General features: G+C 43.8%; 3 protein-coding genes across 11 annotated transcripts; 2 read left to right on the top strand and 1 right to left on the bottom strand.

The window, feature by feature from the left end:
* Window positions 1-18,354: 18,354 nt before the first annotated feature.
* Window positions 18,355-35,979, top strand: SPINK8 (serine peptidase inhibitor Kazal type 8 (putative)). Its single transcript, XM_012771147.3, has 5 exons — window positions 18,355-18,502; window positions 25,749-25,798; window positions 26,581-26,702; window positions 32,762-32,804; window positions 35,778-35,979. Exons 1-5 carry the CDS (start codon window positions 18,436-18,438, stop codon window positions 35,787-35,789), a joined length of 294 nt encoding a protein of 97 aa, XP_012626601.1. The 5' UTR covers window positions 18,355-18,435; the 3' UTR covers window positions 35,790-35,979.
* A 3,668-nt stretch (window positions 35,980-39,647) lies between these two features.
* Window positions 39,648-47,236, top strand: NME6 (NME/NM23 nucleoside diphosphate kinase 6). 9 transcript variants are annotated; one of them, XM_012771140.3, is made up of 8 exons: window positions 39,658-39,795; window positions 40,098-40,209; window positions 42,485-42,578; window positions 43,165-43,261; window positions 44,814-44,916; window positions 45,483-45,522; window positions 46,259-46,419; window positions 46,716-47,236. In XM_012771140.3, the coding sequence occupies exons 4-8, from the start codon at window positions 43,172-43,174 to the stop codon at window positions 46,880-46,882; spliced, it is 561 nt and encodes a 186-aa protein (XP_012626594.1). In that variant the 5' UTR covers window positions 39,658-39,795; window positions 40,098-40,209; window positions 42,485-42,578; window positions 43,165-43,171; the 3' UTR covers window positions 46,883-47,236. The 9 variants fall into 9 exon arrangements, with proteins under 9 accessions (XP_075863453.1, XP_075863463.1, XP_012626597.1 ...); XM_076007338.1 differs by lacking the exon at window positions 40,098-40,209 and having other exon boundaries at window positions 39,648-39,795; window positions 43,162-43,261; XM_012771143.3 differs by lacking the exon at window positions 40,098-40,209 and having other exon boundaries at window positions 39,649-39,795.
* Window positions 47,237-64,295: 17,059 nt separating this feature from the next.
* CAMP (cathelicidin antimicrobial peptide) lies at window positions 64,296-66,691 on the bottom strand. Its single transcript, XM_012771138.3, has 4 exons — window positions 66,397-66,691; window positions 65,659-65,766; window positions 65,443-65,514; window positions 64,296-64,488 (listed from the first exon to the last, which is right to left on the bottom strand). Exons 1-4 carry the CDS (start codon window positions 66,592-66,594, stop codon window positions 64,360-64,362), a joined length of 507 nt encoding a protein of 168 aa, XP_012626592.2. The 5' UTR covers window positions 66,595-66,691; the 3' UTR covers window positions 64,296-64,359.
* Between the last annotated feature and the right edge of the window lie 3,954 nt (window positions 66,692-70,645).

Raw genomic sequence — 70,645 nt, 5'->3', positions numbered from 1 at the left:
ATCCCTTGACTTTTCATTACCTTTAATACCAGCTAAAAGTCATATTAGAATTTATTAGACCTGGAAAATGAATGAAAAACTCTCTTTCATTTCTGCACACTACACGTCTCAAACCTGGCAGGGCCATGTTACCTCCAGGGCTTTTAGGAGTGCACCTGTTCCTTGCCTCTTCCGGTTGCTGGTGGCTGCCATGGCATTCCCGGCTTGTGGCAGCATCACTCCAGTCTCTGCTTTTCTTCCCATTGCCTTCTCATCTGTGTGTGTCTTCTCCCCTGTGTCTCTCTCTTACAAGGATACATGTGATTGTATTTAGGGCCCATCTAGACAAACCAAGATAAGTGCCTCCCCTCAAGATTCTTAATCTAGTCACATCTTTTGCCATATAAGGTAGTATTCACTCTTCTGTCATATAAGGTAATATTCACAGATTCCAGGGATGAGGGGAACATACCTTTTAGTGGGGACACCATTCAACCCACTACATGTATCAAATAAAGATACATATGCACATCCACTTTGGTTTTAAAGTCTATACTAATTTATTTTAGCAATATGAATACCCAGGCACTCTGAACAAAAGCGTACTAACATTCTTACCCAATTCCTAGTGGAAAGCAGTTCTATACTAGTGGAATGCAGCAGGAACAAAACCACCTATATTAAAGTAAGGTATATCCATAAGTCCATAAGGCAAGAACTGTGGTAGGAGTCTGATTTCTACAGAAGTATAGGCATAGCTAAAAGTTAACCAGCCATTGTCTATAGCTTGACTTCCTTTAATTGCTTACTGCTTAGAAGTCTTGTATCCCTGGCTATCACAAGATTGTAACTTCTCTAATCACTTCCACAGATAATATCACTATTGTAGAACCCAAGATTGATCTTTGAGATATTTCTCAGACTCTGCATTCCAGTGGACCAACTGATGTCAACCAGACCAGCAGCCACACTTAGGAACTGGCTCAACAGTTCCTGTGATCCTCTGCCTGGGAACTGACTCAGTGTAAGAAGATAATTTCTGCTTCCCAACCCCATGAGTTCATCCCCAGCCAATCAGCAGACCCAATTCCTTAGCCCTTTGTCTGCCAAACTATCTTTGAAAACCCTGACCCCAAAATTCTTAGAGAGGCAGGTTTGAGAAGTTTCTCCTTTCTCCTCACTCAGTAGTCTTGTGATATTAAACTCTCTTCCCTGAAACACCTGCTGTCTCAGTGTATTGGCTTCCTTCTGTGCAGCAAGCAATAGAACCCAGTTGGGTAGTATTAACAAGAAGGAGACTGCACGATGTCTGAGGCTAATTTTAAAATGGCCGTGTGTGCTTTACCAAGTTGTTTTGGAACACTTGCTCTTACAGTCTTCAGCTGCCATTGAAGAAATTTGGATACCCTGAGGCTTTCAGTGTGAGAGACTCCATCAAGAGAAAGAGGAAGAGGGATGCCTGAGAAGCCCCAGATACTCCAGCCCAGGCATGAGACGTGAGTAAGGAAGAGATGACTGGCCAGGCTCAGTGGCTCCCGCCTGTAATCCTAGCACTGTGGGAGGCCGAGGTGGAGGCATTGCTTGAGGCCAGGAGTTCAAGAAGAGATGACCACAGCCCCTGCCATCATCTGACTGCAATCACATTAGACCACAAGCAAGAATTGCCCTGCTAAGCCCAGACTCACAAGCAAAATACATGATGGTTATTGTTTTCAGCTAATGTTTTGGAGTAGTGTGTTGGACAGCAATGGGAGAAAGATCTTTTGAGGGTAGAGTCAACAGGATATGCTGATGGACTAGATATGTGCAAGTGAGAAAAAGACAGGATACAATTGTGACTCCAAGAATTTTGGCCTGAGCAGCTGATGGAATTATTCATATTGGCAACCAATTTTCAACATAGGTGACAAGGTAATGCAATGGGAAAGTGGTGTTCTTTTCAGCAAATGATTCTAGGAAATTCAAAACTCTGGATGGTTGAAAATAAACCTTGTGGCTGCGTGTGGTAGCTCACTGCCTGTAATCCTAGCACTCTGGGAGGCCGCTATGGGCAGATTGCTGGAAGCCAGGAGTTCGAAACCAGCCTGAGCAAGAGCGAGACACCATCTCTACTATAAATAGAAAGAAATCAATTGGCCAACTAATATATATATATATATATATATATAGAAAAAATTAGCCGGGCATGGTGGCGCATGCCTGTAGTCCCAGCTACTCGGGAGGCTGAGGCAGGAGGATCTCTTGAGCCCAGGAGTTTGAGGTTGCTGTGAGCTAGGCTGACGCCACGGCACTCACTCTAGCCTGGGCAACAAAGCGAGACTCTGTCTCAAAAAAAAAAAATAAACCTTGTAAGACATGAAAAAGCATTTTATTTTATTTTATTTTATTTTTTGAGACAGAGTCTCGCTTTGTTGCCCAGGCTAGAGTGAGTGCCGTGGCGTCAGCCTAGCTCACAGCAACCTCAAACTCCTGGGCTCAAGAGATCCTCCTGCCTCAGCCTCCCGAGTAGCTGGGACTACAGGCATGCGCCACCATGCCCGGCTAATTTTTTCTATATATATATATTAGTTGGCCAGTTAATTTTTTCTATTTATAGTAGAGATGGGGTCTTGCTCTTGCTCAGGCTGGTTTTGAACTCCTGACCTTGAGCAATCCGCCCACCTCGGCCTCCCAGAGTGCTAGGATTACAGGCGTGAGCCACCGCGCCCCGGCCGAAAAAGCATTTTATCAAGGAAGATATACAGATAGCAAATAAGCACACAAAAAGACCATCATTAGCCATTAACAGGATGCAAATTAAAACCACAACAGACACCACTAAATTCTTATAGAAATGGTGAAAATAAAAACATATTAATAAGATGAAACATTGATGAGGCTGTGCAGGGACTGGATCATTCAAATATTGCTGGTGGAAATGTAAAATGTTATAGCCACTCTGAAAAGGTTTGGCAATTCCTTGTAAAACAAAATGTGCAACTACATGTGACTGAAGGAGCTCAGGAAGCTTCATGCCAAAATCTGATTCTTTGGTATAAAAAGTATTTTGAATTACAGGCCCTTTGAGATCAAAAAAGTACTGGAGGGGGCTTTCCCCCGTCTGCATAAATTGGACTGACCTGATCAAAAGCCATGGCTCCTGGGTAGAGAGTTTCTTTTTGAAGTAATAGAAGGTTCTGGATTTAGAGAGTGGTGATGGTTATATAACCTCGTGAATGTAGTATAAACCACTAGATCATACACTTTATTTTTATTTTTATTTTATTTTTTAGAGACAGGGTCTTGCTCTATCACCCAGGCTGGAGCACAGCAGTGTGATCATAGCTCGCTGCAACATCCAACTCCTGGGCTCAAGCGATCCTCCTGCCTCGGCCTCCCGAGCAGCTGGGACTACAGGTGTGCACTGCTGTAGATGGGCGTCTCCCTATGTTACTCAGGCTGCTCTCAACTGTATACTTTCTTTTATTTTTTTTTAAATCCAATTCAACTGTATACTTTAAAAGAGTGGATTTTATGCCAGGTGAATTATATCTCAATAAAAAACTATTAAGTGAAATAATGGAGGGAAATGGGGGAAGTGATATATATAGCTGCACTATACGTGTGTGTGTGTGTGTGTGTGTGTGTGTGTGTGTGTGTGTGTGTGTGTGTGTGTGGTAGTGAGAGAGGGGAAAAGTGCAAATTGACATGGTAAGGAAGTACAAAAGAAAAGTGAAGACAAAGAGGCATCTAGAGGGGACAGGTGGGTAAAGAAGGTGAATTGAGGCATATGTGACGAGGAAAGAGAAATACAGGAGGAAAATGTTTGCATTCAATTAAAAGGAAATAAGGCAGAGAGGTAGTGATGTGGAAGGACACAGGAATAGAGAAAGCCTGGAACAGACTCGATTATAGAGGAATAGAGTTAGTCCCAAAATATAGAAGGGTTAGAAATAAAATTTTAAAAATATGACAAGGGAAGAAAAGAAGAAAAAAATAAAATAAAGGCTATTAGCAAACAAAACACTAATATTATAAAATGAGAATCAACCATAAAACTTGGAAAATTGTGAATTAACCTACTTAACCCTACAGTTATGTAACCACGCAATAATCAAAATACAAAACAGTTCCATGCCTCTTTCTTCCCCCAGATTTCCCTGTTCCCCTCCATGGTGACTTTTGATAAACTGAAGTTCTTTAATGAAGTCCAACTCACGAATTTTTTCTTTAATAGATTGTGCTTTTCCTTCTTCACATAAAGTTGTCTACCACAAACTCACTTTTTCTCCCTTTCTTTTTTAGCAACTGTGGCCTTACAACAAAGTCACTTTTTGCTTGAATCTTTTTTTTTGACATTTCACATATAACATGATTACATAAATTCATGTTCCATAATAAATTAATTTTTCTGTAGGGATATCCACTGACAAAGCACCACATGGTGAAAGTCTGTCCTGTATTACATTTCATTGACTTTGTCAACAATCAGGTAATTGTATCTATGATGGTCTGTTTCTGGATTCTCCATTATGTTCTCTTGATCTATTTAAGTAATAAATTTATTCACTCCTTTATCAAGACTGGGGGAAGATGATCTTAATCAGATAGGGCACAGAGATGACAGGAAGAAGATTTACAGGGTTTGAAGATTATACTACTTTTAAGATCTACTTCTGGGTCACCTTGATGTTGCTTCAGGTATGCACCTTGAGGTGTCCTGACCTAAAGTGTTGTGTGTTTACCAAGGGGACTGTCTACTTTGTTGGGCCTTGAAATTCAATGCTTTCCTCTTCATCCCCGAAAGACTGTGGCATATTTTCGGGGGTTTCTGCCCAGCTTCTTGCTCCCCTTCTCAATATAGTTGAAGAATTTGGCATATGCTTCAAGGGGAAGGAACACCAAATCCGATGTTAGGGTCTCATCCTTCTATCTCCTTTCCCTGGAATAATGGGCACCCAAATCCTGACTTCCTTGCCACCACACATCCCAATGTTGTCACTTCATTTTGTTCACTTCTTGGTCTCTTAGTAGCAATTCTTCCCAGATCTCATGGTGCTTGGATTTTCGGGCTCCTTTATGCTATTAACGGCCAAATGCCCATAAGCAAAAACCAGATGGAGAATTCTGGCTCACGAGTCCAGCTCACTTCCTTTTGTCATTCTTCCCACTCAAGTCCTAATTGCATAGGCATCTCTCTGAGGATGTCATACAGATTAATTTTTAAAAATCGTATTTCCTTTTTAATCTGTTTTGCCTGGGAGCATGAGTTTTCCACAGATCACTCCATTATAGCCAGAAAAGGAAGTCTGGATCCTGGTTTAAATGATATCTATATACTGACACCTCCCATATTTCTCTAACATATTTGCCTTCCCTGCCCTTTAATGGGAGTTAAAACCTATGTAACCTGTTGTCTCCTTAACATTCATACTTTTACTTCTAAAAGGTGGATCCAACTTTACGTGTTTAAGACAAAAATGTACGTTTTCCCTGTGTTCCCACTCATGGCAAATGCCATTCATTACCACATTCATTCCCTTGCTCGGGCCAGAACTCTCGAGGTATTTCTCAATTTCTCTTTGCTTGTGGTGCTAACCTCCCTCATCTCAGGAGTCCGTCAGCTGGTTCACGTCTCAGCTCAAACACCACTCCACATAGTTTTACCTGAAACAACACTCCCTTTCCAGCTTGGCCCTTTATGCTATTTTATTTGCCCTCATTACCCTCAACAGAGTCTGTCATTAGATTGTAAATAAATTAGTAAGTAAATTTATTTATCTGTTTATTGTCTTTTTCCTTCTATGGAATGTAATTTCTTTGATGAAAGGAATCTGTCTCTCTGATTCACTTCTGAATCAACATAGTCCAGGCTTGTTTCTGGTGCATACGATTTAATTATATCTGACAAATGCTGGGATGGATGAATACATTCCAAGCTGATGAGAATTACAAGTACCCTAAATGCCACGGTTACTGACAGCCACAGCTCACACAGTAGAGTTCCTGCTTGATGTAAGGGCAAATACAAACTTAAAATGAGGCTCACTTTTCCCTGTGGGAATAAGGGAAGAGATTTTCCTCCCTTCTCTTTTCTTAGAGCATTTACTTTAGGGAATTTGCAATTATAAATTCTTTCTCTGTCTCAAAATGTATATAATTTTTTTTAGAAGCTAAATAAGCTTCTTGTCAGCTTTATGACACAGGAATGTCTTTCTCAGGGACCTGGGGCCATATGGGCACTATCTGCTCTTGGTGTTTACATTTCAATGAAATATAGCACCCCTTTCTCCCAGTGTCTGTGGGTAGGCAGAAGCCTAACTTCGGTGGGCACCTTTTGCTCCCAGTTGCAAAACTACCTCCTATCATAAAGATCCCAGTTTATTTTTCATTTCTATAAACCAATTAACTAACACACATGATCACACCAATTAACAGGGGAATTTAGGATGAACCATGTGTAATAAATGGTGCTCGTCTTACTTGAGGACTAATTATTGTTTATCTTGAGAATACATATGTAACAGGTTGTATCTGCTTGGCTATATAACAGGATGAGTTTTTTCCTGTATCCTCAATCTCTTAGCAGATTGCCTAAAATGCATATCACATTAAAACTGTTTTCTTTCTCTTTTACCTTTGTGGAGAGGTTTTCTGTTTTGGGAGATTTTTGCTTTTAATTGTATATTTCCATGATAGCAGCAAAAGTAGGAAAAAAATATTTCTCTTGAGGTTACATGAATTTCAGAATTATTCTAAACATGCTCATTGGTCCCGGAAGCAATATTCCAAAGGGAAGATAAACATGAATCACATCCAACATAAATGAAGATGAAGTAACAATCAGAGACCCAGCTGTATGAGTTGGAAGAGCTTTAGTTGTGTTTATGTTTTCCTACCCTTTCATGAGGAAAAATATAGGATTATAGAATTAGATCATTTTGCTCAATAGAAAGTGATACAATATCAAAAATATATAAATATGTATAGCTGCACAATCTCAACATACCTCCTGTTTTTTTCTACATTTTTCAGATAGATGATAAACCCATAGAGTTAAAGATGAGGTTTTCTCAAAAAACTAATGACAGTTACTAAAAAGTTTTATAAAAGAATAGGTTTTTGTTGTTCTGGGGGAATATATGCAAATTAGGAAAGAGCTTAATAATAGACAATCAGTATAAATTTGAATGCTTATAGGTAGTTTCTCTCTAGGGAGAGAAAGAAAAATCTAGGCTTGGAGTAGATTGCAAAATGGGTAGAGTTATCCACACCTACTTGTAAGTGTGCTTCTTATGATAACACTCGGTAGCTCATGTCAAGATGAGTCCTATTTCTCTACCCCTTGAATCAAGTCTGGCTTGAATCAGGTATGGCTTTGTGACTTTCTTTGGCCAATATAAAGCAGCAAAAATGTCACTGTACCATCTTAGAGGTTAAGTCTCTAAGGACAAGCATGTTTCCTCTCTTTCTCTCTCGGCGATACAATGCCAAGTGGACAATCCTGGACTAGCCTGTTGGATGACCAAGATGCATAGTGTCATTCCTCCTATCACATGAGTGGACTGTCACCTTCCTCCAGACACATGAGTGATGCCACTCAAGACAAGCAGCACCTGAGTGACCTGCCACCTGGCTGCAGATGTAAGAGCAAGCCCAGCTGAGAAGTAGCTAAGTCTGAAACAGATTAGATAAATGGCCCAGCTGAGCCAGGCCCAAATTGCCAACCCATAAAAACATGAGCTAAATACATGGCTTATTTAAAGATGTAAAGTTTGGGGGATGGTTTGTATGTAACAATATAACTGATAAAACAATGTGTAGTCAAATGGCTTTGAAATCAGCCTCTTAAATAAATTTCATATTTAAATTTATTTTCTAGGCTGGGCATGGTGGCTCACACCTGTAATCCTACCACTTTGGGAGGCCGAGGCAGGAGGATTGCTTGAGCTCAGGAGTTCATGACCAGCCTGAGCAAGAGTGAGACCCCCATCTCTACTATAAATAGAAAGAAATTAGCCAAACAACTAAAAATAGAAAAAATTAGCCGGGCATGGTGGTGCGTGCCTATAGTCCCAGCTACTTGGGAGGCTGAGGCAGGAGGATCACTGGAGCCCAGGAGTTTGAGGTTGCTGTGAGCTAGGCTGATGCCACAGCACTCTAGCCCAGGCAACAGAGTGAGACTCTGTCTCAAAAAAAATAAACAAATAAAAAATTTACTTTCTAGCTAAGTCACCATGATTTTGAAAGAATTGTGCTTCAAAAATACATTTTGTTTACATGAAAAGTAAAAAACTTGCTGAGAATTTACAGGTTCATAATTTAAGAAAAGAGAGAGAAAATTTTCTCTGCTGACTAGATCATGAAAATAAACTTGTAAAATAACAGAAATGTCACATTATACCTAAGGCATAATCATTCCAGTCTGATATGAAGAAATCTGCTATTTCTCTTGCTTTCTTCTACACGTGGGGACCACATGGACCTCATTGGATCTCTGCCAAGTCATCTCCCAAGAGCCATTATTTAGGTTTAGGATTGATATTTTTTATATCAGTGAAGGTTATTCCAGTTTCCAAAAAAGTAAGCACCACATTTTTCAGTGAGTTAGCACAGGAAGCTTATGTCCCACTGGCCCAGCAGTTGAGGTGGCTCCAGAGTGCACTGTGTGCAGGCGGGGTGGAAAGAAACCTGGAGGCAGAACCACTCCTTAGCCACCCTGCCCAGCAGTCACGGGCAGGACCTGGTGTGTGGGGCAACCCAGGGGTGCTGGGCACTCATATGACCCCACCTAGAAGCAAAGGGAATTGATGCCTCTATAATGTGGAAGGAGAAACACACTCTGCTACATTCCTCCGTATAGCATCTACCTATCTGTTTAATTGCATTGTTTTTCTGGTGAAAAATTCTGCCTGTCCATTGTAAGTTGGTACTTACTAATAAATTGTCCTTTGGAACTATGTATGATTTTCCAAGGTCTTTAAAAAAGTATCAGCCTTTGAAAAACTGTAATGTGACTGATACTCTGTCATATAGAAAAATAATTTAGAAAAATCCACAACTTCTCCCCATAATGAGGTGTTTCAGTGGTTCTCAATTTGGTTGGCTTTATCCACCTAGTGAAAATAAACCAACAACTCTCAAACTGTGCGTGTAGGATGCCCACGGCTAACATATATGATCTCATGATCTTAAAGAATTCTGGTAAGTGTCTTCTAATGAGAAAATGTCTTTTCCTGAAATGAGCAAAGATTTGGAGGAAATACAATTCTCTGAACTTGCTCTGTGCTTTGGACAAATTTATAAGCAACATGTCACATTTCTCAGGCCCCCAGGTAAGAGGAATAGTTCTGTTGATTGTCCTTTTGGGGGCTGGAATCTCTGATTAGTGCAGTAGGTCACACTGAGATGTGTTTCAGACACCATTGGTGCCCTCTCTACACTCCCTGGGCCCACCCAAGTTCACCTGCAGCTGTAAGGCAAGAAGGCTTCCGTGTGCTTCAGCTTTGTATATCCGACACCTAGGCATCTCTTCTCTGCCTTAGGCTTTCTTTGGTATCACCTGAGCCTACTTGTCTTAACAGACAGGTACCAGGGCAGTGGGAGTAAAAGTCAAGCCACGGGACCTGGGGGTTGGCGGATAAACAAACGCTGTAGCTTCCCATACTCAACAGCTCCACACTGTTCCTCAGAGCTTCTCCCAGCGGCAGTGAGCAGAAAACTGCTCATTAATGCCACCGTAGATGTCTTTTCTACCTTCCTTGACTCATTTCCCCACTTCCTCACTACTATTTTTTGGGACCTTCTTCCAAATAATGCATGCCACTTAAGTCTTTGTCTCACAGTCTTCTTGGGGGAACCAAACCTAAGACCATTGGTATAGTAAGTGGTCAGTGGCCAAGATTACGAGGACAGTATAGCTGGTGAGAAGTGCCCTGCTGGTGACACTGGAAAGATGTGGTGGATTGGGATGAGGTGGGAACAGAAAGGGAAGCACTGGTTTATGCATGAGCCCTAGTACTTAAAATGTATGGGGCGAGAGTGATTGGAAAGACTTTGGAATTGGGTGTTTGGCCAACCATAACCTAAGGTAATGCTGTGAAAGCCAGAATCCCTCCATGGCAACATTAAACTAATTTCATCTCCTGTAGTGAGAAGGCAAGTTGCACCAGGATTTAATTAGGACAGTGGCATTAGAAAGATACTGAATGCACAGAATTTGCATATATTCTCTGCTAAATTAGGACCCTAACAGCTAAAGGAGTAAGACCCTGATACCGAGGATGGGAATGTATATTGGGATTTTCCTGAGATCCTTACACTCTCGGATCCTCCTTAAAGACCTCCAGGCCTACAGAAGTAGCTCCTTTACCTTTGCTAGAGGACAGCACTCTCCCATTACCCTGTGGCCATACAAAGGTCCTGAAGTGGCTGCCTCGCCTCAATTCCACTGTGCCCTTCCTCGTGGCCTCAACTAGATCCAGACCTTAGCAGAGTCATGGTAAGGAAATATTGTCACTGCCATGGGGAGAAATAACTGATTTACCAAATGAGCTGCCTGTATTGGGCGGAATTGGGAAGACAGGTGCAGAGGTGGTTGTAAGAGTTTCCACCCGCGGTGGAATAGAAGGCTAAGCACAGAGCACAGAAGTGTTTCTTGCCATGAGGGCACTTGCAGTGACTCAGGATGCAACATCTGGTGAAGACACATGACGATGGCCCTAACTCGCTGTGGGGAGGGCTCTGTGAAGGTTTGACAAGACGTTGCCACGGTAGATCATTTGGAGATGCTGGGACTTCCCTGGCAAATTGTGAGGGTCAGGAGTTTCAGCAAAGGAGAAGTAAGAATTGAGTTATTATGCAATTCCAGAGAACCGCTAGCTGATCATGTTCCCAGAGAGAGCCCAGAGGCCACTTCCCTCACAACAGCAATGCGGAATGCACTAGCAAGGCAGCCACCAGCATCGCTGAGACGCTCTGTCCTCTGAAGGTCCTGGGTGAGGGCAGGAGAGCCACTAAGAAACTGGGCTCCCCATGGCCAGTGCGGATGATACAGTGCCATATAACGGGCCAGATGGCAACATTTCAGTGTCAGAAGCAAGATGAGTATAATTGCTGTAAGGGGACACAAGGCTGGCTCTGCAACCCAGGGGTTGCCAGGATTTTTTGACAAATGGAAAGTAGGCCTTGTTCTTCCTGGGGATGAAATTAGATGGGCAGCCAGTAATGATATTCCTCTTCTACAACAAGAGATGATAAAGACCAGGAATGCAGAAGACTCAAGTCAGCCACCAAACAGAAAATCATGACCCCTCTGGCAATTTTGATACATGAACTAGTTCTTACACACAGAGCCCATTGTTTGAATGGGGGCCTCAGTGTCCTTGAGAATGGAAGCAACAGAGCCTCTGTAAATATGGAAAACATATATCCACCTACTGTTTGCCTAAAGGGACTTATGGCTGTGGACCCAAGTGGAAGGGATATATTCAGATTTATTGAGGACTGTTGGAAATAGATAATGAGCTCCCCCGATGCCAGGGTGACAAAAATCAATCACTGCCCCATGTGAAGCTGGGTCATATGGAGACCAGAGGATGCACGGCCCAGGTCTATCTTACATTGGATCCAATGGTTCTGCAAACTCACCCCATTGTCATTTTCCTGGTCTGTGACTACAGAATTATGATGAATATACCTAGCAGCTGGCACAGCACACATATTGGTTGTATGACCTATAAAGAAAAATTCATTATAGTAAGTAGCGCCAGGCGATTATTCCTGAAACTTCCTCGACTAATCAAAACATTGTAAAGCAGAGTCACACTTTCATTCACATAGAATTGCAACCTTGAAGATGAAGGGATACAGGGCCCATCACAGCCCAAGCATGGCTGTTGTAAAAACAAGATGGGATGGTGGCAGATGTCAGCCACTCCAAACCTAACCACGTGGTTGTTTCGAGGGCAGCTGCTGTGCCGACATGTTGCCGTTACAAGAACAGATCGGTGAGGCTGATCGCGGTGGCTCATGCCTGTAATCCTAGCACTCTGGGAGGCCGAGGCAGGCAGATTGCTCGAGGTTAGGAGTTCGAAACCAGCCTGAGCAAGACCGAGACCCCCCTCCCCCGTCTCTACTATAAATACAAAGAAATTAATTGGCCAACTAAAAATATATAGAAAAAATTAGCCGGGCATGGTGGCGCATGCCTGTAGTCCCAGCTACTCGGGAGGCTGAGGCAGAAGGATTGCTTGAGCCCAGGAGTCTGAGGTTGCTGTGAGCTAGGCTGACACCACGGCACTCACTCTAGCCTGGGCAACAAAGAGAGACTCTGTCTCAAAAAAAAAACAAAAACAAGAGATTGGTGGACTCCAGCAGGTGCTCTGTGGTTATTTATCTGAAGCACGTGCTCTTTCTAATGTCTATCAGAAAAGACAATCCAAAGTAATTTTCATTTACCTGGATAAGAAAGCAGTTCATATTCACTATCTTTCCACAGACAATGACAGCTTTTGTTCTAAGTCACAAATAATCTGAAGAAATCTTGATCATTTTGACATTTTAGTATACTGATGGCATCATGCTAATTGCATCTCATGAACAGGATGTAGAAAGTTCCCTGGATGATGTGGTAAGACAAATGCATACCACAGGGTTTGATAAACACTAAAACTCTCCTTCTTTTCACTTTTAAAATATTTAATAGAATTGTCCTCTCAATGATGTTTCCCTTTCCTTCCTACACTTCTCCAAAATCACAGTTCCACTGAGGCTGATGTAACCAAATTAATCCCCCTAAAGCTTCCTGTGTGCTTAATTCAGGAGCTACTTCTATGTGGTTATTTTAATTTTCCTCTCAATGGTTTTGGACGCAATTGACATTTCCTCTTCGTTAAAATGGCATTGATGGGAGAAAAAATGGTCCTTATTTACTTCCATCTCCTTGGCAGCTTCATTACATACTATTTCTTTGTGTTTTTATTTCAATTTATATCACAAATGCCCATGTATCTAAGATTTGTGAGGAAGTTTATGGAATTACACATTTAAGAACATTTATCCCTCAAAGGAACCACAATTCTATCTGGAAAATGGAATTAGATTCTCTGCATTCATTTACTGCATCTAAGGATATCTGCTTCCCATCACTCTGGAAATTGCTGGAAAGTTTCTCTGCTAGTTACTTTTGACAGTCTCTTTGGGCATTTTCATTAACCTCTAGTACTTGTTTAGAATAATTAATACTTTGGATAAAACATTTTTAGTGAATTAGATGTCCCCTTACGGTCACTGTCATTCCTGCCGCAGGTGACGTGATAAGCTCTGGAGGGAAACAAGGTCAGAGATTCCCAAAGGTATAGCCCAGAGGTTAGCTGCTCCTCCCCACACAGGGACCGTCACCTTGAGTCACAGTCCTAGCAGGAGAGGTCAGGTAGGTGAGTATTCGTATATTTTAGGTTGGAGGAAATGTTGGAGATGAGCAGCTTTTCAAAAGAAGATAGAATAATGGCCAATAAGCATATGAAAAAATGCTCAGCAACTCTAATCATCAGGAAAATGCAAATCATGGCCGGGCGTGGTGGCTCACGCCTGTAATCCTAGCACTCTGGGAGGCCGAGGCGGGCGGATTGCTCGAGGTCAGGAGTTTGAAACCAGCCTGAGCAAGAGCGAGACCCCGTCTCTAGCATAAATAGAAAGAAATTAATTGGCCAACTGATATATATAGAAAAAATTAGCCAGGCATGGTGGTGCATGCCTGTAGTCCCAGCTACTCGGGAGGCTGAGGCAGGAGGATCACTTGACCCCAGGAGTTTGAGGTTGCTGTGAGCTAGGCTGATGCCACGGCACTCACTCTAGCCTGGGCAACAAAGTGAGACTCTGTCTCAAAAAAAAAAAAAAAAAAAAAAAAAAAGCAAATCATAGCCACAATGAGGTATCACCTAACTCCAGTGAGAATGGCTTTTATCAAAAAGTCCCAGGCCGGGCGCTGTGGCTCACGCCTGTAATCCTAGCTCTTGGGAGGCCGAGGCGGGCGGATTGCTCAAGGTCAGGAGTTCAAAACCAGCCTGAGCAAGAGCGAGACCCCGTCTCTATTACAAATAGAAAGAAATTAATTGGCCAACTGATATATATATAAAAAATTAGCCGGGCATGGTGGCGCATGCCTGTAGTCCCAGCTACCCGGGAGGCTGAGGCAGAAGGATCACTCAAGCCCAGGAGTTTGAGGTTGCTGTGAGCTAGGCTGACGCCACGGCACTCACTCTAGCCTGGGCAACAAAGCGAGACTCTGTCTCAAAAAAAAAAAAAAAAAAATGGCCGGGCGCGGTGGCTCACGCCTGTAATCCTAGCTCTCTGGGAGGCCGAGGCGGGCGGATTGCTCAAGGTCAGGAGTTCAAAACCAGCCTGAGCAAGAGCGAGACCCCGTCTCTACTATAAATAGAAAGAAATTAATTGGCCAACTGATATGTATATAAAAAAAAAAAAATTAGCCGGGCATGGTGGCGCATGCCTGTAGTCCCAGCTACTTGGGAGGCTGAGGCAGAAGGATCGCTGGAGCCCAGGAGTTTGAGGTTGCTGTGAGCCAGGCTGACGCCACGGCACTCACTCTAGCCTGGACAACAAAGAGAGACTCTGTCTCAAAAAAAAAAAAAAAAAAAAAGTCCCCAAACAGCCAGGCGTGGTGGCTCACGCCTGTAATCCTAGCACTTTGGGAGGCCGAGGCGGGTGGATTGCTCAAGGTCAGAAGTTCGAAACCAGCCTGAGCGAGACCCCGTCTCTACCAAAAATAGAAATAAATTAATTGACCAACTAAAAACATATATACAAAAAATTAGCCGGGCATGGTGGCGCATGCCTGTAGTCCCAGCTACTTGGGAGGCTGAGGCAGGAGGATTGCTTGAGCCCAGGAGTTTGAGGTTGCTGTGAGCTAGGCTGACGCCCCGGCACTCACTCTAGCCTGGGCAACAAAGTGAGACTGTGTCTCAAAAAAAAAAAAAAAAAAAAAAAAAAAAGTCCCCAAACAAAAGATGCTGGAATGGACGCAGAGAGAAAGGAACACTTATTTACTTATATTTTTAAATAACGTTATTTTTTCTTTTTCTTTTTTCCTGAAGATGATGACAGGACTTTATTTATTTATTATTTTTAATTTGTTTTTTATTTATTTATATTTTAAAATAATGTTATTTTTTTCTTTTTTTCCTGAAGATGATGAAAGGAAAAACAAGTAATATTCAAGGGTAGGTATTTGCACTATCTGCAAAACATTAGCAAGCACCATCCATCACATTAAGAAATGTATACTGGGGGGGGAGGGCATTTATTGAAACCTTAAAATCTGTTCCCCCATAATATGCCAAAATAAAAATAAATAAATAAAAAGAAATGTATACTTACTTCTATGTTAAATAACTATCAAATTGTATAATATACCTATGTTTTAATTAACATGTACAATAATAATTGTAATGGTAATTCAATCCAAGAGAAATTCATTTAATTTTAATTTTTATTTTTTAGAGACAGGGTCTCACTCTGTTGCCCAGCTCAGGCTGGAGTGCAGAGGCAGAATCATAGCTCACTGCAGCCTGAACCCCGGGACTCAAGCGATCCTCTTGCCTCAGCCTTCCTAGTGGCTGGGACCACAGGCATGCGCCATCACACCTGGCTCACTTTTTAATTTTCTGTAGAGACAGAGTCTCACTATGTAGCCCAATCAGGTCTCGAACCCCTGGCCTCCAGTGATCCTCCTGCCTCAGCCTCCCAAGATGCTGGGATAACAGGCGTGAGCCACAGCACCCAGCCACCAAGAGTAATTTATTAAAACTTTCTGATCACAGGAAATTTAAAAATCAATTCATTTGCATATTTCCACTGAAGAATATTAGGAAAGCATGATCAGTAAAGGACCATCAAGACCAACAAAGAAATAAAGTTACATGGAGAAAGTAGAATGAAACATTAATTCAAGAAGAAAAAGAAACTATGTAAAATTTCTAACTGTAAGCTCCTTCATGTGTTTTTCAGATATATCATGGTGACATCAAATTGCCATAGGGTGTAGATTCCACTGGATATATCTAAAATAATGATTTTTATTTTATAAACGTTTTTATTTTAAAACATCAATATATAAATGAAGCCAATAATTTAATCATTTGAAACTATTTAAACTTGTGATGAAAAATTTTACATCTCACTTTAAAAATATATTAATATAAGTGGGCGCCAAATTTAGAGGGACTAAAAGCACGAATTCTGGAAAGCACCATGGTAGACACGGTGGTCAATCACAGCAATGCTGTGAAAGTGCACGTGACCTCCCAGAACTATATGACATGTCCCCGGTTAAGGTCATTCACTTAGAGACCTGGACTTAAGGAATCTATGATACCCCATAACGTCTGAAGTTTCCCTTTAAAGAATGTCAGTGTAGGCGATAAAAAAAAAAAAAAAAAAAGAATGTCAGTGTTTTGAGAAATTTCTATTCCAATTGTTAGAAAGATCAATTATTTAAGGGAATAAACACTGTATCCCAAGACTTCTCAACTCTTGTACATAAGACTGAACGAGGCAGATTCCATATAAGGCAACTTTCTACTTTAAATCTGAGTCAATATAAAAATATTCTAAAGTGGCCGGGCGTGGTGGCTCACGCTTGTAATCCTAGCACTCTGGGAGGCCGAGGCGGGCGGATTGCTCAAGGTCAGGAGTTCAAAACCAGCCTGAGCGAGACCCTGTCTCTACTATAAAAATAGAAAGAAATTAATTGGCCAACTAATATATATATATAAAATTAGCCGGGCATGGTGGCACGTGCCTGTAGTCCCAGCTACTCGGGAGGCTGAGGCAGGAGGATTGCTTGAGCCCAGGAGTTTGAGGTTGCTGTGAGCTAGGCTGACGCCATGGCACTCACTCTAGCCTGGGCAACAAAGCGAGACTCTGTCTCAAAAAAAAAAAAAAAAAAAATTCTAAAGTAAATACTTCAATAAACTGAATATATATTTTTGACTATTGATAAAATAATTAACTGCATGTGCAGATGTGGTAATTGATAGTATTGTATAAATATCTGAAGCTACCCTGCATATAATAATTGCAATACAGACAAAAAATATAGGAATTCAGAAATCGAGTATGATATATCTCTAAAATGGTAGGTTCGGGTTTGGCAAGAACAGCTAGATTTTGGAGTGGTAATGGACAGTACATACATAGTCAGAAAATTGAAATATGAACACATGAGATTTAGGCATTAAAGGACTTGGGTTTGAAACAAATAGGCCGGGGGCAGTAGCTCACACCTGTAGCACTTTGGGAGACTGAGGTAGGAGGGATGCTTGAAGTCAGGAGTTCAAGACCAGCCTTGGCAACATAGCAAGACCCTGTTGCTACAAGAAATAGAAAAATATTAGCTGGGCATCATGATGCACGCCTATAGTCCCAGCTACTCAGGAGACTGAGGCAGGAGGATTGTTTGAGCCCAGGAGTTTGAGGTTGCTGTGAGCTATGATGATGCCACTGCACTCTAGCCCAGAAGTCAGAGTGAAACTCTATCTCAAAAAATAAATAGGTTTGAAAACATTTCTGTGTTCTACCTTCAAAGCTCACACTATTCCACTGCCAAGCATTGTAACCTTGAAAAGACAAAGACACTCCGCCTACATTGCTATTTAATTATCAACAAACTATCCACAAAAACCTTCCTGTCCAGCCAGTTTCTCAGAGCAACTGTGGGAGTCACAGCAGGTAAAGTTGACTTATTGATCTGCATATTTTTGAGTAGGAAAAGGATTGTAATTATTTATTATTTACTTTTACTGAGGGATGGTCTTGGACAGAAATTAGCTGGATATATAATTTGCCTGGAAAATATATAGGATGAAGAGAATAGAAACCTGAAAGTAAAATATCAGTCAGTATGCACTATGATACTTTCAATACTGCAGTAGGCTATTAGTAAATACTCCATAGTTTTTACTTCAGTAATTTTATTGATTACTAAACTTTAACACTATGGTAACAGCATTAGGGAAAAGTAAGAGCATGGGAGTGAGTGTTCAGTATTAAATCCCTTCCTGTTTCTTACTGTCTGTTGATTTACATGTGCCACTGAGCTTTCTAGTGACTGCTCTTCACCTCAGAGATAAATGCAAACTTTAAAATATTTCATTGAAAAACTGTTGGTATTTACTCTTTCCTTTGCAAGTATTCTTTAGTAGTTCTTTTTCTGGTATCTTCTAAAATTCTCTTTTAAGGTCATTTTTTCTAATGTCCAATTATTTAAGGGAAATGAATTAGGCACTTTAATTGCATCAGACACAATCCGTTCCAAATAACCTGAGGAAAGAACAAAGTGTTAATATTTAGACTTCATTTCCTGGTCAGTGAGGGATTTCTGTGAGAACATGTACTTCACGTAGAATTTTCTTTGTCCTACCATCAAGAGTTGCCTATTTTCACAGTTCTTCTGTCACCATGAAGGGGACCTTCTCAAATGCCATCCTTGTTCTTGCCATCTCCATGTGGACTGTCTTTGCAATTGGTAAGTTACATGTCCTTGCTCTGCCCACATTTTCTGCAGTAGATTCAGAATCATGGGGAAATTAGAGATGGAAGGAGAAGTGACGTTCAGTTTTATTTAATCCTAATTCCTTTATGGTACAGCTGTAGAAACTAAAATCCATAGAATTCACACAATGTTGTTAGTATCAAAGCAGGAAGTTGAATCCAAACCTTCCAAATCCAGGACTATTTAACTTTCCAAAACACCAACTTACTATCCTAGACATTCAAAACCTTAGAAAAGTTCATTTCTAGAGTTTGTATATTTACATATGTCAAATCCAAAATGAACTTCATTAGACTCTGTGGAAGTAGACTCAGATATTATTCTGGTCAATGGCTGGTTTTACTGAAAATTGTGTTCATGATTGACTATAGGGAATCTCTGAGGGCTTGAATACATTCCTTCTCCATTTGGACTCTGAAATTCCTTCTCTTTTATTAATATCTTCAACCTTTTCCTTTTCATTGGCATTCTCTCTCACTTAAAGCATTTTTTCAAGCCTCTCATATCTTAAGATGCTTCTGTAACAAACTGAAAACTATTCTTCATGACTCTCACATCTTAGGTAAAAAACAAAAAGCACTTTCTCTTTCCTCACCTTCCCTATCCAATTTAATCTTATCTTGACAAATCTAGATATATTTCTACGATTCCTCACCTTTCACTCGATTCTCATCCCACTGCTCCCGAGCACATGGCCATTGGCATAGCCCCCTGCAAGCCCAGTGTGCTCTCTGGCTGAGTCTTGAGCAATTCTTGAAAATAGTTCTTTCCTTGTTCTCATAATTGTATGGCTTTATATTTTCCCTCAAGCCCATATCTCCTGTGTGCCTATATCAAGTGAACAAGTTCAGTTGATCGGAATTTTTTTTTTGAGACAGAGTCTCACTCTGTTGCCCAGGCTAGAGTTCTGTGGATCAGCCTAGCTCACAGCAACCTCAAACTCCTGGGCTCAGGTGATCCTCTGCCTCAGCCTCCTGAGTAGCTGGACTACAGGCTACTATAGGCACGTATCACCATGCCCAGCTAATTTTTTTCTATATATTTTTAGTTGTCCAGCTAATTTCTTTCTAATTTTTTGTTTTTAGTAGAGACAGAGTCTTGCTCTTGCTCAGGCTGGTCTCCAACTGCTGGGCTCAAATGATCTGCCTGTGTCAGCCTCCCAGAGTGGATAGGAAATTCATATATCACATAAATTCATGCCTTTTTTTACATTTCCACAAAAATGACTCTTCCTCAATGAAGGTTTTCATCATTTTTTCTTGAAAATATTTATCTATTCTTAACTGTTACCTTTGCCTCCAGCTTGACTAAGTCTAACGCATCATCCACATTGCTACAATGGTTGTCTTTTTTCATGCAAATCTTATCTTAGTTCTGCTGTACTAAACACAAAAGGCTTTGTGAAATAGCCCCTCCTACCATGCTGGGTTTCCCAGAACCCACTTATTTTCATAGCCAAGAAATATATACTGCTTGCTGACCTTTGCCAGAAGCTGAGATAGCCACTTGTTATGTGGCAGGAATGGTCCCCGGACTCACAGTGTTACACACAAGTGGGGGAAGGTATACAGATATCATGGTCTATACCGAGTATTAACACACATTTTGATAAGTGTTTCAAATGGTAAGGACAGCAAGAGTGCATAGAACTCAAGCCTCGGTTCCTCTTTTCCCTCCCCTGCCCAGATTAGCATAATGAAAGCTCCCCTCCGGATGGGTATGGCCAAGAAGATGATTTTCCTTCTCTCCATAACTTACAGTTGAGGGGCAGCGATATCTCCCTGGGACAGGCAGGTTGTCAACATTTTTCAGTGCCCCACCCCTCACTTTGTGTTGTTGAGGCTAAGTTACAAGACAGTGAGGCCAAAAGGTAGGGTGCTGCCTTTCTCCACCCCTCTCCCACTTGTGCTGAGTCTCTACCCCAGGTAAGGTGGGCTGAGAATAGTAGGGCCCCAATTGCCCTTGCCTTAGCTTTCTTGTAGGTTAGAGGTTCCATGCTGGGAAAAACAAACTGAGAAGATCAGAGGCAGTGTTCTGCTTGTGAAGCAGATTGTCAGTCCGAGATAAGCAGGCCACTGTCCAGAGCAGTGGCATAGATATTTTGTCCTGGGAGAGAAGCAGGCCATGAGAACAGAGAGCTCCAGACATTTCATCAAAAAAACCTGACGTTATTTAGAATAGATTGTAGTGAAATTCAAGCCTAGGGGCACTGTCTTAGTTTGCTTTGTGCTGCTACAACAGAATACCTGAGACTGAGTAATTTATATAGAACAGAGATTTGTTTCTTACAGTTCTGGAGGCTGGGAAGTCCAAGGTTGAGGGGCCTGCGTTTGGTGAGGGCCTTCTTACAGTGTCACCCAGTGGCAGAAGGTGGAAGGGTAAGAGAGCACACATGTGTGTACATTCATGAGCGAGGGCTGAATTCATCCTTTTATCAGGAACCCACTCCTGCAATAACTAACCCACTCCCATGATAACATAAATATTTTAATATGATAAAATATTAATGTATTCATCAGTCACATCTTAAGGGCCCCACCTCTCAACATTGTTTCATTGGGGATTAAGTTTCTAACACATGAACTTTAGGGGACACATAGCAGGGACTCTCAAAAACAACAGAGATTTTGATGGTCAGCATTTAAGAGAAAGCAGGTGGCTCCATGAGAAAAATAAACTAAACTATAGGCCAACTAGTTTACTAGAAAGAACCAGGAAAAAAAACTGCCAAAAAGAGCATCCCTGGCAGTTCAGAATAAACCTCAAAGGCTAGTCTCAAAAACTACCCTGCAAAGAACCCAGATTTAATTGGATCAGACTGTGTAGCAATTTATGCCTCAGAGAATTGTTGAAAGCCATAGAGCAATCATTTAGCAAATAGCAAAGCTTAACAGCTGGTATGATGCCAACAGAGGCAAACAGCATTACAGAGAGATTACAGAAAGAGACAGTCAAAGTGAGTCCTGTTAAAACCACCATCATCCCAGGATGACTAAGCACGTAGCTAAAACTGTCCTCTGAGGAGAGACATCAGGCGCTTCACATTGCAGGAGAAATAAACTTCACTAAAACATTCCAGCCAAGGCATTAAACAAATGAACAAGCAAACAACAAGTCTTTCATGAGAGAGAAGCCAGTATCCAAAGTTGTTACAATATACTATCTAAATGTCCAATTTTCAACAAAAATGATGGGACATGAAAAAGGGGGAAAATGTGAGATCCATACAGAGGAAAAAAAAAAAAAAAAAAAAAAAAAACCCAGGCAACAGAAACTGCTTGTGAGAAAGTCCAGATTTAGCATATAAAAACTTCATCAGCCTGAAAGTTGCCCTCTAAAAAAAAAAAAAAAAATTAAAAAAAAAAAAAAAAAACTTCAAGGGAGGGGGGAGGGGGAGAAATGGGCATTTATTGAAACCTTAAAATCTGTACCCCCTGGCCGGGCGCTGTGGCTCACGCCTGTAATCCTAGCTCTTGGGAGGCCGAGGCGGGCGGATTGCTCAAGGTCAGGAGTTCAAAACCAGCCTGAGCAAGAGCGAGACCCCGTCTCTACTATAAATAGAAAGAAATTAATTGGCCAACTGATATATATATATAAAAAAAAAAATTAGCCGGGCATGGTGGCGCATGCCTGTAGTCCCAGCTACTCGGGAGGCTGAGGCAGAAGGATCACTCAAGCCCAGGAGATTGAGGTTGCTGTGAGCTAGGCTGACGACACGGCACTCACTCTAGCCTGGACAACAAAGTGAGACTCTGTCTCAAAAAAAAAAAAAAAAAAAAAAAAATCTGTACCCCCATAATATGCCAAAAAAAAAAAAAAACACTTCAAGGGAACTAATATAAATATGTTCAAAGAACTAAAGGAAATATTGTTTAAAGAAGCAAAAGAAACACTGTATTGATCTCTAAATGCATATTTAAAAAAAAGAAGCAAAGGAAGGACTGGGTGTGATGGCTCACACCGGTTATCCCAGCACTCTGGGAGGCCAAGGCAGGAGGATCACTCAAGGTCAGGAGTTTGAAACCAGCCTGAGCAAGAGCGAGACCCCATCTCTACTAAAAATAGAAAGAAATTAATTGGCTAACTAATATATATAGAAAAAATTAGCCAGGTATTGTGGCGCATGCCTGTAGTCCCAGCTACTCGGGAGGCTGAGGCAGCAGGATTGCTTGAGCCCAGGAGTTTGAGTTTGCTGTGAGCTAGGCTGATGCCACGGCACTCTAACCTGGGCAGCAGAGTGAGACTCTGTTTCAAAGAAAAAAAAAAATAGAGCCCTAAATATGTAAAGCAAAACTAATAGAATTGAAGGGAGAAATTGATAACTCAACAATAATAGTTAGAGACATCACCTCCCACTTTTAACAGTGGCTATAACAGTTAGACAGAAGATCAAAAAGGAAATAGAAGACTAGAACAACACTCTTAACTAACTAGACTTACTAGATATCTATAGAATATTCCATCCAACAACAGCAGAATGTGTATTGCACATGGAACATTCTCTAGGAGAGACCATATCTTAGGCCATAAAAGAAGCCTCAATAAATTTAAAAGGATTCAAATCATATAAAGTATGTTCTCTTACTACAAAAAAGTTCCTATGAATGTATTTCTATATGTTAGAGAACATAGAACACAGAAATGTAATATATTTGCCAATAATAGCACAAAGGAGGTGAGTGGGAGCAACATTGCTCTCACCACTACTATTCAACATTGTATTGGAGATTCTAGCCAGGGAAATTAGGCAAGAAAATTAATGAAAGGCATCTGGATAGGATAGGAAGAAGTAAAATTATCTGTGTTTGTAGCTGACATGATTTTGTGAATAGAAAACTCTAAGGAATACACTTAAAACTGGTAGGGCTAATAAATCAGGCAGCAAATTTGCAAGATACCAAATCAATATACAAAACCAGCTGTGTATCTATACAGGACTAATGAACATTTTGAAAATGAAATTAAGAAAACAATTTCATTTAAAGTAGCGTAAAAATACCTTTGATAAATTTACCAAAGGAGATGAAAGACTTATACACTGAAAACTATAAAACATTGAAGAAAGAAATTAAAGAAGACCTAAATAAGTGGAAAGACATCCCACCTTCATGGATAGGAGGACTGAACATCATTAAGATGGCCATACTCCCCAAATCTGTATTTGCACACAGGTACCATACAAATACTAAAGATTCCAGCTGGCTTTTTATTTATTAAATGGAAAGGCTGATTCTAAAATTCATATGGAAATGCCAAAGACCAACAATGGTCAAAACAATCTTGAAAAAGAACAAAATTGTATTCGTACGTTTCAATTTTAAAGCTTACTACAAAGTTACAGACATCAAGACAATGTGGTACTAGCATAAGTCTAAAAATATGGATCAATGAAATAGAACTAAGAATCAAAAAAAAAAACAAAAAAAAAACACCTTGCATTTAGAGTGAATTAATTTTAACAAGGTGCCCAACCATTCAATGAAAAATCATCTTCTCAACAAATGCTGCTGGGACAACTGGATATCCCTATGCAAAATAATTAATTTGGACTCCTTCCTCACACCATAGACAAAAATTACCTCAACAAGGATCGCAGAACTACATATAAGAGCTAAAATTGTAAAACTATTAAAAGAAAATATGGGCCCGGTGTGGTGGCTCACGCCTGTAATCTTAGCACTCTGGGAGACCAAGGCAGGCGGATTGCTCGGGGTCAGGAGTTCAAAACCAGCCTGAGCAAGAGCGAGACCCCGTCTCTACTATAAATAGAAAGAAATTAATTGGCCAACTAATATATATAGAAAAAATTAGCCGGGCATGGTGGCACATGCCTGTAGTCCCAGCTACTCAGGAGGCTGAGGCAGTAGGGTTGCTTGAGCCCAGGAGTCTGCGGTTGCTGTGAGCTAGGCTGACACCATGGCACTTTAGCCGGGGTGACAGAGTCAGACTCTGTCTCAAAAAAAAAAAAAAAAAGCTGCTCAACATCATTGGTTAAAAGGGAAATGTTAATTAAAACCACTATGAAATATCACTCCACTCCTACTAGGATGGCTATAATTAAAAAAGAGGGATAATAACAAATGTTAGCAAAGATATGAAGACATTGAAAGTCTCATACATTGCTGGCAGGAATGTAAAATGGTGCAGCTACTTTGGAAAATAGTCTGGAGGCTCTTCAAAGGGTTACCAGTTCCACTCTTAGGTATATACCCAAGGAAAATGAAAACACTGCCCACAAAAAAAATATACATGTATATTCATAGCAGCTTTATTCATAATAGCAAAAAAGTAAAAGCAAATCAAATGTGCATTAACTGATTAACGGATAAGTGAAATGTGCAATATACATATAATTAAATATTATTTAGCTATAAAAAGAAATGAATTAATGATACAAGCCACAGCATGGTTAAAACATTAAAACACAGATACAAAAGACCACATACTATCTTGTATGACTCCATTTTATATGAAATGTCCAGAAAGGCAAATCTATGGAGATAGAAAGTAGATTAGTTGTTATCAGGGATGAGGGTTGAGTGGGAGGAGGAATTGATGGGAGAGAGGCATGACAAATGACTTCTAATGGGTACAGAGTTTCTCTCTGTGGTGATGAAAATGTTCTAAAACTGCTTGTGATGATGACTGTACAACTCTGTGAATATACTAAAAACACTGAACTGTACATTTTAAATAGGTGAATTCTATATGTGAATTATATCTCAATAAAACTGATATATATGAGAGTTGATAATAGGTTATACATATTATATATTATAAAATTATATCATGTGATTATAATATCTATTATATCACATAATTATACAATATAATATTTTACATGCATATATAATTTTAAATACTGCTTTGGATTGAATAAGGTTTAATGAAACAGCATCTTTTAATGTATCTAAATATAACTGTTTCATAGTACTTTGTATAATAACTTAGAGCATATTTGCTAAAAATAACTGAGAAGATTATGGAAGTTGTTATTTGCCTATGAAGTAGAATTAAGAGGCTGGAATTAAGAGGGCAAGAGGCAGAAATTTCCTGATTCTTCATTCCTTTCGAGAGTAGCTTACATCAAAGAGGAACGCAGCCTCTTCTGATGGGATGTGAAGCTTCCTGGGTGCCAACCAGGGTCTCCCTTACCCTAGCTTTCCCTGAGGGCAGAAGGCAGAGCATCAACTCTTCTGTACATGCTTTTGTCTTCCAGACTTTCCCCTTCCTATGGCCTCCAAGGGAGCTCACCTCGAAGAGACAATGGTAAGGTCTGTTTCCCAAGAACAGGAATGGGGAGAGACCCAGTTTCCCCGATATTTCCAGCTCTTTCCTCTCGGGGGTGGGGAGCTGAAGGGACTTACATGGGACTAACACAATAAAAGCTGAGTCATCAAGTGTGTGTAGCACATTTCATATGTTCCTAAACCAGCTTTCCAAGCATTGTCCCAATCAGCTCATACAACTCTCCTGTAGGATAAAAGGCGAGTATTTTGTACCGTTAAATGGATGATGATGTCATGGCACAAATTCAGGTCTCGTGCTGCAGTGGATTCTCTTTCCACTGTGATATGCCAGGACAAACATCCTGCCTCCCTCACACCTAAGGCCTCATGATATCTTCTGTCCGTTTCCTTCCTTCTACATCCTAACCCTGCTGTGACAAGTTTCAGCCCACTGTCATCTGAGGCACCAAATATGATAAGTCACTTAGTAATGTTCATAAGAAGTTCTAACCTTGAAAGACATTTCCCTACTTTCGCTCTCTGTAATGTAACAAGCACATTTTATAGTTGGTAGGGCAGGTAGTTTTATCTTGATACAGAATTTATGGGGGACTGGGGAGTACACAGATTATGTATTATATTACAATTGTATACATATTATTGGTGTTAAGTGCTGGGGCCAAACACTGAGGCTTCTGAAGCCTGTTCTCTGAACTCCTGGTCTGGTGCACCTTATTCCATTTTCCTCCCCTGCTACCAATGACAGTGGCCAAAGGACCTGGAGGAAAGCACCTGACGCAGTTGTCTGCATGTTGTTTCTAGGCCGACTGTATGAAGAATGTACGTAAGTGCTGGGTTTTCTCCCTCATGAAGCCCAGCGAACCCGTTTGTGGCAGTGACCAGGTTACCTACAATGACGAGTGCCATCTCTGCTTCAAAATTCTGTAAGTCATGATTTTATTCTCCCTTCTTTCAAGTCAGGAGGCTAAAAATGGCCAAAATAGGGGTGACCTCTTCAGCCCGCTTCCTACATCATCCAGTTAGATCTTCTCTCCAGAAACTCCTCCATTATTTGCTCCTCCACGTCTTCCATCCCGGACTGGACACTCAAAAGGTACATGTGATCGTATTCAGGCAATGCAAAAGCAGAAAGCCACTGAGGTGAGGGTACTATGTCTGGCCTAGACAAGGATCAAGTGAAGGAAACTCAGTAGCAAGTAGCCACAGCATCTAGATCATGTGACCATAGATGAGGGTCATCTTCATGTCCCTTCAGGCCAAAGAACAAAAACCTGATGAAGAAGAGGAGGAGGAAGCTGGGTAAAGAATCTTCCCAGCTAGTGACTTATTGGTCATTGAATGGATATTATTTTCCAAAACAACTTTCTTTAGTTTTCAGCCTGGTATGTGGTTTAGTAACTGGATTCATCACGTTAGAAACTTTGGGTGACACCCATGTGAAATGTCCAATTCCCTGGTCCGAAGGGAATAGTGAGGAACAGAGGTTTGTGTCAAGGAAGCTTCTTAGAGAGGTGGGAGAAGTGAGTATTCTATGAAATCTGCTTTCCCCTTTAAAGAGAAAATCCATATCCTTGTCTAACTAAGATTTACCGGTTAAGTTCAATTCTTAAGAGAGAAAAGCAAAAACACAAGAGTACAACAAACATGTCTTTCTCCCCTTCCTCTTCCTGGCTTCTCCTCAAGAGAAGGAGTAAGAATTTTCTTAATCAGGATGAGAGATGTTTAGCTAGGAAGGATTGAACATTTTTGCATTCGTAGCTGAATAAATACTAAAACCCATAAAAGAGAACACTAGAACCCATAAAAGAACTGTGAGGTAAACAACTTTGGTGTCAGCCTCAATCACTGGCACAGATGTCAGACAATCAGAATGCACAGTCTGGGGGACCTACAACATCAGAGACTCAAAGGATGCTAAAACCAGGAGACATCTAAGAGACAACCTCCAAAGAACTCACTTTTACTTTTTTTTTTTTTTTTTTTTTTGAGACAGAGTCTCACTTTGTTACCCAGGCTAGAGTGAGTGCCGTGGCATTAGCCTAGCTCACAGCAACCTCAAACTCCTGGGCTCAAGAGATCCTCCTGCCTCAGCCTCCCAAGTAGCTGGGACTACAGGCATGCGCCACCATGCCCGGCTAATTTTTTTCTATATATATTAGTTGGCCAATTAATTTCTTTCTATTTTATAGTAGAGACGGGGTCTCGCTCTTGCTCAGGCTGGTTTCGAACTCCTGACCTCGAGCAATCCGCCCGCCTCCGCCTCCCAGAGTGCTAGGATTACAGGTGTGAGCCACCGCGCCCGGCACTTTTACTACATTTTAAAAATTATTTTCTGGCCAGGTGTGGTGGCCCACGCTTGTAATCCTAGCACTCTGGGAGGCCAAGGTGGATGGATCGTTTGAGCTCAGGAGTTCAAGACCAGCCTGAGCAAGAGCGAGACCCCGTCCCTACCAAAAATAGAAAAAATTAGCCGGGCATGGTGGCGCATGCCTGTAGTCCCAGCTACTCGGGAGGCTGAGGCAGGAGGATTGCTTGAGCCTAGGAGTTTGAGGTTGCTGTGAGCTAGGCTAATGCCACGGCACTCTAGCCTGGGCAACAGAGTGAGACTCTGTCTCAAAAAAAAAAAAAAAAAAAAAAAATTTCGTAGCAGTTGCACTGGGGATTACAAATGAAAATTTCACTAACACCAATCTAATTTGGATTAATACCAACTTAATTGCAAAATTATTCAAAAATGTTGCTTTTATATAGATGCACTTCCTCCATCCTACTTTGAACTGTTATCACCAACTTGCACCTTTATACACCAAATTTCCATCAACACAGATTTGTAATTATTGTTTCATGCAGTTGTCTCTTAAATCAGATAGTAGAAAAAGATTTACAAGCAAAAAAACATTTATACTGTCTTTGATATCTTCCTATATAGTTGCCTTTACTGGCTCTTTATTTTTTCAAATGGATTCAAGTTTCTGTCTAGTATCCTTTCCTTTCAGTCTGAAGAACTCTCTTTAATATTTTGTAGGTCTGCTAGCACAAATTCTCTCAATTTTTGTTTATTTGGGAATGCCATGATTTCACCTTTATTTTATTATTTTTATTATTTACTTTTTTGAGACAGAGTCTCATTTTGTTGCCCAGGCTAGAGTGAGTGCTGTGGTGTCAGCCTAGCTCACAGCAACCTCAATCTCCTGGGCTCAAGCTATCCTTCTGCCTCAGCCTCCCAAGTAGCTGGGACTACAGGCATGTGCCACCATGCCCAGCTAATTTTTTGTATATATATTTTCAGTTGGTCAATTAATTTCTTTCCATTTGTAATAGAGACGGTCTTGTTCTTGCTCAGGTTGGTTTCGAATTCCTGACCTTGAGCTATCCGCCCACCTCGGTCTCCCAGAGTGCTAGGATTACAGGCATGAGCCACAGCGCCCGGCCTCACTTTTATTTTTTTTTTTTAGTTGGCCAATTAATTTCTTTTCTATTTTTAGTAGAGACAGGGTCTCGCTCTTGCTCAGGCTGGTTTTGAACTCCTGACCTCAAGCAATCCTCCCGCCTTGGCCTCCCAGAGTGCTGGGACTACAGGCGTGAGCCACCACGCCCGGCCCTCACTTTTATTTTTGAAGAATAGTTTTGCTGGATATATAATTCTTGGTTGACAGTCATTGTCTTCTAGCGCTATGACCATGTAATTCCACTGCTTCCACCTCCATGGTTTCCGATGAGAAATTAGAAATTAAACTTTCTGAGGATCACTTGTATGTGGTGATTCACTTCTCCTTTGCTGCTTTTAAGATTTTCTCTTTGTCTCTTGGCAGTTTTAGCTCATTGATCCATTTTTTAATTTTTGGATATGAAGTTGGAGATAGGGGTCCAATTTCATTCTTTTGCAACTAGTTCTTCAGTTGTCCCAACTTTATTTGCTGAAGAAATTACTCTTTCCCCCACTGAATGGCTTTGGCACCCTTGTTGACAATTGATTGGCTATAGATGTATGAGTTTATTTCTGGATTCCCAATTCTATTCCATTGTCCTATATGTCTATCCTGATACCAGAACCACACTGATTACTATAGTTTTATAGTAAGTTTTTGAAGTTGGGCATTTGGAGTCTTCCAACTTTGTTTCTTTTTCAAGATGGTTTTGGCTACTCAGGGCCCTTTGCAATTCCATATGAATTTGAAAACTGGTTTTTCCATTTCTGCAAAAAAAAAAAAAAAAAAAAAAAAGGCTTTTGGAATTTTGATAGGGATTGCATAGAACCTGTAGATTGTTTTGGGTAATATTGTCATCTTAACAATATTAATTCTTGGCCAGGCATGGCGGCTCTCGCCTGTAATCCTAGCACTCTAGGAGGCTGAGGTGGGTGGATTGCTCAAGGTCAGGAGTTCGAGACCAGCCTGAGCAAGAGTGAGACCCCATCTCTATTAAAAATAGAAAGAAATTAATTGGCCAACCAAAAATATATAGAAAAATTAGCCAGGCATGATGGTGCCTGCCTGTAGTCCCAGCTACTCGGGAGGCTGAGGCAGGAGGATCACTTGAGCCCAGGAGTTTGAGGTTGCTGTGAGCTAGGCTGATGCCACGGCACTCTAGCCTGGGCAACAACAGAGTGAGACCCTGTCTCAAAAAAAAAAAAAAAAAAAATTAATTCTTCTAATCAATGAGCATGGATATATTTCATTTATTTAGGTCTTTAATTTGTTTCAGCAATGTTTTGTCATTTTCAGTGTACAAGTTTTCCGTCTCCTGTTTTAAAATTGTTATTTTATTTTTCAGATGCTACTGTAAACAGAATTATTTTCTTAATTTAATTTTCAAATTGTTCATTGCTGATTTATAGAAATACAACTGATTTTTGTGTGTTAATCTTGTACCCTGCAACTTTACTGAATTTGTTTATTAGCTTTAATAGTTTTCATATTAATTCTTTGGGATTTTCTATATAAAGAATCACATCATCTTTGGGTTTTTTTCCTTATACATAAGGTGAATGTAAAAATGTCACCCAGGCTGGAGCGCAGTGGCACAATCATAGCTCACCGTAACCTCAAACTGCTGGGTTCAAGTGATCCTCCTGCTTCAGCCTCCCTGGTAGCTGGGACTACAGGCACCACACTGGCTAATTTGTGTGTGTGTGTATGTGTGTGTGTTGACAGGGTTTTCCTATGTTGCCCAGGCTGGTCTCAAACTCCAGGCCTCAAACAATCTTGTCACCTCAGCCTCCCAAAATGCTGGGATTATAGGCATGAACCACTGCACCAGAAAGATCATGTCATCTTTGAGAGAGAGAGCACTGAATCCTAACCACTAGACCACCAGGGAGCAATTATCTTTGAATAGAGATATTTTTACTTCTTCCTTTCCAATTTAGATACCTTTTACTTCTTTTTCTTGCCTAATTGCTCTGCCTAGGATTTCCAGTGCAATGTTGTATATCAGTGGTGAAAGTGGGCATCCTTATCTTGTTCCTGATCTTAGGAATCTTTCAGTCTTTCATCACTGAGTATGACACTAACTATGAGTTTTTCATAAGTTTATCATGTTGAGGAAGTTCCCTTCTATTCCTAGTTTTATAAGTGTTTTTATTATAAAAGGATGTTGGATTTTGTTGAATATTGTGTGTGTGTGTTGCATTAATTGAGATTATCATGTGCATTTTTTTTCTTTCATTCGATTAATGTCATGTTGTTAAATTGGTTGATTATTTTTTCAGGTTGAAATACACTGAATTTGGCCAGGCGTGGTGGCTCACGCCTGTAATCCTAGCACTCTGGGAGGCGGAGGCGGCCAAACTCCTCAAGGTCAGGAGTTAGAGACCAGCCTGAACAAGAGCGAGACCCCATCTCTACTAAAAAATAGAAAGAAATTAATTGGCCAACTAAAAATATATAGGAAAAATTAGCTGTAGTCCCGGCTACTCGGGAGGCTGAGGCAGGATTGCTTGAGCCTAGGAGTGTGAGGTTGCTGTGAGCTAGGCTGACGCCACGGCACTCACTCTAGCCTGGGCAACAAAGTGAGACTCTGTCTCAAAAAAAAAAAAAAAAGAAAGAAAAAAAGAAATACCCTGAATTCTTGGGATAAATCCCACTTGGTCACAATATATAATCCTTTTAATATGCTGTTAGATTCAGCTTGCTAGTATTTTGTTGAGAATTTTTGCATCTACATTCATAATGGATACTGATGCATAGTTTTCTTTTTTGTGATGCCTTTGTCTGTCTTGGATATCTCAGTAATGCTGGCTTCATAAAATAAATTAGGAGTGTCCTCTCCTCTTCTATTATCTGGAAGAGTTTGAGAAAGATTGGCATTAGATCTTTTAAAATATTTGGTAGAATTCACTAGTGAAGCCATCTGGTTCTAAACTTTTCTTCATTGGGAAGCTTTTCTTTTTTTTTTTTTTTGCTTTTTTTCATTTTAATTTTTTCATACCATACCACATCAACAGGATTCTTTCTTTTTTTTTTTTCTTTTTCTTGGTAAGTTATTGATTAGTGATTCAATATCTTTACTTTTCATAGGTCTGTTGACGTTTTTTATTTCTTTTTGAGTAAATTTTGGTAATTTGTGTGTTTCTAGGAATTTGTCCATTTCACGTAGCTTATCTAATTTATTGATATACAATTATTCATAGTCTTCTCTTATAATCCTTTTTATTTCTGTAAAGTCAATAGTAATGCCTCAATTTTCATCAAATACATAATTTTAAGGCACATTCTCTTCCTAATCCTCTGTGTTTCTATGTGAGTCTTAAAAGGTTATTTTGAATTTCTATATTTTATTTCAGGCTGAGTATCTTTTATATATTCAATCTCCTTGATAAATAAAGATCCATAGAGATATTAAATATTTGTTAAATAAGAATTCACTGTTAGCAGAATGTTTCCTTCTCAAACTTCTCCAAAGATTATTAAGTCAAATTTAGTCATAATTTATGATACACCACAGAACAAAAATAATCATTTCAAAATATAATTTCTTTCAGATATGAAGGGCTTCACATAACTAAACTGTATAATGGACCATGTGTAAGTAACATCACCTTTATATTTTATTTTTAGAAGTAAACCAGATATAGTTAAGAGCTGTTATAGAGGGTATTAGGTATTTGTTATAAAAAATTTCAAACATACATAAAAGTAGAGATAATATAATAAATGCCAGCCGGCGCGGTGGCTCACGCCTGTAATTCTAGCACTCTGGGAGGCTGAGGCGGGAGGATCCATCAAGGTCAGGAATTCGAAACTAGCCTGAGCAAGAGCGAGACTCTGTCTCTACTAAAAACATAGAAAGAAATTAATTGGCCAACTAAAAATATATAGAAAAAATTATCCAGGCATGGTGGCGCATACCTGTAGTCCCAGCTACTCGAGAGGCTGAGGCAGAAGGATCGCTTAAGCCCAGGAGATTGAGGTTGCTGTGAGCTAGGCTGATGCCACAGCTCTCTAGCCTGGGCAACAGAGTGAGATTCTGTCTCAAAAATAAATCCCATATACCTACCATATAGATTAAGTAAATTGTAATGTCTTTGCCACATTTCTTTCCTCTATTCTTTTCTCTTTTTTCTTTGGTGAAGTATATTAACATAAATCTCAGATATCACGTCATTCACCCCTACATACTTCAGAGTTCATTTCTAATAAATATGAGCATCCCTTTACAAATTCATAAGGTCTTATTATACCTAGTTAGTTCCTTGTCATCTTCTAATACATACTTCATACTCAAATTTTCCCAACCATCTTAAAGGTACATCTTCTGGGAGAAGAAATGTATTTTGGTTGGATAATTTAGCAGTAAAGAAGATCTATTCCACCCTTTATCTTCCCTGCCATGCCCAATATCTAGGATATTTACTAAAGACACCTAATTGGAATGTGAACAGTTCTTCTGAGAGTCAATGGACCAGGACTTTCCTTAGCCCTGGGTCTAGATTTTGTGTCCTTGATTTAGAATTATAGGACCAAAGCAAAAACTCAACTGAAGCCATAGAGATCATTACATTATGAAGCATGGCAATGAGAGAAATCATTGTAGAAGAGAAAATAAAGAGGGTAGGAGATAATGCAGGTAAAATAGGACAATTATATAATTTTGCAATAATTTTATGACAGTATCTTCTTACACAATTCTCCACGACAAGCTTATAAGGCTCATCTGATTTGCAGACCAGCACACATATTACTCACTTAGGAGAGGTCTATTTATAACCTGAATGTTCTCCAGTTCCACTAAAGAGAAATCTTAAGAAGTTTTAGGCATTTTCATGATTTGGAGTAATTATGAAGATACCTCTTGCACATGATTTCTACCTCTGTCAGATTCTTGTTCACTTGGGCTGATTCATAAAAATCCTACTGAATTCCCTCTTTCTATACCTGGACCACACCTAAATCCACAGCCCTTGTCAAATAAACCTCTGGTCTTATTTCCATTTCAAACTTAAAAGGGATACTTTTAAACTTAAGGATATCTGTGAAATGGTCTCCAAAAGGTTCTAAGAATCACTTATGTGCTAAAGCTAAGGCTAATATTCAACAGGGAAAAAGGGTTTTAGGGACATTCAGGAGGAGGGAGTGGCAAAGAAGATGTCACATCAGTATAAACTGAAAATATTGTCATTAAATCAGAGCTATCCAGAAAAGAATTTGTGCAGCTTCTAAATATAATCAGGTTCCTTTCATTCCATTTGGACTAAAAGATCCTAAGTCTTATAGGGGAGATTTCTGTATTGTGTTGAGACCTTCATAGTCTATTTAGGATAAAGATGCATGTTATTCATGTATTTCAAATGCAAACACTAATTGTGCCATGGATGGAAAGTTAACTATAGGAGATCACCCGAAAATTTTACTACAGAGCACAAAATTCTATCACTCCACCAAGATCAAGTTGTTGATATAATTAATGTTGCTTTTACAAAGTAATGCAAGAAGTTCTGATGCAAAGGATTTACAGAGACTAAAAATGCTGACAGAAGTCAGAGCCTTTTGCACAACATCAGTGACCTAGAGCAAGTGCCACTGACAGCTTTAGTTATTCTTATGTATAGGTAGTGAGCCCAGTTATCCTAATAATACAGGATGTGATGGGGGAAAGAACATTGAAACAAAAGTCACAAGTCTTTTTTGTTAGCATCTCTATTACTCAGCTAATACTCATCTGAATTATCATGAAATTCAAATGAGATGTAGACTTGAAAGAACTCAAGTGAGATGTAAGTTTGATAAATAAAAGCTTCTGTACTCATATACATGAGTATATGATTGCATTAAGAGCTAGCCCTAATGTTCAACTACAGTCAGCTATTAGTTTCTTCCCCTAAGTCAGTCCTAGAGAAACAATTGGAGTTTGAGAGAAGTAATGATTCCAGGAAAGAAGAGAGGAGAGTGGGGAAGACTAGGAAGAAAAAGAAGAGGAGAAGAGGAGGGGGAAGAGGACCAGGAGGAGGAGGGGGATGTAGAAAGATAGAAGACAACCACTACAATGATGACAATGATGGAGGAAGAGGAAGAAGAGGAGGAGGTTCTGAAGAAGAAGATGATGAAGAAGAAGGAGAAGGAGGAGAGGGAAAAAAGGAGGAAAAAAACACAAGACACTGTTGGGGAAAGAGAAGGCTGTCTTGAACTGACCCATGCTTAGTGGACGATGGCTACAGCCTCAAGGGAGGGTGACCAGAGGTGTTAGTACAAAGAAGGGCTGAAGGACAGACAGCTTTTTAGGTGCTGCTCTTGCCTTAGTCCATGCAGCCTTGGATGTTCATTATTGACTCTTCACTATAGAAATTGGCAGCAACAACCCAAAGAGTCACACAGGCAACCACATCCTTTGCTCTCCTCTTCCACTCTGCTTTTTTCTTCTCCAAAGAAATTAGAATATCTCTAGTCTGTCTTAATTCAGAGAATAATTGTTTAGCCTTCCTCCTGCTGGACTCTGGGTATGGTTACCAGTGTGGTAGCTTTCCTTCAAATTCAATTTCTCTAAGCATTCTTCTCTTGCAGGAACAGTCTTGAACTTACCACGAAGAATTATAAAACTTCCTGAATGCCCAGATGGCCAAGTGAAACAACGGTTGCCTCTTTAATTATACCCCCTTTGTAGAATCAATGGTTAGGATCAAACTCTTTGATTTGCTTCTTCAGTAAATGAGTCTCAGCAGAAAATCTGGCTGGCAAACATTTCTCTTGGTTAATAAGAATCTTTTAAAAATATGAGATATTCAATGCTCTCATCCTAAAACTAAATGCTTCATGTCATGGGTTCCCTCTGTTCGTATATAATTGTGAGCAAATGAGCACAGAAATATAAAATGAGCAAACAGGTACCTCAAAAATAGCAATAATTACAACTGAGGGCTTTCGTCATTATTGAGCTGAACATGTGACATGTGAGTGACATAGCTTTCAATATGTCAGGATTGGCATCAGAACTTTCAAGCACACTGTAAAAGGGATTCAAAATTTTATTCAAAGAAAACTTATTGAGTATAATACTTGTAGTAGTAGTACAGTCAAGTAAGGTTTTTAAATACTTCACCAGGATTAACTTCAGTTTCACAACAAACTTAAGAGGTACATCCCCATTTTATAAACAACAAAAAAAAACACCCTTAGGCTCAGAGTATTTCACACAACTCCACAATGAGCTTTCTTCTAGACCAAATTGTGTAGATCCCTATATAAAACATTTGGTTATGATCCTAGGGAAACATTTTCATACACATACACATGTTAAACTGAGAAAGAATGAAGAAATACATGCTTATATCAATACATGTGTTTTGTTTCTTAACATATTTTAATGCTTTTTTCACTTTCCCAAAATTACAAACTGCAGGCTAGTGATATCACCTAGGACTAAGGACATTTACTCAACACAATCTACTAATAGAAGCTATAATCACTTGCTCCAATTTCTTTTCACTTCTTAGGAAACAGCATAAAAATAATGTAAAGAAGAGAATGAGGAGGGGCGTGGTGGCTCACACCTGTAATCCTAGCACTCTGGGAGGCCGAGGCGGGCGGATGGTTTGAGGTCAGGAGTTCCAAACCAGCCTGAGCAAGACCCCGTCTCTACTAAAAGAAAAAAATAGAAAGAAATTAATTGACCAACTAAAAATATATATACAAAAAAAAAAAAAAAAATTAGCCGGGCATGGTGGCGCATGCCTGTAGTCCCAGCTACTTGGGAAGCTAAGGCAGCAGGATTGCTTGAGCCCAGGAGTTTGAGGTTGCTGTGAGCTAGGCTGTCGCCACAGCACTCACTCTAGCCTGGGCAACAAAGTGAGACTCTGTCTCAAAAAAAAAAAAAAAAAAAAGAAGAGAATGAGATTCTCTTCAGAGGATCTGGAATGAATCCTAGGAAATATGCATTAATAATAAAAAGCCTCCCCAACTTAGGGAGCCTGGTGCAAAACCAGAATTAAGAATCATTTAACTCAATTATTTTCTTGAGGTCCCACCCAACACAGAGATTCCACAATTCCAAAATTTTTAAAGAGAAGAATTTTAGATTTGATGGCACTGTTCATTGAGTGTGATATGTATTTCCCTCAGATTAGAGAGAGCTGTGAATGCTTGCAGAAATAAAATAGGTGGATATTGAATATAATGACAAAACTTGAGGAAGAAAGAGATGAGACAGGCAGAGCACCTCCACTGAATTCAAGCTGATGGATTCTAATGTGCCCCACGTGACCTGCAGCTTCAGAAGCATCCTGCTTATCAAATGCTTTGATTAAAATTGTCCACCTAAAGGAAAATATCCAAGCTTCAAGAGGGAGTTAGGCAGAGTCTCAGGGAGACTCTTTATTTTTTATTTAGTTATTTTTTTGGAGACAGTCTTGCTCTGTTGCCTGGGCAAGTGCCGTGGCATCAGCCTAGCTCATAGCAACCTCCACCTCCTGGGCTCAAGCAATCCTCCTGCGTCAGTTTCCCAAATAGCTGGGACTACAGGCACAAGCTACCACGCCAAACTAATTATTTATATTTTTAGTTGCATGGCTAATTTTTTCTATGTTTAGTAGAGACAGGGTCTAGCTATTGCTCAGGCTGGTCCTGAACTCCTGAGCTCAAGCAATCCTCCCACCTTGGCCTCCCAGAGTGCTACTTAAAAACGAACTAAAGGCCTACAAAAATACAAGTAGCATTTATTCAGGAAGATAGCTAAATTTTATTAAGTAGAACAAGCTTTGTGGTGTTTTTAACATACCCTATACCCATTCCCCCTACCCCAGCTTTGCTGTAGCCTTAAAAACCAACAGCCCTGCAATCATGCTGGAAATTAGCTACTTAGTAAACACTGAAGGGAAAAGAACAAGTTTTGAGCTCCCACAAAACACCATTTCCAGAGAATTATCATTATTTGATTTGCCTGGCAGTTCCCTAGAAACCTCTAGCAGGCTTTTTTTTTTTTTTTAACCTGACTGAGAACATTTACCCTGGGGAATTTGTTGAAACCAACCAGTACCAATTTTTAAAATTTGCAACAGCTTCAGGCAATAACACTTGGAGCAAACAAAAAGCTAACCAAAAAACTTAAAAGAAAAACTGAGAATAGAATGTCTAGGGTGCTTTCAAAAAAAGCTTTGGCACATTCCTAGGAATCTAGAAGACCATAGGCATGAGCAGGTCTGTGCATATAAGCAGGAGAAACTTTGGAAGGCCCTTGGCTGCACTTCAGGCTCTGCAAAGCAAGAAGTGAAGTCTAAGGCAAGAGTTGTAAACTATCTGCCTGACCATTGAAGGTAAAAGGATTTACTGTTTTAAAGTATTTAGGGAACACAATGGTCAATCATTTGATGAGCACTAAACTAATGGACTACAGTCTTCCTTGGTTACACATTACAAAGGATACAGACTTTACAAAATTAGTTGATAAAAGCCATTAAACAAACAAACAGCAGCAACAATAAACAACCACAAACCCTGGGGAAGGGGGAGAATCTGATTTCCAGAGTTGCCACACTATTTAAAATGTCCAGTTTTCAACAAAAAATTATGACACATGCAAAGAAACAAGAAAGCATGGCGTATATACAGACGAAAAAAAAATCAGTCAATAGAAATTGCTGAGAAAAGATGTAGAACTTACTAGAAAATGACTTTAAGGCCGGCGCAGTGGCTCAAGCCTGTAATCTTAGCACTCTGGGAGGCTGAGATGGGAGGATCGCTTGAGCTCAGGAGTTCGAGATCAGCCTGAGCAAGAGCGAACCCCATATCTACTAAAAATAGAAAAAAATTAGACGGGCATGGTGGCACGCGCCTGTAGTCCTCAGGAGGCTGAGGCAAGAGGATCGCTTGAGCCCAGGAGTTTGAGGCTGCAGTGAGCTACATGACGCCACTGCGCTCTACCCAAGGCGACAGAGTGAAACTCTCTAAAAAAAATAAAAGAAAAAAAAGACTTTCAATGGCTGCCTGTGCCCTCGCGATGGAGCACACAAGTTCTTTGCCCTCCGCGTACTTTTTGATAAATATTGGGCACCAATCATGTGCCAGGCACTGCCTTAGGCAAAGAAAGAAACGCGTCGGGCAAGGTCCAGGCCGGAGTCCCAGCTGGTGCGCACTGCCCCCTGCCGGGCTGCCGCCCTGAACCGCGCATCCCGTCCTCTCTCCGTCCCGCCTCCCAGGGTAGCGCGGCGCCAGGACCCTGGCCTCACAGTCCCTCCCGCCCGAGAGCTCCCGAGTCAGCCTCGGAGTGGCCGTTCCCGCAATCTGAGTCCAGCTGGCCAGAACAGCTTCATTCTCTCTTCCGGTCCTGCGCAGAGAGACAGGAGCCGTCGGAAGGCCGGCCCTGGTGCAGCAAGGGGCCGCACCTCCGGCCGGGGCCAAGCGTACTGCCCGCGTAGTCACGCCCCCACACACCGCCCATTCCACTGTCGACCCCGCCCACGGCCTCGCGGCCGCTACGAAGCCGTGCGAGGGCCCCAGGAGGGCTGCCCGCCAGAACGCCTGAAGGACCCCGCCAGCGCCGCGCGGCTAACCTGCGCCGTGTGCGGTGGCTAGCGCCGTGGCGGGCCAGGTGAATCCCGACCCGGTCTCCCACTGAACCGTGGCTCCGGATAGCCCAGAATCTGGGGTGGTGCTAGCGCCTGGGTACAAGGAGCGGGAGTCGCGCGGCTGCAGGCCTAGAGAAGTAGGGGCGGGGGCGCCAGGTCGAGAGCGGCAGCCGCGAGCCTGGGGGCTGGGGGCGTGGCCACGCTGGGGGCGGGGCGGGGTTGGGGGCGCTGCGGGTCCTGGCCGCGCGGAGAGGTTAATTCTCTGACGGAGTCACCTTTAAGTTGAGCAAGTTTTTCGACTTGTCGACTTTTGTTGTATATCAAGAACCGAGAGAGCCACGACTCAAGCTGCGTTAGGAAAGGAACCACGTCCTCTCTAAAGGCCGCGTGTCCCCTAGAGGGCCCCTAGCAGCCTGCCCTTGGAATGGCTGGATCAGGTTCGTTCACTGATTCATTCAACGAGTACTGTGGAGAGCCAGCTGTGTGCCAGGCACTGCTTTCCTGAAGCTGACCTTTTAGTGGGGAAGACGTAACTGAAGGGAACTTGCAAGGTGTGAGAAAGTGTAACAGGGGAAGTGAGCTAAGATCCAGTGCTGAGTATGAGGTAACCCGAAAAGCACTTTCAGAACTGCGGAGTGGCTCACACCTGTAATCCTAGCAGTTTGGGAGGCTGAGGTGGGAGGATCGTCAGGAGTTCGAGACCAACCTGAGCAAGAGCGAGACCCCCGTCTCTACTAAAAAATAGAAAGAAATTAGCTGTACAACTAAAATATATATACATATAAAAATTAGCTGGGCGTGGTGGCACATGTCTGTAGTTCCAGCTACTCGGGAGGCTGAGGCAGGAGGATTGCTTGAGCCCAGGAGTTTGAGGTTGCTGTGAGCTAGGCTGACACCACGGCACTCTAGCCTGGGCAACACAGTGAGACTCTGTCTCAAAAAAAAAAAAAAACAACTGCGAAAACTAGTCACACAAAGACCGTCAGGCCAGAAAGTCTTTTGGTTTTTGTTTTTTTTTTTTTTTTTGGTTTGGGTTTTTTTTTTTTTTTTGAGACAGAGTCTCACTTTGTTGCCCAGGCTAGAGTGAGTGCCGTGGCGTCAGCCTGGCTCACAGCAACCTCAAACTCCTGGGCTCAAGCGATCCTCCTGCCTCAGCCTCCCGAGTAGCTGGGACTACAGGCATGCGCCACCATGCCCAGCTAATTTTTCTATATATATTTTTTTAGTTGGCCAATTAATTTCTTTCTATTTATAGTAGAGACGGGTCTCACTCTTGCTCAGGCTGGTTTCAAACTCCTGACCTCGAGCAATCTACCCGCCTCGGCCTCCCAGAGTGCTAGGATTACAGGCGTGAGCCACCGCGCCCGGCCCAGAAAGTCTTTTGAAATTGAAAGGCCCATGAGGCTGGAGCAAGAGAAACTTAAGTAGTATGGGTTCCAGATGAGGCTAGAGAGGTGCGCAGGGACCCAGAGATCATGCAAAGCCTGGTAGACCATGATAAGGATTTTGGTTTTTACTATAAGAGCAAAGTATAGGCCGGGCACTGCGGCTCATGCCTGTAATCCTAGCACTCTGGGAGACCGAGGCAGGCGGATTGCTGGAGGTCAGGAGTTCAAGACCAGCTCTGAGCAAGAGCTAGACCCCGTCTCTACTATAAATAGAAAGAAATTAATTGGCCGACTAATATATATAGAAAAAATTAGCTGGGCATGGTGGCGCATGCCTGTAGTCCCAGCCACTTGGGAGGCTGAGGCAGTAGGATCGCTTGAGCCCAGGAGTCTGAGGTTGCTGTGAGCTAGGCTGATGCCACGGCACTCACTCAAGCCTGGGCAACAAAGCGAGGCTCTGTCTCAAAAAAAAAAAAAAAGAAAAAAAAAAAAAAGGCTATGGAGGGAATAGTATGATTAGATTTGGATTTTTAGTTCACACTGGCTGTGTGTGGAGAACAGATTGTAGAGAGTGACAGGAATAGAAACCAGGAGACCAGTGAGAAGGCTGCAAAGATGTCCAGGGAGGAATGATGGTGTCTTGGACTGGGATGTTACCAGTTGAGTGGGAGAGAATTGTATGGATTTTGGGTAGATAAAATTGCCAGAAGTTGGTGATAGTGTGGTTATGGAGGGTGAGGGAGGGGAGGTGTCATGGATGTCTTCATAGATAACTGGCAAAGATGCCAGGTTACTCACCTCCTGGGCATTAGGGAGAGTGAGTTGGCTCATCTTGTACTGGTTGGCCTTGGTTTTATGGTTTGAGTGAAACATCAACTTAACAGCTATAGAAAGGGCATGAACAGAAGAGATTGTGGCATTTCTTTGTTTGGGCCAGACCCTGACACCACTGCTAATGTGATTATAAGGCTGCCTTCAAGCTAAGAAAAATGAGGATGTTCAGATTCTGCCCCTCCATGTGTCCATGGAAGCTTTCTCTGTATTTGTTGGCAAATCAGAGATAATATTTTGAGACCTAGTCTTTATTCCTGTAGAAGCGATCAATTTTTCACATGTAAATAGAATTTCACAATTGGAAAAGACTTCAAATCTTAGTCCAGTTTATAAAATATTTTTATATTCATTATATCATTTCCATAATTATTTGTTGAGCTCTTACACCATGCTAGACACTAGGATTACAAAAATGAATAGAAATAAGTCTGTATAGGTTTATTTAGTCAATAAAACTGATCAAACACCTTTGTGCCTGGCACTATTTCAGCTGCTTCAAATGCAAAATGGTTATGAACAGTCCCTGACCTTGGAGATGCATGTCTACAGATCTTGCCACTGAGGACAGCTGAGTGTCTTAACAGGTTTGATTTGGGGAGGGGAGTTCCTGACTTACTCATAATATTAGATAAGAGGTGGTGTATATCCAATGGACTTTTTGGTATCCTGACAACACCCCAATTCTTGTCCATCTATCTTCCAGTTCTAGAATTAATAGGAGAACACTATGGGTCAGAGGGCCTTAAGAGGGGAATCAGTCATTATATCCTTGTGGCCAGGCTGTTTAGAAGTGTAAATTGTAAATCCTCTGTAAAATACAAAAGGAAGTTAGGAAGGGAAGAGAGTATTGGCAGAGGCAGGTAGTATTTAAACTTTTATTTCTCTTGAATGGAAAACTCCCTTGTAGGCTTACAGTTGCACAAACCAGATTGTGTAATCCACAAGACAACTTGAATGCCCCCTCTACTACTCCCTTCCCTCAATCCCATGAGCCCAAAATGGGCAATTAAATTAAATAAAATTAAAAACAGCCTTATGATGAAACTGTCAGGTGCTTTATGAGTGTCAGGAGTGAGGGCACTGGTTGGCTTGTAAGTCTGTGTAGCTCCAGAGTAGGGAAGGGTGGGAGTGTAGCACTGATGGGTGCATAATTCAGTTCTCTGATAGCAGAAGTGAGATGACCTCAATCTTGCGAAGCCCTCAGGCTCTCCAGCTCACTCTAGCCCTGATCAAGCCTGATGCAGTCGCTCACCCAGTGATTCTGGAGGTAAGAACAAACCCTAAGCCTCTACTGTATGCACTGGGCATTGCTACTGTTTCAGGTGCTATAGGGACACTTGTGGCAACTGACAGCACAGTCCTGTGCTAGATGCTATGGGGTCAAGCCATGAACTATGACCCTAAGGAGACTAAAAATCTATGGAAGACTTGGGGTAGATCTAAAATATAAGAAAGGACCCAATACAATAATAAAAGGAACCCAAATCTCAAGACAATATATATGTGTTCGTTTATATTGCTACATAACAAATTACCACATATCAAGAGCTTAAAATAACAGTTATTGGTTTGTTATTTTACAATTCTATAGTTTAGAGGTCCAATAGATTTAGCTGGGTTATCTTGTTAGGGTCTTGCAGGGCCAAAGTCAAGGTATCAGCAGAGTGGGCCCTTATCTGGAGTGTCTGGGGAAGAATCCACTTCCAGGCTCATTCAGGTTTTTGGCAGAGTTCAGTTCTTGTGATTATAGGACTGAGGTCCCCATTTCCTTGCTGGCCTTCAGGCAGCAACTGCTCTCAGTTTCTAGAAACCACTCAAATTCTTTACATCGCCCATTCCATCTTCAACACAGCAACAGTGCAATCAGATCCTTCTCATGCTTTGAATCTGACTTCATCCTTCACCCAGAGAAAACTGCTCTAAAGGGCTCATGGGATTAATTAGGCCCTCCTGGATAATCTCCATTTGATTATAGCAAAGTCAACTGATTAGTAACCTTAATTATTTATGTAAAATCCCTTTTGTTATGTAATGTAACATAATCATGTTGTATCATATTCACAGTCATGAGGATTAGGGTGAGAAATCTTAGTGGAAGTGGGGGTTATTTTAGGATTCTGCCTACCACAATTCGAGAAGTACTGGGCAACACTACTAGATCAGCCCACTGTGGGCAGAAGAAGATCAGAGCAGTCGGGAATAAACTGGAATTGGTGGGACTTGGCCACGCCTCAAAGGGAGGGTGGACTTTGGTTAGCAGCAGGAGGAGGACAGGTGCTCCAAGGAAGGCAGACATGAGGCAGGAACACATGTGTGCTGGGTCTGAGCGCCACCAGCAGCTGGGTTGTTGAGACTAGAGAATTGGAAGTGGTAGAGGGCAAGGAAAGTGCAGCCTTGAACGCTGGGCTAAAGTGGTTGAACTTCATTCCGTGAATAACAGAACTAACTAAAACCTTCTGACCAGAGTGTGATATGTAAATTATAGGGTTTGTAATCTATCAAATGTGATGGTTTAGAGAGAGAGAAACTCAAGGCAGGACCACTAACAAAAGACTTTTGTGGTAGTCTGGATGGTGGGTCCTGTGAGCTCAAGGGGCCATAGGTGTGGAAGGACAGAGCCAGCACTTCCTATCCCCTTCCATCTGAGCTGACACTCTGGCTGTGTGACCAAAGGTCTTGACCTCACCGCACCTTGTTTTTTCTTCTGACCCACCAACAGGACAGACCCTCAAGTCCTACACTGCAGGGGATCCTCATGGTTTCTTTTGGCCAGCTTTGGATTACTGTTGATTTTTATTTTTGGGGTGGTCTTTATCCAGGCTGTTCATCAGCAGATTCTGAGCAACAAGTTCCTTATTGTACGAATGAGAGAACTACTGTGGAGAAAAGAAGACTGCCAGAGGTTTTACCAAGAGCATGAAGGTAGGACCAGGTGTCCTCTGAACGGAAGGCTTCTCAATCCCCAGAGGCCTGTAAGAGAGACTTAGCTGGAACATATAATGGCAGGCTCTCTCTGACCTACCAACTGTGTAAAATTGTAGCCAAGTCCTCTAAACTCTTTGTTTATACACAAACTTTTTGTGATTATTAATCTTTTTCTTCTACGAAGGTTCTACCTCATTCATAGTCCCAACCAGAAACTTAATTTTATGTCCTGATAATAATATCAGTAGTTAACAGTTAGTATTTACTGTCAAACATCACCTGAATGCTCATTTAATTCTCCCAACAATCCTAAAAAGTAGTATTGTTATAACAACCCCCAAACACAGATTAGGAAACCGAGTTAGGGAGGTTAATGACTCACCCAAAACTACATAGGTTGTAAATGACAGCCTGGATTCAGACCCAGGTTTGTCAGACTCTAACATCATTGTTTTTTTTCCCTAAAACAGTTTTTATTATTCTAGGTAAGGAGGTAGAAGAACAAAATGTTCTCTTGGGCACCAAGATGAAGGTATCTTGATGAAGGTACTCTCTCTTTGCAGGGCGTTTTTTCTATCAGCGGCTGGTAGAGTTCATGGCCAGGTACTTCTCATTTTTGTTCCAACATCTTTATTCACTGAGGCATATCTTCCCTGCCCCCTAAATTGATTTGTTTATTTCATTTGCTACTCTTTTCTTTTTTTCTTTTTCTTTTTTTTAAAGTACACCCCCAAAGAGGAGATTTGCTACTCTTAAAGTTGTAATCAATGTCAGGGCCTGGTGTGGTGGCTCATGCCTATAATCCTAGCACTATGGGAGGCCAAGGTGGGAGGATCGCTTGAGATCAGGAATTTGAGACCAACCTGATCAAGAGTGAGACCTGTCTCTACTAAAAATTGAAAAAAAAAATTAGCTGGGGATCACTTGAGCCCAGGAGTTTGAAGTTACTGTGAGCTAGGTTGACACCATGGCACTCTAAGCCAGGCAACAGAGCGAGACTCTGTCTCAAAACAATAAAAAATAAAGTAATCAATGTCAAGCCTGAAGAAACATGGGCTGGGGGCTCTAACTGAGCCAACACTGATCTGTTAGGCGCCTGTCCCACGGCTGTAGGAAAGTATCATTGAGTGCTGTGTAGCAACTCTGCTGATCTCTGTGGCCTTTCTTGTACATCACCAGCAGCCCTCCCTCATCTTCTGTGTGAAGCAGCACTGGTACTTAGCTAGAAAGGCAGGGAAGCTCTCAGGATGTATAGTGTACCTTCATTTCATGCCCTGCCCACAGCATGCCCTCCTAGACTGGATGGCCGGATTTCTTCATGTGCTCCTTTTGTTCACAGTGGGCCAATCCGAGCCTACATCCTCGCCCACAAGGATGCCATCCAGCTCTGGAGGACACTAATGGGACCTACCAGAGTGTTTCGAGCACGCCACATGGCCCCAGATTCAATTCGTGGGAGTTTCGGCCTTACTGACACTCGCAACACCACCCATGGCTCAGGTGAGTCTGTTTCCCTTATCCACAGCCACAAATAAGGGAGGATGTTTTGGGGTTAATGGGCAGGCTGTAAGGTAAGGTTGATAGCCAGATCCTTCCAGTGTGCTTTCTGCCCATTTGTGTTTCTGGCCCTTTGTAGCCATCTTGGCAGATGTGGCCCATGGACTTTCTCTATACGCCCTGAGATGGAGAGGGCAGGCAGAAGTAGACGCTCAGGTTTCTGAACCTGATTATGACTGCCTCTTGCTTCTACTCAGCACTCTCTATGAGAATCCCTTTTGTCTCATCTCCCCTTATAGACTCTGTAGTTTCAGCCAGCAGAGAGATTGCAGCCTTCTTCCCTGACTTCAGTGAACAGCGCTGGTATGAGGAGGAGGAGCCCCAGCTGCGCTGTGGCCCTGTGTGCTACAGTCCAGAGGGAGGCGTCCATCGTGCAGCTGGGTCAGGAGACCCAGGATCAGCCTGATGCAGGCCTGCCAGTCTGTGAAGACCAGTGGCAATGCCCAGACTTTTTTCATAGACCTCTGGTCCAAAGCCTTCTCCTAGGACCAGAGAATCCTCAGGTGCCATCTCTGCTGGGTACCACCACCTGCCAGAGGGCCTAGCTCTTCACTACACATCCTCCAGAACCTAGCTTTCTATCTACCTCTTCGGAATGCTGATGGTGATTCAGAAAAGTGATCACTCCTCTTTTTGGTGAGAACCATTCATCCTTCTTCAAGGAGAAGCTTGCCTAATTGACTAGCCTGAAAAATGCAGTGACTCTGTATAAGCAACATTTGGCCTATCTTTATCAATAAAAATCTGTGTTCTACTGGATCCTCCATGTGGCCACATTTAGAGGGTACCTTTCAAGCTTCATCAGCTTGACTTCCCAACAGTATTCAGTATTGCTTCATTCTCCAGAAACACTCTCTTCTCTTGACTTTCCTGATCCCCACAGTCTTGGTTTTCTCCTTCTCTGCCTATTTCTTCATCTCCTTTGTTGGATTATGCAAACATTTATTTTCATAAATTCTAGATTCAAGACATCCTAAACATAAAGATGGTTAAGACATTTGGTCCTGGCCGGGCAAGGTGGCTCACACCTGTAATCCTAGCACTTTGGGAGGCCAAGGCGGGCAGATTGCTCAAGGTCAGGAGTTTGAAACCAGCCTGAGCCAAGAGCGAGACCCCGTCTCTACTAAAAATAGAAAGAAATTAATTGACCAACTAAAAATATATAGAAAAAATTAGCCGGGCATGGTGGTGCATGCCTGTAGTCCCAGCTACTCTGGAGGCTGAGGCAGAAGGATCGCTTGAACCCAGGAGTTTGAGGTTGCTGTGAGCTAAGCTGACACCATGGCACTCTAGCCCGGGCAACAGAGTGAGACTCTATCTCAAAAAAATTAATAAAAAATAAAATAAAAAGATATAGAAAAAATTAGCTGGGCATGGTGGCGCATGCCTGTAGTCCCAGCTACTCGGGAAGCTGAGGCAGGAGGATCCCTTGAGCCCAGGAATTTGAGGTTTCTGTGAACTAGGCTGACACTATGGCACTCTAGCCTGGGCAACAGAGTCAGACTCTGTCTCAAAAAAAAAAAAAAAAAATGGTTAGATATGTTTGTTTTAACTTGAAATTGAGTAAATTCATTTTCTATTTCTGTATTTGTATACATTTTAATGTTACATAAAACACTTATGATTAAAATATATCAAATTAATAAAAATTACTTCAGTATGAATTCAGCTAGAAAACAATAGGTAACATAGCAATCCATAACTGTTTTGATATTTCAAAAGACAGACACTTCTTCCCAGTACCTATGAGAACATTCACAAGTTTTCTCACTGGTCAGCCTCACACCACACAAAATTCTCCCCCATGGAATCTCCAAGTTCAAACCCTCATCTAATCATCTCCCTCCCATGAATTCATCATCGCACAAACTCCTTAAGGCCACTCTTCTTAGTTAAATATGGCCCTTTGAATCATCCAAGGTTAGGATGAATATGTGATTCAGTTCAAATGTTGACCAGCCCTGGATCCCTAATCTGAGCCCACTTTTATCCCAGTTCTCTAGGGGATACCCAGGATTCACGGGTCCTGAATTCTAAGGTTCTGAGAGCTCATGATCCCTTAAAGACTGACTCATCATAAATGCCTGACCCTTGTCCCCACCCTCCCCTCTTCCTTTCCTGGAGAGAGGCTCACCATAGGGCCCAGCATCTGAACCACAAGTGCCAGTGTGGGAGCCTTGGTCCCCACCCCTCACCCCAAGGCCTAGAAAGAGGTATTCCTGAGGTCAGGGTATGAAGGGTCCCCTCAAGATGGGAAAGTAAGGGCAACAAGTTAGGGGAAGAGAGGAAATGACGGTAGAAAGGAAGCAGCTGCAGAAAATCACGACCCCTGGGATTGAGTTAAAAGAATACTCCCACAAAGCCTCATGGGAAAGCGGCCTCTAAACGCAGAGGACCTAAGGTGCTAAAACTGTGGAAAAGAAGGTGGGGCCACTACTCATGGAGGCTGAGGTTAGGTAATCAGTGATAGCCACTTCAACTGACCTTGGAAGGCCCTATCCTCACTTCCCTGGAAGTTGGACAAGTAGCAGAGGAAGCAAGTAGCCCCTCTGGTATCCTCCCTCCCTGAACTCCAACTTTTCCCCACTAGCCTACCCTGCAGGCACCAATTCAACAGTAAGAGAAAATTTAGGAAACAAAGGGAAAAGTCTGTACTGAAGAGCAAGTCTGCACTGAGGGACAGGGAGCAGTCCCTCAGTGTATAGCAAGGGAAGAGTCGGCACCAGGGGACAAGGAGCAGTCCCTCAATGGGCACTGAGGGAGGAGTGTGCACTGGGGGACAAAGTTCATGAAAAAGGAGTGAGGCATTTGAAGGGCCAAACAAAACTGCCAAAAAATGGGCAGAGCCAGCGAACTTCAGGGGTGGGGTTGAAGGACAAGGTCAGCAGGAGACAGGGACTGCCCTGATCTGTTTTACTTATTGGGCCCTGCAGCCATTTGAATCTGAGACCCCTTATCATCCTTCAGAAATGAGCCATCAGCCCTACACCAAAGAGCAGCTATTCCCTTCTCCATACCTCCTTCTCCACAGCCCTTTATTCTGAAGATCTTACAACATCTCAAGCCTGTCATTGCAGAGATGGGGCCGTTATAGACCTGATTTCAACCCCTGTTCAAGGAGACAAAGGAAGGAGTGGTTCTTGACCAGAAGGCACCCAAGGCTATCCACTCTGGCATGGGAGGAGGTCCCCTCTGCCTGTCTTCCTGTGACTGTCTGGACCTGACAGTGGTCTTGCTGGGCCAGGCATGACTGGTGTCTCTATAGTATCTAAGTGGATTTTAATAGAAAATAAACTTTTTCCCCCATGATGTTTAAAGCATATATACAACTGTTAATTTTTCCAGTTTAGTTTTTTGATAGGAGAACCAGCTTTGAGGGCACGTGGCATGATGGTGACCCACCCCTTCCCTGCTCAGCAACCCTCAAAGAAAACACACACACATACACACACACACACACACACACACATACACACACACCCCTCTGTGGCTCTTATCCAAGGCCATGGAAGGGGACAGCATTACAGTGGCAGACCAGGCAGTAGTGCCTGAGTTGAACGTGGTGGGGAGAACCTACGTCCCAGGTGCTCCTTGCTCTTACCCCAGCCAGGCTAACCTCGGGGACTCCCTGGAGATCAACCACTGCTGGTGAGAGGCAGTGGACAAAGGCCCCTAGACCCTCCACTCCTTTTCTCTCTCCTCCTCCTTCTTCCTCTCCAGCAACAAAACCAAGCCTAGGTTTTTTTGGTTACACAAACATCTCTCCCCTCTTTCTGTGGCAAATACCATCTTAACAAATAAAGACACTGGGCCTGAGGAGACAGCCCTCCAAGGTACAATCATAAGGTGTTGGGTAGAGCCAGCCCTGGGCCAAGAAGGGAGTGAGGCAAACTTGTTAGGAATCTTGGCTGTGGACCCTGGGAATGTAAGACAGGTGGCTAAGAGGGCCTTAGAGCCACTACTGGAGGACAGACATGAGAGTGTGGCTAAAAAACTGGGCATGGAAATTGGAGGGTGTATGCTGTGTTTCTTTTTTTTTTTTTTTTTTTTTTTTTGAGACAGTCTCACTCTGTTGCCTGAGCTAGAGTGAGCACCATGGTGTCAGCCTAGCTCAGCAACCTCAAACTCCTGGGCTCAAGCGATCCTCTTGCCTCAGCCTCCCTAGTAGCTGGCACTACAGGCATGTGCCACTATGCCTGGCTAATTTTTTCTATTTTTGGTAGAGCTGGGGTCTCGCTCTTACTCAGGTTAGTCTCGAACTCCTGAGTTCAAATGATCCGCCTGGGTCAGGTGCAGTGGCTCACACCTGTAATCCTAACACTCTGGGAGGCCGAGGTGGGTGGATCGCTCAAGGTCAGGAGTTCGAAACCAGCCTGAGCAAAAGTGAGACCCTGTATCTACTAAAAATAGAAAGAAAATTAATTGGCCAACTAAAATATATAGAAAAAATTAACCGGGCATGGTGGCACGTACCTGTAATCCCAGCTACTTGGGAGGCTGAGGCAGAAGGATTGCTTGAGTCCAGGAGTTGAAGGTTGCTGTGAGCTAGGCTGACACCATGGCACTCTAACCTGGGCAACAGAGTGAGACTCTGTCTCAAGAAAAAAAAAAACGATCCGCCGGACTCAGCCTCCCAGAGTGCTAGGATCACAGGTATGAGCCACCACGCCCAGCCTATATATTTATTTTTAAAACAATAATAAACTCATTGTTAACATAAATATTTCATTAAAAATCTGTTTTTCTGGCCGGGCGCGGTGGCTCACGCCTGTAATCCTAGCTCTCTGGGAGGCCGAGGCGGGCGGATTGCTCAAGGTCAGGAGTTCGAAACCAGCCTGAGCAAGAGCGAGACCCCGTCTCTACTATAAATAGAAATAAATTAATGGGCCAACTAATATATATAGAAAAAATTAGCCGGGCATGGTGGCGCATGCCTGTAGTCCCAGCTACTTGGGAGGCTGAGGCAGAAGGATTGCTTGAGCCAGGTGTTTGAGGTTGCTGTGAGCTAGGCTGATGCCACGGCACTCACTCTAGCCTGGGCAACAAAGTGAGACTCTGTCTCAAAAAAAAAAAAGAAAATCTGTTTTTCTTTTTAAAATTTAGTGACAAAGGAAGCATTATTGAACATTTTTGCTGATTTCTTTAATGTCCAATTTAATAGAAGCAGCAGAGTTTTCTATCTACTTCTGCATCCAATCTATTGTAATATCAATTAAGCACAAGATCTAGCGAAATCCTGACAGATTTGGCAGGTTAAGTAACAATGAACTCTTTTTACATTCTGACAGTGTATTACATATGGATAGCAAAAGGAAAAGTAGCCAAAGGTACCAGCTACTCATGGCCCTTATACAAAGTGACACCACAACAAAAGAGACCAGATGACTGCATCACAAATGATAGGGCAGCTGAGGAACAAGTTCTGGACTGCACTTGAACAATTTTATAGTTTACAGCTATACCCTGAGGGATCCGGGACAGAAAGCCACATACCTAATCAAAATCCTCATAAAGGAGATAGACAAATGGAAGATGGCATCAGAGCAGCTCCTCACAAGCCTCCCAGGTTCTCATGTTCCAGGAGGATCACAAGGTGTTCTGCCAAGACTCAAATTAGCTGCAGTTAAAGTCTTGCCTGCAGGGCCCATGTGGATATATACAAGGTCACTAGGGTAAAGCCCTTCCCCTACATCTCTATTCCTAGCCCATGATCTTTCTCATATCCAACTACGAATTTTTTTTAGAAACCTAGGCCACTCTATCAGATACTCTAATTAATTGTATTGTTAGGAGTTTGGACCAAATCTGTCCTGTATGTCTGAGGCAACAGCAGATAAGAGTGACCATGACTATGACTCCCATCAGGATGATCAGGCCCACGTGGAATACAGACTAGCCAGGCTCCCCAACTGGAACGAAATAAGTTAAATGTAATATTAATCCAGATAGAGCAAGAAGTTGGCAACTGCACATACCCCAGCAAGAAATCAAATGGCCAGCAAGAAGTCTAGGCCAGCTCAACCTTTCATCACCACTATGAACAATTTAGACTAGTTTGTGTGTTGCAGGCAAATATAGACCTGACATTCACATACAAAGTAGTACCAATTAAAACAGTTTGCTGATTGTGGGATCAGGGTCCAACAATCATTTAAACTTAAAACAGGCCAGGTGCAGTGGCTCACACCTGTAATCCTAGCACTCTAGGAGGCTGAGGCAGGAGGATCGCTGAGGTCAGGAGTTGAAGACCAGCCTGAGCCCTGTGTAAGAGTGAAACCCCATCTCTACTAAAATTAGAAAACTTATCTGTGCAAGGTGGCATGTGCCTGTAGTCCCAGATACTCAAGAAGCTGAAGCAGGAGGATTGCTTGAGCCCAGGAGTTTGAGATTGCGGTGATTTGGTGATCTATGATGACGCCACTGCACTCTAGCCAGGGTAATAGAGCAAGACTCTGTCTCAAAAATAAATAAATAATAAAAAAAAAACCTTAATGGCCGGGCGCTGTGGCTCACGCCTGTAATCCTAGCTCTTGGGAGGCCGAGGCGGGCGGATTGCTCAAGGTCAGGAGTTCGAAACCAGCCTGAGCAAGAGCGAGACACCGTCTCTACTATAAATAGAAAGAAATTAATTGGCCAACTAATATATATAGAAAAAATTAGCCGGGCATGGTGGCGCATGCCTGTAGTCCCAACTACCCGGGAGGCTGAGGCAGAAGGATCACTCGAGCCCAGGAGTTTGAGGTTGCTGTGAGCTAGGCTGACGCCACGGCACTCACTCTAGCCTGGGCAACAAAGTGAGACTCTGTCTCAAAAAAAAAAAAAAAAAAAAAAAAACCTTAAAATAATTGCTATAGCCTATGGAAAGCATATGAAAGACTTTAACAATTCCAGAATAAGGCTTAAGAAAATTATAACAGTGTCCAGAAAGTTAATCTTGTTCTGTCATTTCTAGTGGAGGCTGTTCCCTCCTGAAGTCTGCAGTTGTTGGAAGGTTTCTAAGAGTTCTTACAATAAAGAATCTTGGCCGGGCCCAGTGGCTCATGCCTGTAATCCTAGCACTCTGGGAGGCTGAGGCGGGCAGATTGCTCGAGGTCAGGAGTTCGAAACCAGCCTGAGCAAGAGCGAGACCCCGTCTCTACTATAAAGAGAAAGTAATTAATTGGCCAACTAATATATATAGAAAAAATTAGCTGGGCATGGTGGCGCATGCCTGTAGTCCCGGCTACTTGGGAGGCTGAGGCAGCAGGATTGCTTGAGCCCAGGAGTTTGAGGTTGCTGTGAGCTAGGCTGACGCCATGGCACTCACTGTAGCCTGGGCAACAAAGTAGCCTGGGCAACTGCTAGCCACCCATCCCTGGGTGGCTAGCAGTTTCTTCCTTATGTACCTTGTACCATCATACAACATCTCTCACCCCCTGACATGTGGGCCATAAAAACAGGACCACCTTAGTTGTCACTGCATGTTCATGATCATCATCAATAACCATAACTGCCCAAATACAGCAAGCATATCCAGGCAGAAAAATTAGCACCAGGTTAGAGTCTCCCACCGCCTGGTTCTCCTTTGCAACTTGTAGATTCCAGTAGTATGATTTTCCAGGGTTAGGCATGGGAAGAAAAAAATAGTGTGAGAAGAATTATTTATGTGGTTTGAGACTCTTATAGCCAGTCTAGGCCTTCTCCTTCATTCTCTAACCTCAGAATTAAATATGCTATTTAAATAGAAGGTGCCCTTCTGGGGGAATTGCCACATTTAGAGCCAAAACTGCCTTTCTTTTTTTTTTTTTTTTTTTTTTTGAGACAGAGTCTCACTTTGTCGCCCAGGCTAGAGTGAGTGCCGTGGCGTCAGCCTAGCTCACAGCAACCTCAAACTCCTGGGCTCAAGCAATCCTACTGCCTCAGCCTCCCGAGTAGCTGGGACTACAGGCATGTGCCACCATGCCCGGCTAATTTTTTCCATATATATTAGTTGACCAATTAATTTCTTTCTCTTTATAGTAGAGACGGGGTCTCGCTCTTGCTCAAGTTGTTTTCAAATTCCTGAACTCCAACGATCTGCTCGCTTCAGCCTCCCAGAGTACTAGGATTACAGGCGTGAGCCACTGCGCCCGGCCTTCATGTGTAGTTTTTTTTTTTTTTTTTTTTTTTTTTGAGACAGAGTCTCACTTTGTTGCCAGGCTAGAGTGAGTGCCATGGCGTCAGCCTAGCTCACAGCAACCTCAAACTCCTGGGCTCAAGCGATCCTACTGCCTCAGCCTCCCAAGTAGCTGGGACTACAGGCATGTGCCACCATGCCCGGCTAATTTTATATATATATATTAGTTGGCCAATTAATTTCTTTCTATTTATAGTAGAGACGGGGTCTCACTCTTGCTCAGGCTGGTTTCGAACTCCTGACCTCGAGCAATCCTCCTGCCTCGGCCTCCCAGAGTGCTAGGATTACAGGCGTGAGCCACCGCGCCCGGCCTCATGTATAGTTTTAAACAGATTTCTTTGAGGCTGAACAGCTGCAGTGGCCCAGTACACCCCATCAGCCTTTAACTGAGCTGATCTATCCATAAATCAGGTCCAGACATTTCCAGGAACATTGGGGTACCAAACCCTCTGGAAGCCCTGGCACAGACTCCACATCTGGAAAGTGACTAGCCACTTTTTCCCTCCTGCAGATGTTAGACTCCCAGTTTACTTCTTTACTGGGAGAAATCTACTTTATTGGTGTTTTCATTTTTTACCTATCCCATGAAAGGGTTGTTAGGGCATCAAATAGCTGCTGTTGCTTTGTTAGTCTCTCAGTACCCACTATCACCCAATAAGAAGCCAGGAATTTCCTCTCAAATGGGGTATATGGTGGTAGAGTCAGGCAAATGCTTTGTCCCTATCCTTGGGAGACCATTGCTTAGTGGCTACATCTTTTTGTCACGGACTCCAGTCTGCATAATCTTTGGTCATCCACACTCATACTTTTCAAGGTTCTTTAGGACTAATTGGCCTGAGGGCAGTCTGCACAGCCTATTAGATAGTATCATCAAGCACTTCTGCCTCTCTCAGTCTTGAATTGGCCTGGGGACCACCTGCCCCCTACACTGCTTTATTGCCACCACATGAGTGGGCTAGGGGAGCCTGGAGGGCTCACAGTTGTGTGTTTGTCCCACTACCACTGTCCTAACCATGGCCTTCCCCCATTGGGAACATCCCTTACAGTCAGGAGAAGTATCACTCATGCTCAAAGCATCTATTTCCACAAAGTATTCAGCAGTATCCGCTACTTGGGTATGTGGAATGTCTATCCAATAAAACAAAACAATTTATTTTCAAGGGCCATAATAGGGCCAGAATCAGCTGAGGGACTGAAACACCTCATAGCCTGAAAAATACAGCCATGAGCACCACCATTACCCTGGGGGTGGAGGGTCAAAGATCTGATGCAGGAGCAGGTGGGGCCAGAGTCGTGTGTAATGTGGGCTTTTTAAACTGTAATACAAATGGGCCAACTTTTTGTGGGGGAAACAGGGTCTCGCTATGTTGCCCAGGCTGGTCTCAAACTCTAGGCTCAAATGATCCTCCCATCTCAGCCTCCCAAGTAGCTGGGATTACAGGCTCATGCCACTGCACCTGGCAATAAATGGCCTCCCTTTTGGCTGGAATTACAAGTTTGGCATGCAGCAGTAATTTTAGTACCGGGAACATAGAGTTCTTACTTTTGTAAAAGGCACCAATGTTTCTTTGACTGCTGGAGGGGTCGACTTAGTGAATCCACCCACATTGTTTCAAGAAATTTTAATTGGCAAGCGGGCCTCTGAGTTTTGTTGGGGTTTATTAGTCACTCCTGCTGACTGCTGATAATAGTGCCATTAAGATTGAAACTTTTGGTCTACTAACCAACAGAACATCATTTATATGGTGAAAACCTGAAAACGGACATCAAAGCAATTTTTTCTAACACTTTATGAACATTTACAGTTCAAAGATATAATACATTTTTAATATCAATTACACATTTTTACACACAGTGTATCCACCCAAGCCACATAGTTTCTTTGACCATTTTTCTCTGTACAGCAAGTTTCGCCCAAACTCTATCAGGTGCTTTTTTGCAAAAACACAGTTTTTATACCAGTTTTACACAGGCACGACAGCTGCCAGGAAATACCGTATCTCCCTGGGAGTTCAGGGAAGGCAGGCCAATGCCCAGAGGGCCAGCCTTCAGGGAGGCTTTATTCCTTAAAACAGCTGAGGTCTGGATCTCCTTGAAGACAAACAGATCAGTAAACACAGTTTTGCACTTGTTGGTTTTAAGCAGCTGTGATTGTTACGTGGTTTTACAGTAAGCAGCTGTACCCTAAAGGGGACCAGGCAGAAAGCCACATTCCTCACCGGAGCCCTCCCAAGAGAGACAGGAAGACAGTGGGAAATGGCTTCAGGGAGCAGCTCCTCACCAGCTTGCAGGCTCTCACGTTCCAGGAAGGACCACAGGGAGTTCTCAGATTAGCTGTGGTTTGGGCCTTGCCTGCGTGGCCTTTGTGGATGTGTGCAAGGTCACCAGGATGCCATGTTGAAGCTGCTCCCCAACAAGATCAGATACCAACTCTCCAAAACTCTAATTATGAGCTAATGAGAGACAGAGATAATGTCTTAGTATCATTGTAAGGATGGCCTTGCTGAAATAACAGAAAGAACAGAAAAAAACAATAAAGGTGGATAACCTGATATCTGGCAGCTACCTGCTAATTATTCCACAATAATTACTGTTTTTCTCTTTGTCCCCATAAAAGCAGCAAGCCACTTGGCCTGGATCACATCTCCCTTCTCTTTCTTTGGGATGTCATGCCGTCTTCCTGCTCTCTTCTCCCACCCCCACCCCCTTTCTCTAATTTTTTGTATATATATTTTTAGTTGGCCAATTAATTTCTTTCTATTTATAGTAGAGACGGGGTCTCGCTCTTGTTCAGGCTGGTTTCAAACTCCTGAGCTCAAACGATCCGCACGCTTTGGCCTCCCAGAGAGCTAGTGACTGAAGAAAAGTAGTATCAATTTATACCATTTTCACATGGTTATAGAACTTGTGAAAGTAAATATATGAGAACATTAGCAAAACTATATGAAAAACAAAGGATGGGAAAGAGAAATTGGAAGTATGTTTTGTAAGGTCCCTTGTCAATATATTGTTGGAAGGTCCTTAGATTACACATTGAAGTAGTATGATATTTGAATACAGATATAAGTAATTAAAGATATATATGGACAGTCCCTGACTTACAGTGGTTTGACTTAAACAATTTTTCGACTCTGTTGCAAAAGCAGCATGCATTCAGTAGAAAATGTACTTTGAGTACCCATACAACCATTCTGTTTTTCACTTTCAGTATAGTCTTCAATAAATTACATGAGATATTCAATACTTTATTATAAAAGAGGCCTTGTGTTAGATTATTCTATCTGTAGGCTAATGTAAGTGTTCTGAGCATGTATAAGGTAGTAAAGTAGGCTAGCCTAAACTATGATGTTCAGTAGGGTAGGAGTATTAAATGCATTTCGACTTAGGATTTTTTTTTTTTTTTTGAGACAGAGTCTTGCTTTGTTGCCCAGGCTAGAGTAAGTGCTGTGGTGTCAGCCTAGTTCACAGCAACCTCAAACTCCTGGGCTCAAGCAATCCTACTGCCTCAGCCTCCCGAGTAGCTGGGACTACAGGCATGCGCCACCATGCCCAGCTAATTTTCTCCCTATATATTAGTTCGCCAATTAATTTCTTTCTATTTTTTAAGTAGAGACAGGGTCTCTCTCTTGCTCAGGCTGGTTTCGAACTCCTGACCTTGAGCAATCTGCCCAGAGTGCTAGGATTACAGACGTGAGCCACAGCATCTGGCTTTTTTTTTTTTTTTTTGAGACAGTGTCTCACTTTGCTGCCTGGGCTAGAGTCCAGTGGCAACCTCAAACTCCTAGTTCAAGTGATCCTCCCACCTGAGCCTCCTGAGTAGCTGGACTACAGGTGCATCATGCCACCATATTCGGCTGATTTTTCTCATTTTATTTTTTGTAGAGACAGCGTCTCTACAAAAGACCCTGTTGCTCAAACTGCTCTCAACTCCTGGCCTCAAGCAATCCTCCCATCTTGGCCTCCCAAAGTGCTATGATTATAGGAGGGAGCCACTGCGTCCAGCTGAATAAACAGATTTATCCAGGTGTAGTCTCATCATAAATCAAGGAGCATCTGTAATCCCTAAGACAGTCACTTAAAAATATATTCTCTTTTTTAAAATTTCTTCTCTAGCCCAAAACCTCGGAAGAATTAAAACTATTTGAAACAGCGGGTATATACATACATAATAAGTGAGATGTGCACCATCTGGGGGATGGTCATCCTGGAGACTCAGACTTGTGGGGGGAGGGGGAGAAAGGGCATTTATTGAAACCTTAAAATTTGTACCCTCATAATATGCTGAAAAAAAATTTGAAACAGAAGTATAAATAGTAAGCCAAAATGGACATTAAAAAAAATCATAAAAACAATCCAAACGAAGGCAGAAAAGAGAGAAGGGAAAAATAAAGTACAAATTGAATGAATAGGAAATAACTACAAGATGTGAGGTAACAATCCAAATATGTGGATAGTCACATTAAATGTAAATGATCATGTATTAACCACATTTTATAGTTTCTGCATCTAGTTTGAGGTCTGGGGCCTTGCAGACTGGGGAGGGACTGCCTCTCTCAGGGCTAGCAGATTCCTGGAGATAGTGAGCATTCTCCCTCTAGCATACCTTTCATATGCAAAGTACCCACTAAGCCGGTGCCCCCTGACCCACGTGCTGCATTGGCTCTTACGCTTGTAAGACACTAACCCACTACCCTAATCAGCCGGGGCCAAGCATCAGACAACACTGCAGAGCCTGCTGAAGTTAATTCAAACTGGCCAACCCTAGAAGCTCTTTATATGTTAAAAAAAGGAAAAAACAAAGAGAAGAAGAAAACAAACTGGCCAACCCTAAACCTACCTAACCCTGCCTCCCCCATTCCTTTCCATGAAAACCATAATAAAGGCTTTCCTAAAGTTCCCCTCACTCTCTTCCTGTGGCTGACCTCTCTGTGGCCCTGTGTGGTGTGGTGTGACCCCCTCCTCCCGGACACTGTGAGTAATAAACAATCTTTTCAATGACAATCGTCTTCTAATCTGTTGACCTCCTATGCCTGAGTAAACCCCAAATCCCAAATACATTTCAAAGCAGAGAGTATAAAAGCAAGCCATGTAACCAAAACATTGGTACCCCCATAATATTCTGAAATAAAATTTAAAAATAACAATATAATTAATTAATTAAAATAAAACAGAGAGAGAGAGAAGAAAAAGCAAATGGGGCAAATGTTAACATAGATGATTCTGGGTAAAAAGAATAAGGGCAAACTTGAAAAAGAGAAAAAAAGAGAATATGGGCACTTTTTGTACTATTTTTGCTGCTTTTCTGGAACTTTAAAATTATGGCCAAATAAAATATTTTTAAAAATAAAAGGTACAACTTTCAGTAACTGGATAAACATTATATTCCTGTTATTTGTAAGTTCCCTCTAGTCTTTTGTTCAATCAAATTCCTGCCCCTTTCTCTTTGCAATTCTATCAGTTAAAAAAAAGAAATTCTAGGCCTGCGTGGTGGCAGACGCCTATAATCCTAGCACTCTGGGTGGGCTGATCTCTCAAGGTCAGGAATTTGAGACCAGCCTGAGCAAGAGCCAGACCCAGTCTCTACTAAAAATAGAAAGAAATTAATTGACTAACTAAAAATATATAGAAAAAATTAGCCTGGCATGGTGGCACATGCCTGTAGTCCCAGCTACTCGAGAGGCTAAAGCAGTAGGATTGCTTGAGCCCAGGAGTTTGAGGTTGCTGTGAGCTAGGCTGATGCCATGGCACTCACTCTAGCCCAGGCAACAGAGTGAGACTCTGTCTCAAAAAAAAAAAATTCTTTCCCCTAAGACCATGCTGCAGTTGCCCCTTCCCTTGGGAATAATGAGTCAGTAAAACACTATTTCTGTTTATGCTGGTTAAAATATATTTTAATGAGTATAAATATACTTCTTAGAGAATAAAAGGGAATGTCTAAAAAATGTTATTTATATAAATTACACACAAACACACTGCCATGAACACCCACACAACCACGATGACAACAAACTACTCACACGGACACACACACACCACACGGGACAGTCCATACTCACAACCTACCTACATGCTCACATGCCCCGCCACACACCCCACACGCACACCCTGGCCACACACACTCACTTATACACACTTACACATGCTGTACACACTTCCAACTCACTACACACACAGCCATACCCGACAAACACTCATGACTGCACTTTAGAAATACACCCCTCACACACACTTGCAAACACACATACCCGGACACACCCTGACACATGCCCATTATACCCACAAATCCACATCCACAGCCCACATACACACAGCCCATACTCACACAGGGTCACATACACCCCACACACAGCCACACAACCCACATGAACGGCACCGTTTCTTTAGGCAGCTGGCTGGGCACACCCATCCCATCTCAGCCACTGTCCGCAGGTTGCGGGCAGGGGGAGCATGGCCTCCCAGGTGCCTCCTGGGGAGACTGCGAAGGGGGCAGCTGGAGGAACGGCCGGGTGGGATGGGTGCAGCAGCCCAGAGGGGCCTGGGGTGGGACACTAGCAGCATCTACTACAGTGGCCTTTCTCCCCATGTCCTGCAGGGGACCTCATCCCACTGGCACTTCAGAGCTGATATGTTCAAACTGAACTTGTCATCTTCCCCCACCCGTATCTCTGACCCACACCAGCAAGCTGCCCAGCCTGTAACCATTCTCTCGGGAAGCGCCACCAACATCCAGCCCATCAGGAAATCAACCTGCCTCTTCCTCTCTACAAGGCCCGCGTCCCAGGTTCCCATCAGCCTCACACTGTCAGCCTCCCTCTGTTCTGTCTTCTCCCCTCTCCTTTTGTCCACTGCCCTAGGGAGACCTGTCCTTGCCGGTCTCCCCATTTTACACACACACACTATGAGGCCAGGTGATCTGGCTCAGATGGACACAGGATCCAAGCTGCCCCTGCTAAACCACTGCTCACTCCCTCATGCTCTTCAGCACCTGGGCCTGTCCTTCCCTCCACTCTCACCCCACCCTACCTTATCCCCTTCCACACCCCTTGCATGATGTTGACTAAACAGTGTCACTCCTCACCCCACCATGCCACACTTGTCACTATGCCTTTGCTCAGGCTGTTTTCTCTCCCTGGAGCGCCTTCCTCTCCCCATGCTGGGCTCAGGTTCCCCCTTTGCATTCCCATAACACTGTGGTCATCACTTGTCCCTGGAACTCTCCATGCAGAGCTTCACTCTGGGTGGCAAGAAGAATTGAGAAGCCAAGATTGTCGTACCTGATGCTCGAGTGCCATTCATGGAGGGGTCTAATGTTTGTTCTCTCCCCAGTCTAATAGTCAAACAGCAGGCACTCTTGCTAGTCAATCACTTTAAAGGGCGCTGACAAGGCCTACAGACCTCCCTGCCAGGGACCCAGCTTTGTGATCGGGGGTCGAGATGGAAAAGATGTAAGCAGCCATCCCTTTCTGGTATCAGTGGTCAGGTATGTGCGTTGGCGGCCTGGTGTATGGCAAGGGATATCTGGCCAATGCACATGTGACATATCAAAGTGCGAGGTTGGGCTGGGGGAATAGGAGCGTTGCCATGGTAGCAGGATGGGTAATCATGGAAGGAAACTGGAAACAGATGCAATCAGCACAGACTCATATTATCCTTGTAAGTGGTCCCTCTCGGTCTGGGCAGTGGTGTGTCAGCTTGGAGGGTGGGGGTGGGGGGGCTGCCTCGTAGCATTTGCAGATTTCCATGGTGTAAATAATCCCTCCCAGCATGGCCAATTTCAAACTACCAAGAGTTTAACATCCAGCTTAAAAAATTTCTGAAAATATAGCAATTGATACCACATCTCCCCCTTGGTTTCCTCAATAGAACTAATGTGATGATATAGAATGAGAAGCATCTTAGGCTCCTCTAACCTGCCTGAAATCAGCCACATCTGCTCACTGAGAAGAGGCGAGCATGACAGATAACAAAGGAAATGTTCTGTGAGATCCTGCCCCTGTTCCTCTCAGAGAGGGGTGTCTGTGTCTCCATGTAGCTTGGCCTGGAAGCAGACCTAAGTTAGGGATTCCAGCAGGAGTAGTTTATTTGGGAGGCAACTATGGAAAGTACCAGCAGGAGCCTAGAGAAGTGAGACAGGGCATGAACAAGTCCGAAGAGGGTGTGTTCACAAACAGATCCCCTGTGGGCAGCAGGGGCACAACCAGCCCAGCCGGGGACCTCTGGCAGATTTGAAATCACCTGGCAGAGGGCCTGCCCAAGGGGCAAGGAAAAGAAGATATTTTTCCACCAACTCCCACCCAAACTTGGTTGAGTCTGCTCGCTGGAGTGCAAACTCCCAGTACTTCCAGCTGGCTGCTGACCCCGTGGCAAAGAGCTGCAGATGTTACTAGTCACCTACAGAATATCGAGTGGGCAGGACATGGGCAGTGTCTGAAACACCAGTGCAACAGAGCTGTGACCTACACGTCCACTCTGCAACTCTCTCCTAGCCAGAGCTCCTCGCCCCACTGAGCAGGGTGCTTGTTTTTGTTTTAGAGACAGAGTCTGGCTCTGTTGCCTAGGCTGGAGTGCTGTGGCTATTCACAGGCACAATCATAGCTCACTGCAGCCTTGAGCTCCTGGGCTCAAGCCATCCTCACGCCTCAACCTCTTGAGAAGTAGCTGGGACTACAGGCACATGCCACCGTGTCCAGCAGATTCTCATTTTATTTATTTATTTTGTTTGTTTGTCAGCATCTTCAAGATTCTCATTTTTTTTTTTTTTTTTTTTTTGAGACAGAGTCTTGCTTGTTGCCCAGGCTAGAGTGAGTGCCGTGGCATCAGCCTAGCTCACAGCAACCTCAAACTCCTGGGCTCAAGCAATCCTCCTGCCTCAGCCTCCCGAGTAGCTGGGACTACAGGCATGTGCCACCATGCCCGGCTAATTTTATATATATATATTAGTTGGCCAATTAATTTCTTTCTATTTATAGTAGAGACGGGGTCTCGCTCTTGCTCAGGCTGGTTTCGAACTCCTGACCTTGAGCAATCCGCCCGCCTCAGCCTCCCAGAGTGCTAGGATTACAGGCGTGAGCCACCGCGCCCGGCTAGGATTCTCATTTTTAATGATCCCTAAACACAAGGCCACAGCTTAAACCTGCAACTCAACTGAAGAAGCAGTGGTGTGTGCCCAATGCCAGAGGAAAATCCAGGAGAGGTGGGATTTCCAGATTTAAGATTTTCAAGAGGAATTGGAACTTCATGGGAATTGTCCTGGCAGGCCAACAGTACCTAGTCAGCCAGCCACCTGTGAGACCAGACTGTGCCTCGGTGAACATGTCTGGCCCTTCCTTCAAATGTCACCTCTCCACAAGCAAAAACAGCTCCACAGTGTCCCCACCACCACTGAACACAAAGTAGAGCTCGAGGCCCTGCTGGGGGTTCAACTGAGGGAAGTGGTAGGTGTGCAAAGGGCCTGGGGAGGGACCCTGAGAATGAGACGCTGTCCTGGACCTCTTGGCCCTGCTGCCTCACTATATGTTCTCATGGATGGAGCAGCTGCCCCCACGCACCCCTCTGTCACACACGCACGCACAGATTCACACTCACACACTCACACTCACTCACACGGGGCCTCCCAGAGTTAAGGGTTTGGTCGCAGTAGAGAGAAGAGGCAAGACAAGTGAGATTGAAGGCAGAGGAAGTTGCTTTCACTTCCAGTGAGTTTATTTTTCAGAGTCCAGAAGCCTGAGTCAGGGTAGGGCAGATGACCCTGTCCTGGGTAAAAGATTGTTGAAAAAATCCCTGATTCTCTGGCCAAGTTTCTCGAGCTTTCCCCGGATGAATTCATGCAGCCCAGCAGCTCTCTTGGTCTCCTGCAGCTGTGTACCAGGAAGAAACGCATCCTTTGTGGGAGCTGTACCCAGAGTCAATCCAAGACCCCTTCCCACCTGGACCCCCCTTCCTGGCCCACCCCAGAAGATTTGAGGCCCCATTTCACCCTCTGGCTGTGACCATTGAAGCATGTAGTTGAATCCCTACACCCAATAAAAAGATGAGAAAACTGAGCCCCAAAGATGGCAAGGGCTCCAGGGTCACACAGCCGACCCCGGTAAAGCCGAGTTGGGAATACAGGGCTGAGAGCGCATTACTGTAAGTCAGTGACTCTCGAACTTTAGTAGGGGTCAGAATCTCCTGGAGAACTTGTCAAGATACAAATTGTTGGGCCCCACCCAGAGTCCGATTCAGTAGGTTTTAGGGAGGCCTGAGAACTTGCATTTCTTTTTTTTTTTTTTTTTTGAGACAGAGTCTCACTCTGTTGCCCAGGCTAGAGTGAGTGCCGTGGCGTCAGCCTAGCTCACAGCAACCTCAAACTCCTGGGCTCAAGCAATCCTACTGCCTCAGCCTCCCGAGTAGCTGGGACTACAGGCATGCGCCACTGTGCCCGGCTAATTTTTTCTATATATATTAGTTGGCCCATTAATTTATTTCTATTTATAGTAGAGACAGGGGTCTCTCCCTTGCTCAGGCTGTTTTCGAACTCCTGACCTGGAGCAATCTGCCCGCCTTGGCCTCCCAAAGTGCTAGGATTACAGGCGTGAGCCACAGCAACGGGCCAATAATTTGCATTTCAATGAGTTCCCAGGTAAGGACCACACTTGGAGAACCACTGCTCTAAGGGATTCCAGAGCCAGGCCTGGAGATGGGGTTCAGGTTGAAGGAAGAGCCCAAGGTAGGAGGGGCTTTCTCTGCCCTGGATGGGGTGGTAGTTGGTCCTTAGGATGGTCTACACTCCACGCTCCCGTCAGCCCTGAATCCCAGAACAGCCCACTCACCTTGTTACACCTGATATCAAAGGAGCCCCTGACTGCGTCCAGGGTGACTGTCCCCACACACTGCTTCAACAGCTGGGAAGGGGAAGCTTGAGGTCAAACTAGAACCCATTTGCCATAACCTCCCAGCCCCACCCCATTGGCTGGAAATGTTCCCTAGGGACCCCTTGTTCGGCTCCCCTGGGAGGCACCACTAGCATCTCCAGACCCCAGCCTCACCCCGTTCTCCTTGAAGTCACACTGCTCTGGTGGCCGCTGTGTTGTTCTGGGGCACACTGTCTCCTTCACCGTGAAGCTCACAGGCTTTGGGGTGTCTGGATCCCCATCCTAATCAGGGGAGAAAATGGGGAGACCAGGCTCAGGCCCATTCTTGCCTTCTCTGATTTGTCTCTCTGACCCTCCACCAAGAAAGCAGGCTTTCAACAGCGCCTACGGTGTGCTGGCACTGGGCTTGGTGCTGGGGTACAGAGGGGCGGAGGATGGAACTCATTCCTGCCCTCCCCAAACATGCAGTGAGTGGGAACGGACTTCAGACGAGCTCTGGTGAAGGGCACCTCCCATCCGGGTGGGAGTGAGGGAAATCAGGGGGCTTCTTGGAGGAGAAGACATGTCCACTGGAACCTCAGGTCTGCAGAGAGCCCTTCCCTGTTGGGGGGGTAGCAGGGTGCAGAAGAGACCTAAAGCAGGGGAAGTCAGTCCCCAGAGCCAGTGACTCCACCTTGGTCCTTAGAACCCCAGAAGTCCCTGCAGCCTGCCTGGGCTGGGGGTGGGGGCACCTCTGCCACAGCAGGGGATTCTAAGGCTGGAAGCTCTTATGGTGGGAGGGGACATAGCTCTGGGAAAGCTCTCTGGAAAGGTGGGACCACACTTAAAGGGGAAGGTGCCTTCCTTTGCAATAGGAGCAAAGGGAGTCACAATGTGGCCGAGCCTGGCCAGAGCAGCCCACCCCCAGCTCACCCCCCCGGACTGCGGGTCCAGGTCCAGGAGGCGGTAGAGGTTGGCATCTGAGGACCGCTGGTTGAGGCCATCCACTGCACGAAGCACGGCCTCCTGGTAGCTCAGGTACTGGGCGGTGGCCAGAGGCATCACCAGGCCCAGCAGCAGCAGCACCAGTGACCATCGCGCCAGGGAAGAGCCATCCTTGCGGGTCTCCATGGTCCCCAAGTCTATCTCCCCCCAGCCCTCAGGAGCCTCCTTTATGCCCAGCCTGAGCCTGATGCAAAGGCCCCGCCGGGGGCCTTCCTGACCCAGCCCATGGCTGGCTGCCTGCCAGGGTGTAAGCCGGGCTTGCCTCAGCCCTGCTGTTGCTTCACAGGACTTGCTGGGCTGCGAGTGAGCGAGGGCTGCCTGTGCGCACGGTGAGGAAATGGTTTCTCCATCTCCCTGACATCCTCCCAGGCCCCCAGGGGATTGTCATAACCAGCGTTGCTCAAGAGGGTCCAGTCCCCCAAGAGAGGAAGACAGCCGGGTGTCCACCTTACATCCTTCTGCTGCTCAAGAGTCAGGGTAGGCCGGGCGCGGTGGCTCACGCCTGTAATCCTAGCTCTCTGGGAGGCCGAGGCGGGCGGATTGCTCGAGGTCAGGAGTCAAAACCAGCCTGAGCAAGAGAGAAACCCCGTCTCTACTATAAATAGAAAGAAATTAATTGGCCAACTAATATATATAGAAAAAATTAGCCGGGCATGGTGGCACATGCCTGTAGTCCCAGCTACTCGGGAGGCTGAGGCAGAAGGATTGCTTGAGCCCAGGAGTTTGAGGTTGCTGTGAGCTAAGCTGACACCATGGCACTCACTCTAGCCTGGGCAACAAAGCGAGACTCTGTCTCAAAAAAAAAAAAAAAAAAAAAAAAAAAAAAATCAGGGTAATGGATGTAGCGTTCGCTGCTAAATCCACAGCTCCAGGCACTGCCTGTCACTCTGTCAGCACTCAGTTAACATCTGATGAAGGAATAACAGTAGCCACCTCCTACCTAGAGACTCACCCAGCCAAGGGAGATGTTGCCCCTTCATGCCACCCCATTCTTTGGACCCAGCCCTCAGCAAGTTCAGGGGCTGTACTCCATCTATCCTCCTCTTCTGGGTCCTTCTCCACTGTCTTTCTCCATTTAGACATGGCCCCATCCCCTCCAGATGTGGCCTTCGGCCCTGGCTTCTCCCCAGCCAAGTCCAAGGAAAGGCTGTCTATACTTTTTCACTGTCCTTCATGCTCAACGCCACTGCAGGCTGGCCAGCCCTCCCTGGGTCCAGTGGCCACCTCAGGCCTATCTTTATTGACACAGATACTGGTGACCCTTCCCTTCCTGCCCCAGTCTCCCCTGATGCCACTCTCCTGCATTCCCTTCTGCCTCCCTGGTGGCTCCTTCTTGGTCTCCCCCAAGGGCTGACCCCTTAATGTCGAGAGCTTGTGGGGTGCCTCCTGGGTTGCTTCTCTTCCTATAATCCTCAGATCTCCCTGGAGACATCCCCTCCCAGGACACCATTCATAATGGACAGGCACCACCTGGTCTGTATCTCTGAGTTCAAGACCCTCATGAGCACCCCTGGTTGTCTGTACCAGGCCCCTCACCTGCTCCTCTGCTGAGTGCCACTGCTAAGCCTGAGCTGAAAGCCTGGGGAGCACCCCACCTGCTCCTCCCTCCTCCTGGGGACTCTCCCCTTGACCTCCTCCTCCACCCTTTTTCTGGTTCTTGCCACCATCTTCTCTCCCATGGAGCGCTGCCCCAACCTCCAGACTCCACCTTCTCTAGGTTCCAGGCTCCCCCAGCCATGGTCCAACGTCCACACCATTGTCCGCCACTCCTTCAAACCACCGGTTTGGCCATTTCACCCCTCTGCCTTCAGGAGCCCACACACCCCCGGCCTGGCATCAGGGCCTGCAGCCTTGTTGCTCCCCGTTGCCCTCACACAGCCCTGCACACCCCAGGCACCAGGCCCCACCTGTGCCCCACTCACTTAGGCTCATCTGAGCCTCCTGCTCTTTCTCCCAGCTCTGCACTTGATCCCTGCGTTTGGCACACCCTTTCCCCTGTGAAGCTTTCCCCGACCTCCAACCAGACAGGCAACCTCCTTCTCTTTGCTCCCAGAGCCTCCAGGAAGTCTCCCCTGCTTTGACCTCAAGTGACTCCCTGTCCAGTGCTCCAGCTAAGACACCAAGCTGGGGTGGCTGATGTTGGGAGAGGGAGAGCACAGCTGGGAGAGACAATGGGCCAGCGGGACAGAGGGGTCCAGAGGCCATGCAAATTCTGGTCCCAGCTCCTCTGTGGACTGGCCATGTGGCCATGAGGCCTGGGGTACCTCTTGGCTTCACTGGCCTGTGGGTCACTTGGGGCTTGGACAGGGCTCCTTGGAAGGTGGCAGCCTGGATGAAGGCTGCACTTGGCCTTGGGAGAAGGAAGGAGAAGTGGGCTTCTGTGCAATCCAGTTTCACAGTCCAGGTGTTACTCCAGTGGCCTCTTGGTCAAGCAGGACTTGCACATACTAGCAATTGGGGAAAGGGCCACCCAGGGACATCAGGCCTCTCAGGGCTCTCCTGGCTCCTTCACCTTTCCTACTGGCTTCAGGATCTCCAAGAAGCCAAACTGGGAGAGAAGCAGATGTCAGTGTTAGTCCTTAGATTGGGGCATGAGACTAATGACAGTCTTACACAAGATGATCCGCACGGGCCCTTTGTTTGCATTTTTATACGACCAACCCAAAACAAATGAGGCTCTAATGGTGGGACTTTAAGTGAAATATTTTATTACAGAATCTCAAATCGTACTGCTAGTAAAGGATATAGGTAAAGGGTCCTAAGTCCAACCACTGCAAGAATCTCACTATGCCACCCCGGATAAGTGGACATGTAGGTCACATGCCCATGTGAATCCTCCACGAAGAGGGAATTAATCTGAGGTAAGACATTCCAACTTGCTCATTTGTTAGCTTTTGTTCTTGGGCATATTAACCGTCCTGTTCCTCACTATACCATAAAACAGGGCCACTGAGGTGTACCTGGAGAGCTATGAGGACTGCAGCAGCAGGAAGTGTGCGTGCAGTGCCTGACACATAGCACACGCACGCAAACTGACTGAGCAGACAGCCCACCCCTCCAGCGGACTCCAGTGGACTTCCAACTGCAAAGCAGCTAAGCAAGGGTGGTGCAGCGGCATGGCCATGGCAGCACGGAGGGCTCAACTTTTACTTCTGACAAGTTGTACCTGACCCTCAGTTTTCTTGTGCCAAAATTGGGAAACTAACCCCAACTGTGCTGGACAGCAATGCATTGGAGTCAGATGTATATTCGGAGACAGCACTCCTGCACTCCCAGGACATTTTAGCGAGCGATATCAGGGTCGGGTCTCCTTGCTCTGCGATGACCTTAGCCCAGCTGTCCCCCAACGGACACATACGCACACAGGAAAGCTGGGGAACTGTTGACCCCTCTCCTTCCCAATAAAATCTCCACTGCCCCAGGCCCCTGTCACATTTTTACTCTGAGTCAGCCTCTGTAGGAAGTTGGCCCAGTGGCACCCCCAGCTGGCATCCTCTGAGATGCACCCCCCACCAGCCCCAGGCTGGGAGACAGCTCGCCAACCCCACCTTCAGTCCCAGGCTGTGTTATCCTCAGGCTAGTTGGTCCTCAGGGCAGGACCACAGGTCTCCTCAGGCAAGAGTCATGGAGGCCTGGGTCCCTCTCAGGCTGGGACTTCCTGAGTTATCCTTTCTGTCCTGGCTCACAATAGTGGGGCTACACCTCCTCCCCAGGCCGAGGGCTTCCCAAGTGTGACAATCTTGTCTGTCCCTTAGACAGGGACTCCCAAGGGCAAGACTGTGCATTCCAGCCCACAGACTCCCTAGGGGACACGACCCCTTTCTTCTTTGGCCCCCTCTCAGGACCTGGCACTGGGCTCTGCCCTCAAAGGGTCCAGATGGGTGAGGGCAGCTGCCAGCAGGTCCAGAGCCAAGTTTAGGAATCATTTGTCAGAAGAAAAACTACCCAGCATGGGTGATGTGTACATTCTGGCAAATATGCCTTTGTTTCCTAGACTGATTCCTGAGGAAGTGGAAGCTCTGTCCGGCCTAAGGGAAAGATCTGGATATTGGCCAGAGGCTCTGACTCACAGGACCCCTCTGTCTTCTGCTGGGCAAGGGTGGAGGAATGTGAAACCACAGCTTATTTTCTTCTAGTAAAGGCCAAGGCAGCTATAGGTCATCACACCCTGATCTAT

The sequence above is a fragment of the Microcebus murinus genome, chromosome 1 (assembly GCF_040939455.1).
Source record: "Microcebus murinus isolate Inina chromosome 1, M.murinus_Inina_mat1.0, whole genome shotgun sequence".
NCBI classification, from domain to species: Eukaryota; Metazoa; Chordata; class Mammalia; order Primates; family Cheirogaleidae; genus Microcebus; species Microcebus murinus.
Note: the sequence above shows the minus strand (reverse complement) of the source record. Positions and strands in the feature narration are given on the sequence as shown.

Bases quoted from the DNA above. Each gene is read 5' to 3' on its own strand.
- NME6 (XM_076007338.1), top strand. From the start codon at position 43,172: ATGACCTCAATCTTGCGAAGCCCTCAGGCTCTCCAGCTCACTCTAGCC. The intron at 45,523-46,258 runs GTACTTCTCATT...TTTTGTTCACAG, and splicing joins CTGGTAGAGTTCATGGCCAG to TGGGCCAATCCGAGCCTACA. The intron at 46,420-46,715 runs GTGAGTCTGTTT...CTCCCCTTATAG, and splicing joins CAACACCACCCATGGCTCAG to ACTCTGTAGTTTCAGCCAGC.
- CAMP (XM_012771138.3), bottom strand. From the start codon at position 66,594: ATGGAGACCCGCAAGGATGGCTCTTCCCTGGCGCGATGGTCACTGGTG. The intron at 65,515-65,658 runs GTGAGGCTGGGG...TCCCCTTCCCAG, and splicing joins GTGACTTCAAGGAGAACGGG to CTGTTGAAGCAGTGTGTGGG. The intron at 64,489-65,442 runs GTGAGTGGGCTG...CCTGGTACACAG, and splicing joins TTGATATCAGGTGTAACAAG to CTGCAGGAGACCAAGAGAGC.
- SPINK8 (XM_012771147.3), top strand. From the start codon at position 18,436: ATGAAGGGGACCTTCTCAAATGCCATCCTTGTTCTTGCCATCTCCATG. The intron at 25,799-26,580 runs GTAAGGTCTGTT...TGTTGTTTCTAG, and splicing joins CTCACCTCGAAGAGACAATG to GCCGACTGTATGAAGAATGT. The intron at 26,703-32,761 runs GTAAGTCATGAT...AATTTCTTTCAG, and splicing joins CATCTCTGCTTCAAAATTCT to ATATGAAGGGCTTCACATAA.